The sequence below is a fragment of the Bos javanicus genome, chromosome 7 (assembly GCF_032452875.1).
Source record: "Bos javanicus breed banteng chromosome 7, ARS-OSU_banteng_1.0, whole genome shotgun sequence".
Classification (NCBI taxonomy): Eukaryota; Metazoa; Chordata; class Mammalia; order Artiodactyla; family Bovidae; genus Bos; species Bos javanicus.
Window position 1 is genome coordinate 42,523,570 of NC_083874.1, and position 69,604 is coordinate 42,593,173.

At 52.5% G+C, this 69,604-nt stretch overlaps 3 protein-coding genes across 7 annotated transcripts in view; all 3 read right to left on the reverse strand.

Annotated features, from left to right (window-relative positions):
• Window positions 1-11,886: 11,886 nt before the first annotated feature.
• Window positions 11,887-21,939, reverse strand: PLPP2 (phospholipid phosphatase 2). Of its 3 annotated transcripts, none has more exons than XM_061423233.1 (6): window positions 21,801-21,939; window positions 18,568-18,719; window positions 18,136-18,410; window positions 12,996-13,053; window positions 12,604-12,780; window positions 11,887-12,356 (listed from the first exon to the last, which is right to left on the reverse strand). In XM_061423233.1, exons 1-6 carry the CDS (start codon window positions 21,850-21,852, stop codon window positions 12,207-12,209), a joined length of 864 nt encoding a protein of 287 aa, XP_061279217.1. In that variant the 5' UTR covers window positions 21,853-21,939; the 3' UTR covers window positions 11,887-12,206. The 3 variants fall into 3 exon arrangements, with proteins under 3 accessions (XP_061279217.1, XP_061279219.1, XP_061279218.1); XM_061423235.1 differs by having other exon boundaries at window positions 21,842-21,898; XM_061423234.1 differs by lacking the exons at window positions 12,604-12,780; window positions 21,801-21,939 and adding an exon at window positions 19,365-21,102.
• A 5,136-nt stretch (window positions 21,940-27,075) lies between these two features.
• MIER2 (MIER family member 2) lies at window positions 27,076-50,154 on the reverse strand. 2 transcript variants are annotated; one of them, XM_061423237.1, is made up of 15 exons: window positions 50,057-50,154; window positions 42,045-42,135; window positions 41,324-41,466; window positions 38,911-39,036; window positions 38,433-38,556; window positions 37,896-37,987; window positions 37,570-37,639; window positions 31,432-31,583; window positions 31,126-31,207; window positions 30,963-31,057; window positions 29,702-29,826; window positions 29,490-29,623; window positions 28,381-28,801; window positions 28,176-28,208; window positions 27,076-27,993 (listed from the first exon to the last, which is right to left on the reverse strand). In XM_061423237.1, exons 1-14 carry the CDS (start codon window positions 50,063-50,065, stop codon window positions 28,205-28,207), a joined length of 1,668 nt encoding a protein of 555 aa, XP_061279221.1. In that variant the 5' UTR covers window positions 50,066-50,154; the 3' UTR covers window positions 27,076-27,993; window positions 28,176-28,204. The 2 variants fall into 2 exon arrangements, with proteins under 2 accessions (XP_061279221.1, XP_061279220.1); XM_061423236.1 differs by lacking the exon at window positions 28,176-28,208.
• A 10,301-nt stretch (window positions 50,155-60,455) lies between these two features.
• The window catches only part of SPMAP2 (sperm microtubule associated protein 2), a 10,169-nt gene continuing 1,020 nt past the window's right edge, over window positions 60,456-69,604 (reverse strand). The window contains exons 2-8 of one of the 2 annotated variants that reach the window (XM_061423238.1): window positions 69,335-69,451; window positions 69,123-69,194; window positions 68,644-68,705; window positions 67,918-67,987; window positions 66,726-66,843; window positions 63,823-63,982; window positions 60,456-60,748 (exon numbers count right to left, since the gene is read on the reverse strand). In XM_061423238.1, the coding sequence (XP_061279222.1) occupies window positions 60,510-60,748; window positions 63,823-63,982; window positions 66,726-66,843; window positions 67,918-67,987; window positions 68,644-68,705; window positions 69,123-69,194; window positions 69,335-69,451 (838 nt within the window). In that variant the 3' untranslated portion in view covers window positions 60,456-60,509. The remainder of the gene's footprint in view (window positions 60,749-63,822; window positions 63,983-66,725; window positions 66,844-67,917; window positions 67,988-68,643; window positions 68,706-69,122; window positions 69,195-69,334; window positions 69,452-69,604) is intronic. The other variant, XM_061423240.1, reaches the window with a different exon arrangement.

Consider the following 69,604-nt stretch of genomic DNA (forward strand, 5'->3'; position numbering starts at 1 on the left):
TATTTCCAGGGGATCTCCCCAACCTAGGGATTGAACCCAAGTCTCCTGCATTGCAGGAAGATCCTTTACCAGCTGGGCCACCAGGGAAGGCCATAGACAGGACTTAGGTCTAAATCTACCATGTATGACAGACAGAAGTTGGTCAGGTTTCAAATGACTTAAAGCTGCTCTCCTAGGAGGCACAGGTGCAAGTAGGGTCTCTCATTGTTGAACAGGGGGGTCTCACCCTCATGTGGGAACTAGGATGTACATTTCTTGCAAAAAAAAAAAAAAAATCATTAATGAGCTCCACACTTCACAATTCACCCACATCAGGAAACTGAAATAACCTGTGTCTTTAAACATTTCAATGGGCAAAACAAAAATGTTACCAATTTCTCTGGCCATAGGATGATCAGGATCCAGAGCAGAGCCTGAAATTTCTTAGAGTACAAGCCCAGTGTCCTGTGAAGACAGACAGGATGTGACCTGATTCCAGCATCCTAGGCTTCCAGCAGGAGGCAGCCACACTGGAAGCCTTCTGGAAAAGTATATTCTTTATTATTTTTTAATTTTTTAATTGAAGGATAATTACTTTACAGAATTTTGTGGGCTTCTGTGATACATCAACAAGAATCAGCCATAGGCACACCCGTGTCCCTCCTCTCCCAGACCTCCCTCCCATCCCCTCCCCACCCCACCCTTCAGCCAGTCACAGAGCCCCTGTTTGAGTTCCCTGAGTCATACAGCACATTCCCATTGGCTATCTGTTTTACACATGGTATTATAAATTTCTATATTACTCTCCCCATACATCTCCTTCTCCCTCCTCTCCTCCCACCTTGTCCATAGGTCTGTTCTGTTTGTTTCTCCATTGTCTCCCTGAAAATAAATTCATCAGTGCCATCTCTTCAGAGTCCATATACATGTGTCAGTATACAATATTTATATTCTCTTTCTGACTACTTCACTGTATAATGGGCTGCAGTCTGAAAAGTATATTCTTTATCAGAATACAAATATATTCTTGAAATTGCAAGCACACTAGTTATTATTTGCAAACCTAGACTAAAATATTCTTAAAAACTTGGCACCCTGATCTTTGCAGTTCCCATTGGTACCTTCACGTTCAAATTTTCTGGGTAGAAACAAGCCAACCTTTCAAATTAGTTTCTTCTAATTCTGTTATTTGTTATTATATGAATGCAAGGTCACACTTGAAAAAAATACAAGAAAATTCCTGCAAATAATTAGTGACTCAAGGAGCCCACAAGCTGCATATACTTTGCCTTCTAAGTTTTTCTCCCTAAACAAACCTAAAAAAAATTGGCTCCCTGACTTGCTTGCTTCTCTGTTCAAACTGAGCTAAAATGAAATTGATATTCATATCAACAAGTTAGAGTTTTGAGTTTTGAGATGTGATACCAGGGTAACAGGGGCTGCAAACCACATTCTTAAAACATAGCTTAATTTCAAATTGGATTTAATTACACTAAGTGGTTACATGGAGTATGAACCAAGAGCCTAAATATAGCAGGCAATGTGTGAAGACAAATTTGATATCTCATATGTGAGAGTAAGGGCTTCCCTAGTGGTTCAGACAGTAAAGAACCTGCCTGCAATGCAGGAGACCTGGGTTTGATGCCTGGGTCAGGAAGATCCCCTGGAGAAGGGAATGGCTTCCCACTCCAGTACTGTTGCCTTGAGAACTCCATGGACACAGGAGCCTGGCAGGCTACAGTCCATGGGGTCACAAAGAGTGGGACATGACTGAGCAACTAATACTTTGACTTTTCTTTTTTTTTAATGTGAGAATAAAAGTTTCTTGTCAAATCTGCAGCTGGTATGCACAAATTGTTTTAGAATACTCTCCAACATAGATTGTCTCTAAGCCTGGTTAAGTGTGAAATTTATGAATTAAGAGGTGATCTATTCATTCCAGGCAGGAATAGTACATTACTTTCACCAGTCTGTAAAACTTACACATAATCCACTCAAAATTTCAAGTAACAAAACATCTATCTTAAATTTATAGGCTCCTGGAAAATTACAGGCTCTCATATTGTGTTCTATAAGGAAACATTTCCGCTGCCCTTTCTGTTAACGACTTTTCATAGTAACACTTTAATGCCTCAGTTGCTGATATTATTACCAAGATAAACTTGTCCTCCTGGGTGAGAGAGGTGATTTGCTCCATTGCGATTGCTCTCTGGTCACATGGGTGTCCCAATTTCTAGTTATGTCCCTACATTCACTTTTTCTTTTTGTATCCATCCAATTCTGCTTCTCAGATCTTCACAACACCCAATAATAAATACCTAGAGTCCCTTGGACTGCAAGGAGATCAAACCAGTCAATCTTAAAGGAAATCAATCCTGAATATTCATTAGAAGGACTGATGCTGAAGCTGAAGCTCCAATACTTCTGATGTAAAGAGCTGACTCATTAGAAAAGACCGTGATGCTGGAGAAGACTGAAGGCAGGAGGAGAAGGGGATGACAGAGGACGAGATGGTTGGATGGCATCACCAACTCAATGGACATGAGTTTGAGCAAGCTCCAGGAGATGGTGAAGGACAGGGAAGATTGGGCTCCTGCAGTCCATGGGGTCACAAAGAGTGACTGAACAAAACCAACAACAAGTTTGGATTATATTAAACACTCTTTCCATAGCTTTTCCCATATCAAAGGATTCAGAAGATGGTGAAGCAGGGAGAAGGGTTGAGATTTTAAATGATTTATAAGGCCCCTAAAAAAAAAAAATTAGACTGAGAAATCCTAGCATTTACTGGTCTATACAAATACTTCCCTGGTGGCTCAGACAGTAAAGTGTCTGCCTGCAATGTGGGAGACCCGGGTTCAATTCCTGGGTCAGGAAGATGCCCTGGAGAAGGAAATGGCAATCCACTCCAGCACTCTTGCCTGGAAAATCCCATGGACGGAGGAGCCTGATAGGCTACAGTCCATGGGGTCACAAAGAGTCGGGACTGAGCCACTTCACTTTCACTTTCACAAATGAATTACAATGTGTCTTTTTTATGAAATTGCAACAAATGACTAGAGTTGCAACAAAATTAAGAGACTTTTATTTGGGATGATTTGAGTTGAAATAGGCTGCTGCTGCTAAGTCACTTCAGATCAGATCAGTCGCTCAGTCGTGTCCGACTCTTTGCAACCCCATGAATCACAGCACGCCAGGCCTCCCTGTCCATCACCAACTCCCGGAGTTCACTCAGACTCACGTCCATCGAGTCAGTGATGCCATCCAGCCATCTCATCCTCTGTCGTCCCCTTCTCCTCTTGCCCCCAATCCCTCCCAGCATCAGAGTCTTTTCCAATGAGTCAACCCTTCGCATGAGGTGGCCAAAGTACTGGAGTTTCAGCTTTAGCATCAGTCCTTCCAAAGAAATCCCAGGGCTGATGTCCTTTAGAATGGACTGGTTGGATCTCCTTGCAGTCCAAGGGACTCTCAAGAGTCTTCTCCAACACCACAGTTCAAAAGCATCAATTCTTCGGCGCTCAGCCTTCTTCACAGTCCAACTCTCACATCCATACATGACCACAGGAAAAACCATAGCCTTGACTAGACGAACCTTTGTTGGCAAAGTAATGTCTCTGCTTTTGAATATGCTATCTAGGTTGGTCATAACTTTCCTTCCAAGGAGTAAGCGTCTTTTAATTTCATGGCTGCAATCACCACCTGCAGTGATTTTAGAGCCCAGAAAAATAAAGTCTGACACTGTTTCTACTGTTTCCCCATCTATTTCCCATGAAGTGATGGGACCGGATGCCATGATCTTCGTTTTCTGAATGTTGAGCTTTAAGCCAACTTTTTCACTCTCCACTTTCACCTTCATCAAGAGGCTTTTTAGTTCCTCTTCACTTTCTGCCATAAGGGTGGTGTCATCTGCATATCTGAGGTTATTGATATTTCTCCCAGCAATCTTGATTCCAGCTTGTGTTTCTTCCAGTCCAGTCATGTCCAACTCTGTGCAACCCCATAGACAGAAGCCTACCAGGCTCCCCCATCCCTGGGATTCTCCAGGCAAGAACACTGGAGTGGGTTGCCATTTCCTTCTCCAATGCATGAAAGTGAAAAGTGAAAGTGAAGTCGCTCAGTCATGCCCAACTCTTAGCGACCCCATGAACTGCAGCCTACCAGGCTCCTCCATCCATGGGATTTTCCAGGCAAGAGTACTAGATGAGTGCATATGAGGATGTATGGGATTATACATACTTAAGGAGGTATCAACAAGTATGTATACATAAGTTGATAAAGTATACCTTTGTAAACAAAGCTAAAACATTTAACTATCTTTTTCACTATCTGATCCTTCCAGAATTTGCTATCTCCACCTGACTCCCCTATGGACTTGATGGTTTACTGCCAAGAGATTAAAACTAGTTACACAAATAATGGTTAAATGTGTTCTCTTTGTTTTGAAATTGTTTCTGTCTCTCTCTTGTATGATCTTCTAAATGCTACTGTCTGTATCACTTATTTTGTCTACTTTATAAGATTGTCTCTTGCATTATCCACTGTGTAGCAAGGCCTCTGCATAGAGATACTTTATATATTTCAAAATAGAGAAAGGAATACGTCATGGCTGTATATCGTCACTTTGCTTATTTAATTCATATGCAGAGCACATCATGCGAAATGCTGAGCTGGATGAATCATAAGCTGGAATCAAGATTGCCGGGAGATATATCAACAACCTCAGATATGCAGATGATGCCATTCTAACGGCAGAAAGTGAAGAGAAACTAAAGAGCACCTTGATGAGGGAGAAAGAGGAGGGTGAAAAAGCTGACTTAAAACTCAACATTAAAAAAACTAAGATCATGGCAACTGGTCCCATCACTTCATGGCAAAAAAGAAGGGAAAAAAAACAGAAGCAGTGGCAGATTTATTTTCTTGGCTCCAAAATCACTGCGGACAGTGACTGCACCACGAAAGTAAAAGACACGTGCTCTTTGGAAGAAAAGCTATGACAAACCTAGACAGCAAATTAAAAAGCAAAGTCATCACTTTGCCAACAAAAGTCTGCTGTGGCTGTAGGTGCCCTCCATCCACCCCACAGAGCAGAGACCAGTCCCCTTACGGATTGTTACTAAATTAAGTCCTATGGACCCCGCTCAGTCCCTAGTCTGGCCGGGGCTCTGCCTCAACAGGGAAGGTTTCCTTCTTCCATTAGTAGTAGGTGATAATCAGTAGATGACTATGAAACCAAAGCCGAGACCGACACAGCACAGGCTTTATTCAGAGGCCAAAGAATGCATTAGTGAGAACTAAGTTCTCAGGTCAACTTCTCACCCACCTGGAGAGAGTGGCTTGATTATAAAGGGTAAGGGCAAAGAAGGGGTAGTGAGGCTAATGATGGGGAACCAGGTGCATTAGGGGGAGGGGCAGGGCTTTTCCAAGGGAGTGAGATGCCACCTCCTTTTTTATCATTTTTTGGTTCTACCTGTCTGGTCAGGGCAAGGTAGATGTGTCACCTAGTATGATAATACAGTAAAATCAACATACAATGAGACTCGAGGTCTGTTGGAGGTCAGATTCGTGGCCATCTTGGTCCCAGCTGGTTCCATCTGGTTTTCTTTCTTGGTAGCTTCTTCTCTTGTCTCTGGACTCCTTTAAAGACTTCTGTTAACCCCTGCTAAAGGTAGGGGTTGGAGGGTTGTGAGCAAGGATATCCCTTTTAAAGGTGGGTTCACGGGTTTTCAGCAAGGGCCTGGAGCAGCTCTGATAACAAGCCGAGGCTGAGATGGGCAATCGGTCTGACACCTGCATGAGGCTAAGGCCAGATGGGGAGGCAGTGAGCAGGGGGCAGGCAGTCAAGGGAGGTTCTGTGTTTACAGAGATGTGAACGTGGGTCCAGATGCTCACTGCCTGCAGACCCTGCTGCAGAACCTGACTTCTCTGGAAGACACTGGGTGGGGAGGGGGTATTCAGGCAGCAGGGAAGACAGCTTGCTCTGGATGTTCATGTGGGGAAGAGGGACACAGCAACAGGGGCTCCGCCTGCAAACCCCAGAACCACCCCCAGATCAGCTCCAGAACTGCTCCTGGAGTGGCAAGGAGAAGCGGGTCTCCCATCTACTAGACATGGAGGAAGGGGGGGGTGGGCAGGTCTGGGTCTTCATTGCGGCAATGGCTTTTTCTCTTGCAACAAGCAGGGGGCTACTCTCTAGTTGAGGTGCACGAGCTTCTCATTGCACTGGCTTCTCTTGTTGCAGAGCTCAAGCTCTAGAGCACGTGGGCTTCAGTAGTTGTGGTAAATGGGCTTATCTGTTCCATGGTATGTGGGATCTTCAATCCCACACAGGGATTGAACCCATATCCCTTGCACTGGCAGGCGAATGCTCAGCCACTGGACCACCAGGGAAGTCTGGCACCACGTTCTTTGACTTCAATCTTGGCAATATTTTCTGGATCTGTCTTATCAGCAAGGGTAATAAAAGCAGAGTAAACCAATGGGACTCTATCCAACTGAAAAGCTTTTCAGTGGTGACAAAGGAAACCCTCCACAAAATGAAAAGGCAGCCTACTGCATGTGAGACAATACTTGCAAACCATACATGCAAAAAAAAAAGAGTTCATATTCAAAATAGACCAAGAATTCACACAATTCAAACTCCAAAGACTGAAAACGCAATTTAAAACTTGGCAGAAGATTAACATATATGCATGGATCAGTTCAATTCAGTTCAGTCGCTCAGTCGTGTCTGACTCTTTGCAACCCCATGAATCGCAGCACGCCAGGCCTCCCTGTCCATCACCAACTCCCGGAGTTTACCCAAACTCATGTCCATCAAATCAGTGATGCCATCCAGCCACCTCATCCTCTGTCGTCCCCTTCTCCTCCTGCCCCCAATCCCTCCCAGCATCAGGGTCTTTTCCAATGAGTCAACTCTTCGCATGAGGTGGCCAAAGTACTAGAGTTTCAGCCTCAGCATCAGTCCTTCCAATGAACACCCAGGACTAATCTCCTTTAGAATGGATACTATCTATAAAATAGAGAACTAATAAGAACCTACTGAATAGCAACAGGGAACCCTACTCAGTGCTTTATGATGACCTAAATGGGAAGGAAATCAAAAGAGATACACATATACGTATAGCTGATTCACTTTGCTGTACAGCAGAAACATTGATAAGCAACTACACTCCAATAAAAATTACTTTTTTTAAAGTTTTTTCATCATTAAAACCCAACTCTTAGCTTTAATCTTTTATAGTTTTCCTGTTCTCTATTGTATTTATTTCTCTTCTAAACTTTATTTTCTCCTTCTAATTTTGGTTCAAGTTTTTCAATAGTTCCTTGAAATCTAAGCATGCCTATTGGAGATTTCTTTCCCTTCTTAATGCAGGCATTTATCACTATAAACTTCTAGTGATAAAACTAGATAAACTCCCTCCTAGTACTGCTTTTACTGCATCTCACAAATTTTGGTAATTTGTTTTCATTTTTGTCTCAAGATACTTTTAAATTCACTTTTTATTTCTTCTTTGGCCCACTGATTATTCAAAGTGTGTTGTTTGATTTTCACCTATTTGTGAATTTTCCAGTTTTCCTTCTACTGTTGATTTCTAGTTTTCTTTCACTGTGGTCAGAAAAGATTCTTGAAATATCAGTCTTAAGACTTGTGACTTGAGAATGTGCCATACATACTTGTGAAGAATGTACACCCTGCTGTTGGGCTAAAAGTTCTACATACGTTGGTTAGGTCCATTTGGTCTATGGTGTTGTTATACAAGTCCACTGATTTTTTTTGGGGGGTGGGGGATCATTAGTTCTGTTAGATCTATCCATTATCGAAAGTGGATAGTATAGTCTCCACTATAGTTGTATGGTTATTTCTCCCTTCAGTTTAGTATATGCAGAAAACTCCAGTTAATGGATATAGATACTCAGCTACCAAGCATGTGGTGCTATCATCCTCTCCTTAAGACTTTGACCTTAATCCCATCCTAACCCTAACTTCTGACCCTAACCTTAACCCCTAAAGGAAATCAGTCCTGAATACTCATTGGAGGGAATAATGCTGAGACTGAAGCTCCAATACTTTGATCACCTGATGAAAAAAACTGATTCACTAGAAAAGACCCTGATGCTGGGAAAGACTGAAGGCAGGAGGAAAAGGGGACAACAAAGGACAAGATGCCTGGATGGCATCACCACCTCAATGTACGTGAGTTTGAGCAAGCTCCGGGAGATGGTGAAGGACAGGGAAGTCAGGCGTCCTGCAGTCCACGGGGTCGTAAAGAGTCAGACACACTGAGCAATTGAACAAACAAAATTAACCCCTACCCTTCACTTTACCTCAGAACCTTAACCCTAATTAAATTCTTAATTTTAATTCTCTAAATAGTGGGGGACGGGTCAAAAATTTTTTTAAATTTCTCTAAATAAGAATATCTCAATAGTATTCCTCTGATGACAGAAATATCCTTTATCTTCTCCTCTGCCTTCAGTGACTGATAAACTGGATTTTTGTTAATTTAAATTGAATTTTAAAAGCCTCGTGTCATCAGTGGCTTGCATATTTGGACAAAGCCCCACCTGGTACCCTAGAGTTGATGTGAGAGGTCAGTATTTTCTCCAGAGGCCAAGAAGAGATGTGCATGGTGGGGACCCGTGTACCTTTATAGGGTAGAAGCCTGTGGTCAAGCGATTCCAGCCTTCTTCCAATTGGAAATTCTTAGTGCCCTAGATTCACCCAACAATGAGGCTTTTTCAATTGTACAAACTGGGCCGCTTGGTTCCCCAAAAGTCACACTGAGAAAAATGAGGCCAACAGAAAAAACTTTAAATTCTAAGTTTATGTCGGACATGGGAAGTCAGCAGGCTGACAGGAGACCCTGGAGCTGTCCAGCTGCTGAAAATTGCTGAAAGAGGCTTAAGAAAAATCACCAGTTTTAAAAGTTGCAGTACCAACTGCTCCCCCATAAGAGGCGCTCGACGGCTGACAGTATTCAGGGGGCTAGACAGGCAGGCTTGAGGCTACTAAGTTCCATGGCCTCAGGGGGTGACCCCCACATGGAGACCCCCTACGAATAGCCTGTCCTCGCTCAGACAGACATGAACATGGTGAGACATGAAGACACCACATCCACTGCTTTTGGTTATCAAGAGCTGAAACTTCGACAGTCACCAACATTACAAAGAGCTTCAATTAGGATTTTATGTTGTTACAACTTAAACAGTGAATGAGAAAACGAATACATGATTTTTCAACTAAGGAAGATTTACTTAGGTAGAGTTTTCCTGTTTTGAACTAATGGAAAAATTTTTCAAAATACAGTACAGAGAGTGACACAATGGATACCTATACGCAATTACTAAATTACTAAATGTTGCCACATCTTCATTCCATTTTTGTCTTGTGAAATACTGCCGGGCACAGCCCTTGAAAAGTTTCATTCCTGTACTCTTCAGTGTGTGTGTGCGTGCACACTCACACGCGCATGCACATGCATGCTCAGTCATGCCTGATTCTTTGCAATCACATGGACTATAGCCCGCGAGGCTCCTCTGTCCATGAGATTTTCCAGGCAGGAATACTGGAGTAAGTTGCCATTTCCTCCTCCAAATACTCTTCAGTATGCACCTATAAAATAGCAAGGATGACTTCCCACAAAACCACAGCACTGTGCCACACTTCACAAACAACAGAAATTCCTGCATGTGGTTCAATACTCAAGCTAGGAGGGGTTTTCCAAAGCCTATTAACAACTGATGGTTAGGGGGATATTGAACATGGAGAGCATACCATGAGAAATGATATTTACCTGGCTAAGAATCTAGGAGCTGCCCATGAGAATCAACTAAATACCACCACCACCATCCCCCACTGTATAGAGAGGAAAAAAGAAAAGTACAATTTTTGCTGTAGAACCATAAGGAGCATAAACCTCAGATTACACATAAGAGCTTCCCACAGCTCCGTCTGGGTGTAGCAATATGTCCCAGTGTTTCAGTGTGATCATATACGGATGCCTGGATTTGTAAGAAACAGTGAACCTGAGACAGAGCATCTCTGCTCTTCTCAATAAGATGCAGCCAGTGCATGCACCACCTCCCAAGGGCTGTGAGCTGCCTGAAGACCCTTTGGGGATGGACTCTCCTCTGTTCTCACGCTGTGGTTCCTTAGGGTCTTTGTTGAGCCCGAGACCCTCCCAGAGTCAAGGCCAAGAACCATACTCTCATCTCCCTCCTCCTGCGCTTCTGCTCCTCAAGGTCATCGGGGCAATGGAGTTCTTCATCTCCAGGGAGGGCTGCTAGGCTCCATGTCTGCCTCCAAGCATTAAATTATCCTGCTCAGTCCTGCAAGGGCTTCAGAATAAGATGGGTTCTAGGTGCAGATAAAATGGAAACAGACACTTAAAAAGAAACCACCCATTTTGCTCAGACCTTTGATGAAGATTAAACTTCCTACTTACACTGTGACTGCACAGATGAGCTCTGTGTGCTCAGAAAGTTTCAGGGACACTGGCCCATCGGCGGCCAGGCCCAGAAGCTCCAGTGTCACCTAGGACACCTTCCTGGCGCCGGGAGTCCAGCCCTCGCTGTCTGCTTCACCTCCCGACTCCCACTCGGGCCCACACTTCCCTCTACTGCCCATTCTCTAAATTTTTCCCAATTATGAAGTCTCCCCCACAGAGCTTTCAAACCCATTTTCCCTTTTTGAGGTGTGTTTGTGGCCATATCTGTGCTGCTTCCCTGACATTCACTGATGTGGACGGTGAGGGAGGGGTTCGCATTCCAAGGCAGAGGGCGCAGGGGCTACGTACACAGGGTCCATGTAGCAGGAGGGGCGGAGTCAGCTTGACTGAGGGAGTTGGGGGACTGGGAACCTCAGGGGCTCAGCTGCAGGTGGGCACTGCTGAGATGGGACAATTGGGGAGCAGGGGTCCCGGTCATTAAAGGGGAGTGACTCTGAGGCCTGGGTGGGAAGGGGGTGCATATATCCCTGAGCAGAAACGGGACAAGGAGCCTGCTCCAGGCCCAAACAGCACATGTCATCTTCCACATAACAACCCTGGCAGAATGGGGTACTGCCCCCTCACTGGACCTGGGCATAGCCCTGCACACAGTCATCTCTGGGGTGCTGGCCATGCTCCTCAGTTCAGTTCAGTCACTCAGCCATGTCTGACTCTTTGTGACTCCATGAATTGCAGCACACCAGGCCTCCCTGTCCATCACCAACTCCCGGAGTTCACTCAAACTCACGTCCATTGACTTGGTGATGCCACCCAGCCATCTCATTCTCTGTCATCCCCTTCTCCTCTTGCCCCCAATCCCTCCCAGCATCAGAGTCTTTTCCAAAAAGTCAACTCTTCGCATGAGGTGGCCAAAGTATTGGAGTTTCAGCTTTACCATCAGTCCTTCCAAAGAACACCCAGGACTGATCTCCTTTAGAATGGACTGGTTGGATCTCCTTGCAGTCCAAGGGACTCTCCAAAGTTTTCTTCAACACCACAGTTCAAAAACATCAATTCTCCTACCCACATCCAAATCTCTGGCCTGCTCCGGGTCCCCCAGCAGACACATCCTTACTGTGGAGACACTTCTCCGCCCAACCAGGACTCAGGACTCTCCTAGCCTCTCAGGCCTTGGGGGCCAAACAAGAGCAGGTACCTTTTGTTCAGGGCTCCCTCCCTCTGCAGGGTGACCCCAACCTTAGCATGGGCCTGTAGAAGACTGGACCAGTCTGGCAGTCAGCTTTCCTTCCACTTACCTCCCTCCCATAAGACCAGAGTAGCAACCCAGGCATGGCTGACCCACCCAGCTATGCCCACACCTGGGCTCAGCTGAGCCCCCGACCAGCAAGCACCCCCCTACCCCTGCTGTAGGAACAGAGTCCTCAGAACGGCCACAAGAAACAGGTACTGATAACATTCATCAAGCAAATGCCCTATTTTACTAAAAATCCACGTATACATTACATTTTACAAAAACAGCATCCGTCAGGATCTCTCAGTCCCTTCCCTAAGCCAACAAAAGATGGGGGCTCCGAGGAAGCGTTCCCCTCCAAATGCTAGGGCTGCCCCAGGCATCCTCAGACCCCTGGTCCAGTGCACAGAAGGTGGAGTTAGTGGAGCCCCTGCCAGGATCCAGCCTGGGGCCTGTGCAGGGCTCTCACCACCATGCTAAGTGAGGGGCCTGCCGGGACCATGGACACGCTGCCCCCACCAGAGCCCCAGCTGGATGCAGCTCCGGCCTCAGGAGGAAGACACAGGGTACCCGTAGTGGTTGCAGTCAGTCTCGCCCAGGGCCAGCGTCAGCGACAGGCTGGGCTTCCGTTCCAGGTCCTCCTCTTCTGGGCAGTGCTGCGGGGGCCGAGCTTTGAAGAAGTCGGAGATGTACCGGACCTGGCAGAGAAGAGGGAGGCAGGAGCTGCTTGGGTGGGAACAAGACAGGCCAGGCAGGCTGGGCACAGTGGGGCAGGGGAGCCCAGGAGTTGAAGGGCCTCTGGGGGGATCAATGAGAGAGCAGAGTTGGGGTCTTAAGGGAAGATGGGAGCACAGGGCAAGGGTCTTGGAGAGGCAGCCCAGAGAGGGCAGGGGTCCCAGAGTGGGGTCTCTGGTCAGGGCAGGGGTTCAGGGCCTGGGAGCTCACAGTGAGGCTGGCCACCAGCGCCCCCTGCAGGAGGCCGACGAGAACGTCACTCCAGTGGTGTTTGTGGTCAGAAACGCGGGTGTAGCCCACGTACAGGGCGAAGGCTACCAGGAAGAACTGAACGGTGGGCCGCAGCAGCCGTGCCCACTTCCAGCAGAGCCGGGCCTGCACGTAGAGCTGCGGTCCGAGAGCAGAGTCAGTCGGGCACCCACCAGGTCCACCTTGCCCGCCACGTGGACGGCAACCCTGGGGCCACAAGCCTAGAATCCCCAGACACGGGGCCCCCAGTTTTTATCAACATGCCAGAACCTCCACCTCCGCCCTGGCTCTCCCAAGGCCCAGGGAAGGGCTGGCCACGGCCACAACACGCCAGTCACATACAGCAGACTCACCGCCAAGAATACCATGCAGTACATGCCAAAGGAGGAGTGTCCGGAGTAGAAGGACAACCTGAGAGACAGAGGGTGGTGGGGTCATGGAGTGGTGTGGAGAGGGCAGCCAGAGGATTTACTCTGTCCTCAGCCTCCAGACACCCAGCCCCCGCCTCGCCCCCCAGGGTCCAGGACTTTATGTAAAAACACGGAGAGTGCTGGATGCCCTCAGTCCTTCCCTTTCCAATTTTCTGATCATGTGGTCAAGTCTCATGGGCTTTAAGGCATCACCACGAAGCTGCTTCAGGCCCTGAAGGCAGAACCCAGGACCCACAACTGGGTCCAGACAGCAGTTCCACTTTCACTGTGTTTCTTCTCAAGATTATTTTCCACCTGTGCTCACTGATATAAGGTTTACATTTTCTTTTTATAGAATTTCAAGTTTTAACAAAGGACATCAAAGGAGTAAGTCAAGGCTGCATATTGTCTCCTTGCTTATTTAACTTATATGCAGAGTACAACATGCGAAATGACAGGCTGGAAGAAGCTCAAGCTGGAATCAAGACTGCCAGGAGAAGTATCAATAACCTCAGATAAGCAGATGACACCACCCTCATGGCAGAAAGTGAAGAGGAACTAAAGAGCCTCTTGATGAAGGTGAAAGAGGAGAGTGAAAAGGCTCGCTTAAAACTCAACACTCAAAATACAAAGATCATGGCATCTGGTCCCATCACTTCATGACAAATAGATGGGGGAAAAATGGAAACAGTGACAGACTTTATTTTCTTGGGCTCTAAAATCACTGAGGACGGTGACTGCAGCCATGAAATTAAAAGACACTTGCTCCTTGGAAGAAAAGCTATGACAAACCTACACATATTAAAACACCTACACATATTAAAAAGCAGAGACATCACTGTGCCAACAAATGTCTGCACAGTAAAAGCTATGGTTTTTCCAGTAGTCAAGTATGGATGTGAGTTGGACCATTAAGAAGGCTGGGCACCGAAAAATTGATGCTTTTGAACTGTGGTGCTAGAGAAGACTCTTGAGAGTCCTGTGGACTGCAAGGAGATCAAACCAGTCAATCCTAAAGGAAATCAACCCTGAATATTCACTGGAAGGACTGATGTTGAAGCTGAAGCTGCAGTTCTTTGGCCACCTGATGCAAAGAGCCAACTCACTAGAAAAGACCCTGATTCTGGGAAAGATTGAAGGCAGGAGGAGAAGGGGACGACAGAAAATGAGACTGCCAGATGACATCGCCGACTCAGTGGACATGAGTTTGAGCAAGCTCCAGGAGATGGTGAAGGACAGGGAAGCCTGGTATGGTGCAGTCCATGGGGTCGTGAGGAGTCAGACACAATTGAGCAACTGAACAGCAACAAAGGACATCAATGGACAAGAAAGAAAATGGCAGATTGAGAGACCCCACCCCATGAAAGAGACTGGAAAACTGACAATGGTCAGAGCCAGACTGGCGGTGGCATGTGAACCAGAGAAAGGAGCAGACCTACCTCCCAATGCCTGAGACTGTACGGTCCTGACCAGTGCCTCCCTGGAGCACTGGCCATAAACACTGACAGCAAACGCAACAGTCACCACTGCCTGGGGCAGTAAATGCAGGACAGGAAGGCTAGCCAAGACGCCGAGAGGAAAGGCCAGGGTGAGCTGCTCTGCAGAATGAGGCTGGGAATCCAGGGGCCAGGCTGGGCCCATCAGCAAAGACCTGCCAAGGTGCTCCTCTCTCCACTCTGGCCAACTCGCAGATGTGTCAATTGACACAGCCCACATGGCACATGTACCCTAACATATACATGTACCCACACAGCACACATACCTCAAAACACACATATCCATAGGGCACACGTACCCCAACACAGTACACAAACCCCAACACACACGTACCCCACACGGCATACATACCCCAACACAGCAATGTACCCCAACACAGCAACTCACCCCAACACACACATACCCCACACAGCACACTTACTCCAACACACACTACCACAACTCAGCATACATAAAACAACATGGCACAAGTACCCCCCACAGCACACCTACTCCAACATACACACACCCCAGTACACAGACCCCAACATGGCAGATGTACCTCACATGGCACATGTACCCCAACACACACATACCTCAACATTCACGTACCCCACACAGCGCACAAAGCCCATCTGTAAAATGAAAACTTGTCTTACGTGGATCCAGGTATTTAAGGACATATCTGTCTACTCACTAGCTTATCACTCAGCTAACAGCACAACTTCACGGCCACTCATGACAAAGAACAAAGACTTTACAAAATTAGTTCAGAACACTTACCTAGCAAACAACCAATGACAACAAACAACAAAAACAACAGAAGAATCTGGTTTCCAGATGTATGCTACATTATATGCATGTATGCTGCATTATAACATTAAAAATGCTCAGGGAAAGGGGACACATGTATACCTGTAGCCAATTCATGTTGATGTATGGCAAAAACCATCACAATATTATAATTATCCTCCAATTAAAATTAATTAATTAATTTAAAGAAAACTGCCCAGGGACTTCCCTGGTGATCCAGTAGCTAAGCCTCCCGACTCCCAGTGCAGGCAGCCCAGTTCCATCCTTGGTCAGGGATCTAGATCCCACATGCTACAACTAAGATAGACCTGGTGCAGCAAAATAAGTAAATAAATAAACAGTTTAAATATATTTATGTAAAACAAACCCAAAAAAAGCACCAAGTTTTCAATAACAATAAATATTTATAATAGATGCACAAAGAAATGTGCGAAATGCCCAGGGGGAAAAAAGTCTTTTACTAGAAGCAGTCGCTAAGAGACTCAGATATCAGACTTACTAGATAAAGGCTTTTTTTTTTAAGTTTGGTAGATAAAGACTTTTAATCTGCCATTTAAAATATGTTCAGAGAGCTAAAGTGAGAATGATGTCTGACCTAATAGAAGAGTACCAAAAAGAAACAGAAGTTTTAAGAAGGAATCAAATAGAAGTTCTGGAGTTCAAAACTATAGTATGTGGAAGATGAAATCACCAGAGGGGCTCAAAAGCAGACTGTGCAGACAGAAGAGCATGTGAACACGGAGACAGGTCAATTAAGACTTTTGGTCTAAGGAACAAAAAATGAAAGGAATGGAGACAGTTCAATGAACTTCAGTCTTGTGGAACACCATCCAATGTACCAACATATGTACAAAAGAAGTCCCAAAAGGAGAACAGAGAAAGGGGCAGAAAGAATATTTCAAGAGGAAATGCCTAATAACTTCCCACGTTTGATGACAAACATCCCTCCACACACCCCAAAGGCTCAATGAACTCCAAACAGGATAAACTCTAAGATAGCACAGCACAGTCAAGCTACCAAAAGATGGTAAAGATCTCAAGAGCTGCAAGGGAAGGCATTCGTTGTGTACAAGAAATCCTCAATAAGATGAACAGCTAATTTCCCATCAGAAACCATGGAGGCCAGAAGGATTTCAAGTACTGAAAGAGAAAACCCTGTGAATCATGAATTCTACATGTGGCAAAATGATCCTGTAAAAATAAAAAGAAGTTTAGACATTTCCAAACAAACAAGAACCAATAAAATCCATAGCTGATATGCCTACAAGCTCTATGAGAAATGCTAAAAGGAGTCTTCCATGGAGGAATGAAGGATACTAGTCAGTAACTCAAATCTACAAAAAAGACACAAAAGACACCAGTAAAAGTAATTACAAAACATAAACAGCAGCGTGAATGTATTCTGGTGTATAATCCTATATTTCCCTACATGATTTAGAAAAGAAAAAATCAGCTAAAGAAAAAAAACTAGACTAACTGGATGATTCCGCAGTAGATATCACATTATTACGCTATCCATCTGAAAGTAATACAATGTGGCAACTATGGGCTTCCCAGGTGGCACTAGTGGTAAAGAACCCACCTGCCAATGCAGGAGACATAAGAGACGCGGGTTCGATCCCTGAGTTGGGTAGATCCCCTGGAGGACAGGGTTTCCTTGGTGGCTCAGTGGGTATAAGAATCTGCCTGCAATGCAGGAGACTGGGTTCAATCCCTTGGTCGGGAAGATCCCTTGGAGAAGGACATGGGAACACACTCCAGTATTCTTGCCTGGGAAATCCCATGGACAGAGGAGCCTGGTGGGCTACCAGCCCATTGGGTCGCAAAGAGTCAGACAAAACTGAGGTGACTTAACATGGCAAATATAGCTTCATTTTTTTAAAACCATATAAAACATTTATTATGAATCTATGTTGATGAGAACATGATGTATAAAGATAAAATCTGTGACAATAACCTCATAAGGGGGTGGAGACACATGGCCGCAAACGTTTTGCACAGTAAGCACCTATGAACAGAAAAAGCAGTAATGGGGAAAAAAGCAGGAATGGAGAAATTCTTTTTAAAAGATACAATATATAGAAAACAAATAACAAGACAAAGGACATTCACTGTGAGAAAAGGATCAATCCATTCAGAGATATAACAACAAAGATGCAAGCACCTTAACTTGGAAACACTGCAGAATCCAGATCTGAAAGGACAGAGGGCGTGATTCCACAGATAGGAAATGTTCAAAACAAGCCAAGCCAAAGACACAGAGTGGGTTCCTGGTTGTCAGGGGCTGGGGTGGGGGTGACAGCTCATGGGTGTGGGCTTTGTGTGTGTGTGATGAAAATATTCTAGAATATTAGAGGGAGACGGATGCGCACCTGGGAATGCACTAGAAACCAACAAATTGTGCATATCAAGATGGTTAAATTGGTGGATTTTATGTTTGGGGAATTTTATTAAATTTTTTAAAGAAGGAAAATAGACATCAATCAAATGAAAAGTTCACCAGTAGAGATGGTGAGAGGACAGAGCAGAACGTGAGGGTGGGGACCTGACATTTCGGGGAGGTGGGTCACCCCTCCTGACACCTCCTGCTCTGCCCCAGGGCCAGATACCCCAGCCCCAGCTAAGCTCCTTGCTGGTATGATGCAAGTACAGGCACCTCCAGGCCTTGCTCCTGCCCATTCTCTCCACCTTCTCAACCTGGCAGCTCACCCTGCAATACACAGCTCCTGAGGGCCCTTCTGCAACCCCCACCCTCCTCCCCGGGCGGGGCATCTGTGGTCCAAGCACTGCCCACCTGGACTCCGTGACGTTAGCAGAGCTCCCCCTGCACACCTCCACCTGCACATACGCCGAGCAGTTGACGCGGCTCCAGTCAGGGTCACACACAGCCAGGAAGTTGGGCCGCAGGCGGCCGGTCATGTACTTGGCCAGGTCTGTCAGGGACTGGCTCACTGCTGCCCCAAACAGGAACGTCCCCACCACCTTGTAGAGGGCGGCCAGGTAGTTGTTGAAATCAGAGCGGGAGTAGAGGCGGTCCGTGTACACCAGGTAGGCTTCCCCGGCCGACACCTGCAGGCAGCAGCCAGGGTCTTCAGGGTTCCCAGCCTCTCTGAGGTCACTGGGGAACTGGGGACCCAAGAGGGCTCTCTTCCGCACAAACGCCACCCCAAGCAGGACTGGACCTGCCAACGCCCCAGCTGCCACCCCGCACACCCTCCCGCCTTACAAGGATGACAGTGGCTGTGATGATGACCCCGGCCATGAGCCCATGGGTGATGGTGTCTGGACGGTAGGGGTATCGGATGGAGTCATCTCCACAGTAGAAACCTCGCTTGTACGGAGTGTTGACGAACGTCAGGATGGCGCAGGGCAGAGCGGCTGGGGGCGTGGGAGGAGAGGAAGCCTGTAGCCATGAGGTGCTCCCCACAGCTGCTCCCCAGCTGAGCCCCACACTCAGCTGTGCCTTCATCCGGCACCTGGACCCGGCCTCGGCCTCCCTCCGGGTCTCCTCACCTCCCTGCCCACCCGACAGTCAGGAGGAGCTTTCCTCATGGTAAATGAGAGGTCGCCACCCTGGTTAAAACCCCTTGTGATTCCCCTTCATCATCAGATCAACACTCAGGTCCTGCCCAGGCCAAGCATCCACCCTCTGCACACCGCCCACCCTCTCCCACCCCTTGCTTCTCTCCAGCCTCCTCCACTCTGCCCTTCACCCAAAGCCAGCAGGCAGCCAGCCGGGCCTCTGCTCACAGCGCACTGGCTGCCCAGAACAGTTCTGACTGACTCCCGTCTGCCCCATTGACCGCCCCACTCCTGGGGCCCCTCTCACAGCCTTTCTCCAGGGTCCTCACTTTGTGTAATCTGCAATCACCCTGTGATCCCTGAATGACTCCCCAGACACTGCTCCCCACAGTGAGCACCTGGAGGGCCTGCCATCATCAAGGACTATCTCTGGAGCCTTCTCAGGTGGGGCCTGGCAGAGGTAAGTGTCTTCCCAGGTGGTGCTAGTGGTAAAAAACTCACCTGCCAATGCAGGAGATATAGAGACTTCGGATCGATCCCTGGGTTGGGAAGATCCCTTGGAGGAGGGCATGGCAACCCACTCCAGTATTCCTGCCTGGAGAATCCCATGGACAGAGGAGCCTGGCAGGCTACCGTCCATAGGGTTGCAAAGAATCGGACACTACTTAAGTGACTTAGCACACATACACACAAAATGAGAATGCCCTGCTTGTTGTTCTAGGGTTGGCCACAGACCAGGAACACCTGGTGAGACATCTGTATCCACATGCTGTCCCTGAGCCAGCCACACAGGGACCGGACAGCCCCGGCCCAGGCCAGGGAGCTCAGTCCAAAGGTACATTCAGGAGTCACAAGTCATGACCAGACCCTGCCTGGCACAGCCGCAGCCCCGGAGTCCAGAGGCCCCAGGAGCCAAGGGCGGCCTGGGGCACAGGGCTCCCCGCCACCCCAGGGTGGGAGCACAGAGACAAACCCAAGCAGGGTGCCCTTTGGCCCTGGCAGGGCAGGTGACATGAAAAAGGGTGTGACCAGAGCAAGGGGAGGGCAGGGCCACACCCCCTTCCAAAGGTCAAGTTCAGGGCCCTGGGGACCACCCATGATGGTGCTGGTGCTGGGAAAGGCTCGATGAAGAACACAGAGGTCTGGCTCATGGAGCTGAGGGGCTGGGAATAAAAATAACAGGCATGGCAAGACTGGGAGGTGACCGTGGCTGTCAGTGGAGTGTTGGGCAGGACACATGGGGAAGGTGGCTTCGAAATTCAGAGGACATCTGGGGAAGAGCACCCCCAGAGGGGCGGCCAGTACAAAGGCTGGAGAGTCTGGAAAGCCGAGTGCTGGGGGGAGCAAGGTGGGGTGAGCAGAGGGAGCAGGCTGGAGACAGAGAGGCTGAGGAGCAGAGCCCTGCAGGGGTGGGGAAGGGGGCTAGAAGAGGCTGAGAAACCAAGTCGAACCCCACTCGCAGGGCCTGAGCAGAGCAGGGGCTCCCATAGCAGGGGGGCAGTGAGTCAACCTCCAACTCCCGTCCCCCAGGCCCAGCCCTTTCCCCTGGAGATCCTAATCTCCAGGGTCAGAACTGGGACCAGGCTCTCCTGGGATTCAGGAGTCCGCTGCCTCCCTCTGCCTGAGCCGCACCGGCTCAGGTGTCCCCACGGCAGACACGCCAGAGCCTTCCTGACCTGGTGTCGACCCCCGTGTTTCCCTCGGGGCCCTGTCACCATCTAAAACTGAACTGCTGCTGCACTGAAGCTTCTAGACTGGGAGCTGGGTCCGCCTGGGCCCCAGTCCCTGGCACACGGGCAACCCCACCCAACCTAATCTCTACTCAGTCACCCCTGGCTGTGTGACCTCCAGAGGGAAGCCAAACATCCCTGGGTGGAAACTGGGGGACACAGCAGCACCCCCTCACAGGCTGACTGGAGGAAAAGGTTTAATTATCACAGGCGTCATAGTGTCTGGTATACAGTAAGTGCCACAAAAATGATTAAAGACGTGCTCAGGAAAGGATGCCCAAGGTGGGCAGACACACACAACCCCCTCTCCCAGGACTTCCAGCTGCCACCTGGCCCTTCCCAAAAGGGGTCACTTCTGGAATTTGGGGGCAGGCACTGCTTCGGCCTGCAGCCAGGGCAGACCCCTCCCGTCCCAGCGGAGGCGCAGGAACCAGACTGGGGGGAGGGCAGTTGAGGCTGGAGGGGCCCCTCCCAGCGCAGGGGTAGAATTCCGGGGCCATTGTCCGCACAGCCCCGGAGCAAACACTCAGCCTTTGTTTCCGAGCCCCTGGGGGGGGTGGGGTGGGGCAGAGGGGGCTGGGGCTGCCCCTTCCCCCAAACTGGCCCGCAAACCCGCCCGACAGGTTTGATTCGCGCCACCCCGAGGCCCCCCGTTCGACAACAGCCGGGGGCCCGGTTTCTCTCCCGGACTCTCTCCCAGCTCTCCCAGGCCCGAGACCGGAGGGCGAGTGTTCGAATCCCACCACCGCCCGGGCGCCCCCGGCCGGGGCTCCGCCCTCCCAAAACCAGCCGACCCGAGCCTGGCGCGCGGCGGAGGGCCTACAGGGGCGCCCCGCGGCCGCGCCCCCCGCCCTGACGGCCCCACCCGGCCGCCGCCCGCGTGAATCACCAGCCCGGCCTGGCCAGGCGAGGCGGGCGGTGGAGGGGGTGGGGGTGGCGAGCGGCCCCGGAGGCGACTTCCTGCTGCTGCGGAGGGGCAAGGGGCACCGACCCCTCCGACCGGAGGCCCGCGGGGGAAACCAAGGCCCGGGAGGGCGCGAGCAGACGTCGGGGCCGGTGGAGGGGGCGAGGAGGTGACCCAAGGCTCCGCCCACCTCCGGAGGTCTCCAAGGGGTGGGGGCCCCCGGTCCTACAAAAGTTCGGGGGGATCGGGGACAGGGCCGCCCGAAGGGGTCCCCCCACGCCCCCAGGCTCCTGAGGCTCTTACCGACCAGCACGCACAGCACGTCGAGCAGTACGAAGACCCACCTCCGCTCCATGCCGCCCCCGCCCGGGCCGCGCCCGCGACCCCCGGCGCCCGTCCCACCGCGTCCCGTCGCGTACCGGCTGGGCCGCAGGGTCACATGGCCTCGGAGCCCGGCCCAGCCAGGGGGTGGGGAGGGGGGGTGGGTAATGAGGGGGGGGCAGGGCCCGGGAGGGGCGGACGGGGCGGGGCCGCCTGGGGAGGGGGCGGACTCTGCCCCCGCCCCGCCCGCGGCCCGCGGGGGTGGGGCGGGGCGTGGGTAACCGGGTAGGTACCGGCCCGCGACTGGAGGAGGGTTGCGGGTCTAGGAGCTGGCAGGGTCGCCGGCGCCCAGCACGCCCCCCGCCCCCAACGGGAAGCTGAGGCCGGGGGATCGCCAGTCCGGGGTCACCCCACAGCGTTCGCGTCCGGCCGCACGCCCCGGGCACCCACACATTGGATCGTCTGAGTCTGGTCGGGAGAAAGAACGAACAAACGAAGGAATGTGTGAGGGGCAGCCGGACAGGCCGGCAGGACGGGGCGTGGAGGACGGAGCTCGTGTACCCCAGGACCGTCCCTGCGGGCCCCTCGGCGCGCCTCGGTTTCCTCTTTGGGGCTCTCGAGCCCCTGTGTGCGCGTCTGAATACTTCTGAACCAGGAAGTGTCTACAAACCGATGGGGCGTCGTGGCTTAACTGTAGGGTTTTTTTTCTTTCCTCTTGGTGCTTAAAATCCTGGTGGCCCTTATACATCCCCGGCATTTGAAAGTCATTTCCTCAACGCCCACCCGGTTTGTGCCAGGCCCTGCTCCCATGTGGCACACTTCCCACCCCCGTTTACAGGGAGCAAGTCGTGCCCAGAGGACTTGCTCACACACTGCAAAGGGTAAACTTAGGGTCGTGTCCTACGTCCCCTCCAGGTCCCAAGGACTAAGCTGGGACGTGCCGGGGTTCGACACACCCGCACTGGATTCTTTGGGCCGCAACCATATGAGAGGCGTTGAGGAGTGTCACCACCTCCGGGAGAGCCCTGGACACAAGAGGACACGCGAGGTTCTGCCACTCTCTCAAAGTCACACAGGGAGAGTAGGCAGGGCTGGGGTTTGAACCCAAGCACTCTGGCCCTAGCCCCACCCCCGCCAACAATCTGAAAACAGATGTTCTGGACTGTTTTTTTTTTAGAGATGAAGGGAGCCAGGTCCAGAGAGGAGCATCCTCCAAGGTCAAGCAGCTGAGAGGTGGACTCAGTGCCCCCTTCCTGATGGAGCGGGGGTCGACAGAGAGGCAAGGTGTTGAGGTGGGGGTGACAGTGCCCAGTTCATCTATGGCTCCTCCACCCCTGGACAGACGGTGGGGTTGACATGGTGCCTCTGGGCCGAGTCCCCGGAACCCGGGAACGACTTTCCTTAAGCAGTTCAGCAGACTCCAGCACCACAACCACCCAGCCCCTACACACACTCAGAATAACTCGGCCCACCCCCAGGACATGAGCAGGTTCTGCATGGAAACTAGACCTGGATTTTCCGTCTGCAGTGTGGCAGACAGTGGGAGGCACGTCCCAGCAACCCCCGCTTTCAACCGCACACCCAGGAGCTGGAGAAGGCACATCCTCAAAACACAGCTCCCTCCCTCACCCCTGACTTCCTCCCAGGCGTCCCGAGGAATCAGATTACTCGCCCGCAGGGCTTCCCTCGGTCTGGGCGGGGGAGGGGCTGTCGCCAGGATCTGGTTCAGGTTGGGAGGTGGGGGAGCTCTCGAAGTCCTGGACTCCGGCTGACGCGCTCCTGCCCCAGTCTCTGCCTCTGCCCATTGGCTCCTCCGGCTGCACTCAGACAGGGAGGGGCGGCCCCGTCCGTCCGTCATTCATTCATTCATTCGTCAGTTCACTCATTCAAGCGGCGGAACTACCTGACAAAATACCTGTGTAGGTGCCTGAGTCACACGTCACACGGATGATTTCCGGCATCTTTATTGGTCACTTTCCACATCAGCCTGGCTGCGATCGGGTGACTGACCACCCCTCTCCCGTGGTCTTGACACTTTCAGTCAAGGGTAGGGAGGTGCAGCACGGTACTGGCATGGATGAAATGAGCACCTACTGTGTGCTGGAAGGGGCAGCCTGGGGGTGGGGCTATGGGGTTGGGCCCAAGAGTGGGAAGGAGCAAGAGGCCAGGTGGCTGGACAGAGGGCTGCCCTCCCTTCCCTGCTGACATGGGCAGGGATGGGATCACATGGTGAGAGCAGCACAGATTCGGGTCAGGGCTGGAATTAGGGCTAGCTGGGAAATCCGCCTTGGGCCGAGGCTGACCCTGAGGACAGAGCCCAAACTGGGAGGCACTTATGTAACTGAGCCCCTAGAGACCTCACCTCCCCTCTTGCCTGGCAGTTGGCTGCTTTGCTGCACCTGAGGGACTAGGGGTTGGCTCCAGTGTTGTAACGATGCAGGAAGAGGTGCCTGGGGGTGAGTGGAGAGGCTGGCATAAAGCAGGTGCCCCCCACCCAGTGCACCTCCAGCCCTGCCCCTCTGCACTTCCCTTGGGGCTTAGACATAAGAGACCCGGGTTCGATCCCTGGGTCAGGAAGATCCCCTGGAGAAGGAAACGGCAACCCACTCCTGTATTCATGCCTGGAAAAGTCGCAAAGAGTAGGACACGACTAAAGTGACTTAGCACTGCAGCACTGTTGCTCCCAGGACTCAGCACGACCACCCAGTCAGGAACTGGGTGACCTCCAGTTCAGCCCCAAGTCCACATCCAGGAGCTCAGGTCCCGGTGACATCGCCCCTCATGCAGGCCCCCTCCCTCCCCTGCTGTACACTCAGTCTGCTTCTGCTGATCCCCAGCCTGGAGCTTTAGGAGGCAGGACGGACTGACCTGGCGCTCCACTGCTGCTTCAGAACCCAGATGAGTCCATGAGCAACGACTGGCCCAGCAGCCAGAGCGAGAGCTCCACAGGATCAACACAGGCCCAGAGAACTGTCTCCACCTGCTCCTCAGAGAGTGAGAGAAAGCAGGGCAGTCACACGCTCCCATGGCACCCCTCCGAGACCCTCACCCCCCACCAAGAAGCACACAGTGCAGACCTGGAAGCACTGGAAAGCCACCAACCCTGGCTCCTCCAGGCAGGTGGTGACTGGTGAAGGAAAGTGGCACGGGCAGCAAGGGAGACTAAGAACCCCCTTTCAAAGATCCCACTACCATCCTGGGTCTCACCCCCTGGGGACAGCCCATGGGAACAGACCTGAGTGCACTTCCCAGGAGCTCACACAGGCCTGGATCTGAGCCCAACACCACAGGAGGGACTGGGGGCAGCGTGCACAGGCAGTACCCCCCCAGACATCTCCATACTCCAGCCACCACTGCCCACCCTCCCAACTTTACTGCCCAGGGACCCACCCACTGGACCCCCAAGATGGAGGGGAGACACAGGCTCCAGAACCTCCTGGCTGGTGGTACAGGAGTGGGCTCTGCCAGATGCTGAGGCAAAGTGACAGCCCAGCACAACCTCAGGGTAACACCGGGGCATCTGCGGTACCAGGAACCTGGGCTTCCTGTCCTCACAGCAGCCCAGGATGAGGGCTGCTGGGTCTAACAAGTGCGTGCACAGGACTCGGGTGAATCTGAATCCCAGGTGAACAAGTCACTTTTAATATAAGTATGTCCCAAACACTGTATGGGCTATACTTACCCTCAAAGATTTGTTTACCTGATTCAAATCTAAGTGGGAGTTCTGTATGTCATCTCAGAACCACAAACCAGGAAAATATGAGCTGTGGGGACAGCCCAGTCCCATTCTAGAGCCCAGGGTCCTGGGCCAAGGAGGACAAGGCCCTAGCCCAGAACTGTCCATGTGTAGCCACCTCGTCCATCCCACCCCCACTCCGGGAGCTGCTTGTGGGCCCAGCCTCTAGTGTGGCCTAACTGATGGCTGGCTCCTTCAACAGAGTGGCTGGGACCAGGGTCGCCTCCTGGCATGTGCTCTGGGAAAGGCTCCCCCAGACTGAGCACCCACCTCCCCTTGTGTGGTTAGAAAGTAGGTCACAAAAGAGCTCCATTCCAGCTGTGAGGAGAAAACGCTGCATGAACTAGAGAACCGTAGCAGCAAAGGTACAGTGGCACTTCTGTCTGTGAGAAGCCCATCCTAGAGGCCAGTGCAGGCATCTCCTAGCACTGGGACAGAGCAGGGAACCTGGGTGCAGGCAGTGATTCTGCCTGCGGGTCTGGGATAGACACCAGTGGACCTGCAGATGGGCAGGCGGGGCCAGCTCAACATCAAGATGCCTAAAGCAGGGGCTTCCCTGGTGGCTCAGTGGTAAAGAATCTGCCTGCCAATGCAGGGGACACTACTGAAGCCCATGTGCTAGAGAAAGCCCGTGCAGCAATGAAGACGCAACACAGCCAAAAACTGATTAACCAGTAAGAAATATACAACGTGTGTGTCAAAGGTGGGCCAGGCAGTGGCCGGTGGCAGCAGCAGGAGGGCGAGGGAGCAAGCAGCACAGGGAGGACAGGACAATGCACAGTCTGAGGACAACCTGGGCTCTGCCAAGTAAGTGGGGACCCAGAAGCAGAGCCCAGAAGGGGCAGCAAAAATGACTGACAAGCCAGCCGGGAAGCCCCATCCCCACCCTCCACCTCCCCATCAGGGTTGAAATGCACGGACCCTCAGATCCTAGGAGCTCCACAGAGGATAGACACCAGGCACACCACATCCAAACGTAAAGAGAAAATCACAGTCGGAAAGAAAAAGATGTCGTGTTTGGGAAACACAAGTGAGAATGACAAACTTCTCATAACAAGACGAGCCAGGAATAAATGGGACATCAAGGATGCCATGAGAAGAAAAAGCCAACCTGAAATGTTACCACTGTTCCGGCACAAAGTCATTTCCAACTCTTATACCAAGTTAAAAAAAAATAAGTGCTTGAGAAACAAAGGCAGGGTGAGGACTCTCAGCCATCAAAAGCCAAGAGAAACCGGTGCAGTCTCCCTGTCCAGCCCATCCATCTGCAGTCTCCCAGCCCATCTGCCGCCTGGCACCCCCACCTCTCACCCGCTCCCACAGGCAGGTCCATCCCCATCAGGTGCCAGCTCAGAATTGCCTCCACTTACCTGACAGCCTCCCTTGCACCATCATCGAGACACAGAGCTTGCTCCCCACAACCCCCAGGCCTCCAGGTCCCTGAAGCCAGACCAGCATGGGGTCCACCAAATGACTGGCACCTCCTGCCACCCACCCGCCTGATCCACCACAAGGCACCCACAGGGCTTCAAACCAAGTTTAATAAATAAAACAGCAAGGGGGTCAAGGCAGTGTCACTTCACAGTGTGGTCCTTGGTGGGGCAAGGGAAGGTCGAGTCCAGCCCTGTGGATGGCTCGAGCCAAAGCCCCCCTGGTGACACGGGGTGGGAGCGCTGCCCTGCCCCTGGAGGACCCCACTCCCATTTGTAAACAGAAACATAAATAAAACAAGGCGGCTAGAGAGAAGAAGGTCCAGGACCCCAGCAGTCCCGCTGGGACCTCAACAAAAACACAACCTCCTTGGTCAGGGAAATAGGCTGGAGCCGGGCCCCCGGTGCAGCTCGGAAAGGGCCTCAGTGCCGAGGGGTGTGAGTCCCGTGTCCTCAGACCCACACCCGAGGCAGCCAAGAACCCAGGGGGTGGGGGTGGGGTGCGTAAAGTGCAGCTTTTCCTGAAGTGGAGAGCGGGCGGACAGCAGGGCAGGGCCAGCGTCGAGGTATATGGCTCTGCGCCCCACGGGGTTTGGCACCGAGTAGCAGCTGCCCCAAGCCTGGGCCAGGGCGGCCCATAGTCCAGCCGGGCGCAAGAGACGAATGAGCAGAGTGCTGAGGGTGCCCGGCGGAGGCTGCTGGTGGTGCGGCATCCGGCCTGTCTCCCCTGTCCCTGGCAGGGCCTCTGCTGCTGGACAGGCCGGCCCTCCAGGCCCGGCCGGCTGATGGATCCCAGGGTGGGCGTGGAGCCTGGGTCACGTGGTGTGTGGCATGGGAGGGCCCCGCTCACCCTGGTCCTCGAAGAGTTCTGAGCAGAAAAGACGTCACCCAAGGCCCACAAAAAAAGGAGGGGTCAGGAAGACTGACAGGCAGGCCTCGCAGTGGCCCCAAGTCCAGTCCAGCTACACGCCCGCCTGTGGCCAGGGATCAACAGGTCATCACATTACAGCTGCAGGGGAGAGCGGGAGAGATGGGAGACATCAGTGCAGCCCCCAAGCACTGGGCCCACCCTACCTCCCGGAGACCCACCCCCACTGCCGACAGCCCCTCCCAAGGCAGCAAGGCCTGGCACCCGGGGAGGGCTGGCGGCTCGCAGGGCCAGGAGCAGCCTGGCACTGGCCCCGTGTGTACCTTTTTGGATTTTGAACCGTACGAATGTATTACCTAGTCAGAAAGATAAATAAGCCAAATTTAAAGTAGAGAATAAAGCTAAAGAAACCAACAGCCTGCTCGGGGGCCACGCCTCCCTCGGGCCCTGGGGCAGCCCCTCCCGCTGGCCTCAGCATGGCCTGAGGTGGGGGCACAGCAGATGGGGGGTCTGGGGGGCCACACTCACTGTGACAGGGGCTCCGAGTGCAGCCCAGAGGCCGGGCATGCAGGGTGGGAGGCCAGGAAGGGGTTCACGTCCCCGATGCCGATGAGTCCAAACTCGGCCACCGACAAGGCCACTTGCGGAGGGCCCACGGTCTCCTCAGGCTCTCCATCTGTGTCCTCGTGGCTGGAGACGAGCGGCAGCTCCTCAGGCAGGGTCAAGTCCACAGCCAGCCTTGGGCTGGCACCGGGCTCTGGAGCAGCCGTGGCGGGCGGGAAGAAGGCCGGCTCAGCGAGGGCTGGGGGCCGCCGAGACGACGGCAGCGCTGAGGGCTCATCCAGTGGCGGGAACGAACGAGGCCCTGGCTCCGAGGATGGGGGTACGTCAAGGGCCTCCCCAGGCTCGCCAAGACTCCGGGACATGCTGCTGCCCATGCTCAGGGGCTCTGAGGGGGGAGAACGCAGCTGTGGCCAGGCCCCCACGGTGCCCACACCCAGCCTCATCAAGTCAAGGGCAATGCAGCCATAGTCCGCAGGCCCAGAGGTCGTGATCACCTCAGGCGGTAACCTGTGTGGGCTCCAGCCTGCTGGGCCCAGCAAAGCCAAGGACCCTCCTCACAGAACGCTCACACAAATGTGTAAGACACACGAGGACACGAGGGGCCTGACTTGTGGGAAGGACATGACCCTGTTCCTCAGGGTGGGCTAGGACACAGCAGGTTCAGAGAAGGTGAGGGGAACGCAGGCGCCTCACCAGGCACACCAGGGACCCGACCACACTCTGGAGCCAGGACGACGGAAGCCCTGCAGACCCAGAGACCAGGGTCCTTATCCCCTGTGGTCCCTTCACAACTGCACTAACCACCTGGGCCTCATCCTGCTCCCACACAGCCCTGGGCCTGGATGCCAGAGGGGGCACAACAGCCCCCTGGGCTCCCACCCAGGGCCACAGACCACATGGGGCTCCCCCTACATGTGGACTCAGACTCCAAGGGCGCCTCGTGTGTGAGATGCCCTATGAGACCATATGAGTGGAAGGACAGGGGCCCCAGACCCCTCCTCTTCAGTGTCCACTGGCCCAGGTTGGAGATCAGGGAGGAGGGGCCCTGAGGACAGGGCCTGCCCCCTACTCACCCGTGTGCATCTGGGCCAAGCGGTCATGCTCAGGGCCTGGGCCATGGGCAGTGGCAGGCAAGGGCAGGGGTGGCGATGAGCGGGGGCGGCCAGGGCCGTCAGGGTCACTGCCCTCCAGGTCCTGGTCGGCATCCCTGCGGGGAGAAGGGGTGAGGGCTGGGGCTGCCTCAGGCCCAGTGCCCTCCCAGCACCCGTGGGCACCTGGCACACACGTGTTTCCTGACGGGCCGTACTTCCGGCGGCCTAGCCGTGTCTGCTGAGAGAAGTAGTCGTAGCGCTCGGACTTCTTCCACAGGTAATAGTACTCCACGCACTCACCCACTGACCGCGTGCGCACCTGCAGGGAGTGCCAGTCAACTCAGCCCAGCCCTACCTCCCCCACTGCCCAGACAGCAGGGAGGAGCAGACCCCAGAGCAGATGCCGCAGATGGTGGCCCAGCTGCTGATGGGAGAACCCACTGCTGTGCCCAGAACACGGGACCTGACACCCATGCCCAGGAGGGCCTGGGATGAGACATACAGAACACCCCCGACCCCCAGAAGCAAGACTGACTGGCTTCCTGGAGGCCACCATCATGGCTGACTAGAGACTCGTGTGGGAGGAAGACCATGAACCCTAAGCCAAGTGCTCAGGGAGAGGGCTGGGGGCTGGGGGGGAGGGCGGGTTTGGGGGAGGTGGGGTAGGAGTGGGCCCACACTGGGAGCTTCAGGAGCAGAAGCAGCCCCCATGGGAAGACCAGTGGGCCTGGGCATGCTGGGCCTGGTTTCGGGCCCATCCCTGTCCACAACAGCCCCACATGGGCCCCACACCTACTCCAACCCTGTAGGGGAGACACTGAATCCCCAGCTGTGAGCATCCCATAGGGCGGGGAGGACCAGGCCTGCCAGCCCTAGGGGAGCAAGGTAACTGTCAGGGATGATGGGCTGGAGGAGGAGTCACGTGAGAACAAGGGGGAGAGTCAGGCCCCTAGACAAGCCACAGGCACCCAGCCAGGCAGATGTCTGGGGCTGTGTGTGGGGAAGGCTGGGGTTGTGCCATAGGCCAGGGAGCCACAGGTGGGCAGCATCTGTGCAGGACACAGGGAGACCAGCAGTGGCCCAGGTCTGGATGAGAGGGATATGGGCTTGGGGAGGAGGATGACACAGGTGTGGGGAAGGGCACGTGGACCTGGGACCTGACAGCCACTCTGGCCACACCCCGTGGGTGTCATGGCAGAAGAACCTTGTCCTTGGGTAGAGTGAAAGTGGAAACCCTTAGTCCCCAGACAAGGGAGTTGAGGGGGAGTGCAGGTAGGGTTGGAGTTGGGGAATCGGCAGTGAGCACGGATCCATCCCCAGACTGGAGCCTTTCCGGGGGAGCAGGCGGGAGGAAGCTAGAGCTGCCAGGAGCTTGGGGGGGGGGGGGTTCGTCTTGACCTCCTGCTGCGGGTGGAGCTCCCTGGCTGGGAGCCGTGGGCAGCAGGCAGGACTCACCTTGTTGGCCTGGATCAGGTGGAAGTTCTTGCCATGCACACGGAAGCCATGCTCGAAGTTGCGGCGCTCCTCCTCACTCCAGGCGCACAACCCGTCTGCAGGGGTGTGGGGCAGTCAGCAGCGGAGCAGGGGTTAGGGGGCCCCCAGGCAGACCAGCGCTCACCTCGGATCACCTTCACGTTGAACCGCAGCCTCCGCAGGGCCTCCTCCGCATTGAAATTGCACTTCACCAGCTCGTACAGGGCCTGGGAGATAGAGGGTGGCAGCCACTGAGACCTCTGCCCGCTCACCTCAGGGGGCAACGGGGTGGTTCACACTGCCACAAGGACGGGAAGATGGATGGGGTGGGGGCGTCCACTCTACCATTTCCCGTCACTAGCAGTTTCCAAATGAATTCGTCCCAAGCACAGGACCATGTTGGCTCCCGCCCCTCTGGCCTGGCAGTCCCTCTGCCCCACAGGCAGCCCACCTGCTCACTGTCCTTCACGGCCTCTCCCTCCGGAAGCTGAGACCCGGCCATCTCGTGCCACCTCCGCTTCACTGCCCGGTACAGGAACTCCTCCACTTCCCTCTCGGGAAGGATGTTGGGGTCCCAGAGCAGCTGGTCTTCGTTCTCGTAGACTGTGCAGAAGGGGCAAGGTCACGTGTAGGCACGCAAGTCACCTCCTCTGACCACTTCCCAGGAAGCTGAGCAGGGGAGGCCAACTTTGCCCCTCCAGAGGACAAGGGCCTGACTGGTGGCCTGGGCAGGGCCTCCACCTCTGTGCCCCTCAGGACCAGCTCTGGGCACCAAGGTGGGAACAGGGAGAGGCCAGAGGGGACCGAGTGGCCAGAAATCAAGGCCAGCTTCCCAGAGGAGGTAGCAACTAACCAGGGCTGGAAGGGGGACTTCTGACCCCAGCCCTGAGAAGGCAGGTGCAGAGCGAGCTCAGGGAGGGGAAAGGCAGGACCAAGGGAGGAACACGTGGAGCCCAGACTCAAGTTCGGTGAGACCTGGGTGAAAGCCTTGCTCAAGCCAGAGCCACCCAGCCGCCAAAGCCCTCAAGTCAGCACCACACACCAAGCCAGACTTCCCCTCAGGCTGCAGTCTGCATCCAGTGGGCAGCCCCTAGCTGGGCAAAGCACATAGCAGAGAAGAGGCAGAGGGAGACTCCAGTGCCAGGACCTCTCAGTTATCCAGGGAAGAGCCCCTGGGACCAAAAACTAAACCACACACACAAGCCCAACACCCAGCACAGGGGCTGAAGATGGAACCCACTCCAGGCTGGACTCTCTCCTGTGGGGGACCAGCAACTCCACGGTTGATGCCCAGGGACCTGCAGCCACTTCTCTCCACCTCCAAAGTCAACCCAAGTCCCAGGCTGGACCAGGGGGGTCAGCCAGAGGGGAGAGCAGGCCGCTCCAGAGAAAAAGTGACACCTGCCACCTAGGCTGTGTGTTGACCTGTCACAGCAGGGTGAGAGGAACCATGCAACCACACATAAGTCCACGGACAGTGAGACATCAGAGCTGACATGCAGGATTTCAAAATAACCATGATCCATGAGGTAAGATGACAGCAGAAAAGAACAAAACAAATAGAAAACTGCAAAATTTCAGCAGAGAACTGAAAGCCATTCAAAAGAATCACACAAGCATCCGAGGACTGGAAAACACAGTGTGTGAGTTATGAATCACCAGGGAGCTTCAACAGCAGCAGATGACATGATCAGTGACATCACAAAGAATTTTGTTCAAATGTATCAAACTGAAGCTTTAGGAGAACACAGTTTGAGAAGTGAGTGAGATGGACAAGCACCTGAGATGCAGGTAACTGAGCCACAAATCACAAGGACAAGGCCCTGGGCCAGCTGTGGAGAGAGGAGGGCAGGAAGCCCACGGCAACTCTGACCCACAGAGCCAGGAGCTCAGGGCACGCCACAGTCTGAACCCCAAGAAACAGGAGAAGGCAGAAGGGAAGTAAACAATCTCAATGGAAACAGACACAAAAAGACAGTGGAGTAAAGCTGGTCAAGTGTTGAAAGGATAAAGCCTGAAAACCTAGACTTCTGCACCCATGAAAATAGTCTTCAAAAATGAAAGTGAAATTAATATTTTTCAAAATTCATCCACAGCAAAACAGCACAAGGAGCACTGAAGAGAAAGTTCTCCACCTCCCGGCCACGGAGGCTGGAGAGATGGATCGCAGCATGTGGGTGCCGTGGGCAGAGATGCTCGCAGCTGCGAACTGCTGGTGCGAGCGAGGCTGGGGAAGAGGTGGGACGAGTCACTTTGTCTGAAGCCCCTGAAGTAAAGGGGAAAAGGGGCACATCCATGCAGAGCGAACCAGGGTAACCACTGTGAAAGTGACACAGACATTAAGACCAGAGTCCAAAGAGGACAAAACAACAGAATAAATTACCTGATGAATCAAACACAGGACAAAATAAAGGAACAAAGAATAGATGGAAGAGGCAGAAAACACACAGCACGATGGCAGACATGACCCCCTACTTGCAGGGGTTGGAGGACATAAGGACTGGACTCAACATGTGAACAGACAAAAATCAGATCCCAATATACTCCATTTACAAAACTACACTTTGTGCATAAGAAGGCAGAAAGGAATGTACTGTGCGAATACCAGACAGACAGACATCAAAGGAACATTCACAACACCGGCCACAGAGCCCAGCCCCCTGACCCCAGAGGACAGAAAACAGAGCACAGCCTTGGGCCTCAGAGAACTCCAGCTCAACATGAGCAACAGGAGGGGAACCAGAGAATCTACAGTGCTCATGCTTCTAAACAACCAGAGTCAGAGAAGGTACCACAAGGGAAACTAGAGAACAACAGGATGAAGCTAAAGAGAAGGAAGGAGGTAAAGATGGAAATAAAAGTCAGCTACACAGAAATCAGATGACAGAGAGACAGCAACAAACCAAAAATTAGCTGTCCCTTGTGAAGGGCAATAAAATTAATATAAACTCCAAAAACTCTGATCAAGAGAGAATACAAAACAAAAAATGCAAATTACCACTATCAGAACCCCAAAAAAGAGACATTACTACAGGTCCTATACACATTAAGAAAAGAATAAGAGAATATTATGAACTTTCTGCTGAAAAGTGAACAATTTAGGTGAAAGTGGTAAACTTCTCAGAAATATAACTTATCAACTTATATAAGTTGATACAACTTATACAACTTATATAAGTTGACACAACTTATACAACTTATATAAACTCAATTAATCATTCAGACTCTTCCACACACAAAAAAATCTAAACTGAACCCCAAGCCCACAGAGCATCACCACAGAACCCTTCCAACATCTAAAGCAGCAGCAGTAACCGTCTTACAGATTCCTCCAGGCACTAGAAAAAGGCACTTCCCAAACATTTCCCAAAGACGGGTAACCCTGAAACCAGAGCCCCAAGAGGACAAAATGAACAGAAATGACAAGCCAGTGTCTCCAGGGACATGCGTGCAAAACCCTGTATAAGGAAGGGGCTGACAACACGCACCAGCCCGTCTTGGGGGCAGCAGTGCTCGGCGGTGGCCAGCACAGTGTGGGGAGCACAGACCAAGGCTTCAGGGAGGACAGGTCAGGGTCCCGCAGTTGTCAGGGTCTCACATGCCTCTGATCAAAGCACGGGCTCAGCTCATGCACACAGCTCAAACTGTTCACATGAGCTTCTGTTTAAAGACACCTCATTTCATACATGTTGTGGGCTCACTAACACCGAGTTCACAGCAAGAGCTCATACCTGGACAAAGCTCACCTCACATGCGTTTTCTCTGACAGGCACGCCTCAGCCCTCATGTGCTCAAGATCCCCAAGAGCAGCCAGCACCACACCTGGGGCCGCTTTAAACAGCAAAATGCGAAAACCACAGGGTTCAGTGGACGCGAGTGAGGCTTGTGATGACAGCTGAGAGCTGAACAGAGAAGGAAGCTTCCCTGGGTCAACCTTCCCGGGAACATGTGTCCTGGACAACTCGATGTTTCTACCCTCTGCACACGTGCGTAGCCAAAAATGACCCTGAAAGCACTACAGGTGTTCATTCTGGGCCCACACGTTAACTTTAGCCATGGGGTAAATGCACAAATACAGAATCTACAAATAAAAAGGATCGACTGTACACACATGTATCATTATCATAAAAGACAGTATTTCGTGACTTGGTACAGTTTACTCCAGAATCCAAGGCTGGTTTAATGTCCCAAAATCTACCAATTCACTACATCGACAGAACAACAAAAAAATGACCACAGATGTAGAGGCAGAAAAAGTATCTGACAATTCACAGCAAAAATTGCCTGCTACTAAAATCAGAAAGAACCCTTCTCATCTAATAAATGTAATTCTATGGTTACACCAAGTGGGGAATGACTGAACATCTCCCCAAATCTGGGAACAAGACACAGATGTCCTCAGTCACCACTTCTTTTTTCTTATGTTCTGGAGTCAGTGAAATGAGGCAAGAAAAAGAAATAAAACATACAAAGATCACAAAGAAAAAAGGTTTTCATACACAAATGATATGACTGGTTACATTTAAAAATGCAAAAGAATCTACAAGCCATTAAAATTAGTAAGCGAATTTAGCTAAGTCGCTGTGTACAAGTTTAAACTAAAAGAATCCAAACTGCATTTCTGCCAGCAAGAATCACAAGACTGCTACCCTTAAAACTCTGAAACTGATGAAATTAAAGAACACCTAAACAGAGAGGTCAGCCACACTCACAAACTTGAAGTGTCAGTATCATTAACATGTTGCTCTTCCCCAAATTAACCTTAAGAGCCAATGCAACCCTAATAAATCCCAGCAGGCACTTCTAGACCAAAGGACAAGCTAATCTGAAAACTTCTGTGCATGCACAAACAAGTTACAAAGCTGGAGGTTTCAGGGCATCTCAGACTTACTTCAGAACTGCAACAATTAAGACAGAGTGGTCAGACAAAAGTTACAATGTTGGAGGTTTCACAGTATCTCAGACTTACTTCAGAGCTGCAACAATTAAAACAGAGTGGTCAGAATCCTGGGTCAGAAAAAAGAAAACAAGAGAAACCCCCAAAGCAGAGGGACCTTGCCGACACTGATCTCTGATAGAGGCACCCCTGTAATTCAGTGGGGGAACGATGGACATGTCCATGTGCAGGACTTGCCGCGGGATGGGTGGGGGGGGCAGTCAACCCTGACCCATACCTCCAACCCACAACACGTTAAAATTAAATTAGATCACAGACGCCAACATAGAAGAGGGTCTGGAGACTTCTTAGCACACAAGCGAATTGTGGCTAAAATAAAGACAAGCTAGACTTCACTGAAATCAGACCCCACTGATGGGAGAACACGCCTGCAGTGCACACAGCCAGCCACGGACACACCCAGGACACTGCAAAGCAGGAGAGGAAGGCACTCCATTCAAAGGGGAAAGGCCTGGGCAGGAACCTGCAGGAGACACCGAGTGGGAGGAAAAAGCACTTAAAGCCACAGCAGGGCCCACTCCATACCCACCAAGACAGACCACCCAGGGCTGAGGAGGGCACAGAGCAACTGGAACTCCTACACAACTGGCAGGGCCCATGGTGCCCACGGATGATGCCCCAGAAATGAGCGTGAGTGTCCACCAAGACGGCCACACCACAAACCACCAGAACACCGACTGGCTAGAGGAGGAGTCAACATAGGCGTGCACACAGGGGACCTGATGCCACAGCGCCCACAGTGCACACAGTGTGGAGGGCTCCCTGCAGGGAGAGGCCAGCTCCCGGCCCAGGGATCAAGGGCAGACCTGTAGGACAGCACAGGCTCAGCTCTCGGCCTCCTCTGGGGAGAGGCCGTGTGCCAGCACATCCTGGGACCCGGCTCAGCCACAGCCTCCTGTCTCCCATCCTTCACCCAAACTGCCTATGAGGAACAAGCACATCCCACCAGCCCACATCCAAATTCGGGCCCTGGAAGGCATTCCCCTCTTTACCAAGGGTCCCCAACTCCCTCGTCTATCCCATCCCCCAATCCCAGCTGCCGAATTGTCTCAAAAAAGCCTCTGAGCTCAGAGTGCCGGCCCAGGGCATGCGGGAGCCCTGGGGCAAAGAAAAACAGATCCTAGTCAACAGGTACCTGCCTTCACGTCCCGACCTCAGCACCTGTACACAGAAGCGATGATTTCTACCTCAAAGAATGGAGGCCCAGCTCCACATTCCAGTGGGATCAACAGACAGACAGACATCAAGTCAGATGGCAAGTGCCCTCAGGAACAGGGCAGAGCAGAAAAACACAGGTCTCTGGCAGGCGTGCGGGAAGAGCCCCGGATGAGATGAGGGACTGACCTGTGGGCAACGTGGGGAGAGCCCACACACCCAAGAGAACAAGTGCAGCAGCCCTGGGCAAGGACTCGGGGTAACTTCAGGGCCCACAGCCAGCCAGCAGGGAGGGGCAGCTACCTCCCAGAGCACCCTGAAGGTCAGCTGTCCTAGGTGGGCACCTGAGCTGGGCCGGGACTCTCAGGCTTGCTCAGAGGACCTGGGAACCAATTCTGGCTGGACACCAAAGTCTTTCCTGAAGGACTGGATGACGTTTCACCTGCTCCCTGCCCCCCAGCTCCAAAGCCCACTTACTCTTCTCACCATGCCGGTTCGAGTGCAGGTTGCTGAGGTCAGCTTGGAACTGAGGCCCAACCATGATTTCCTGCAAAGGCAAAGACCCAGGAGGGTCAGGGTGGACAGCGGTGCTGATGGGGGCTGCAGGCCACTGCCCAGAGCCGGTACTGGCTGAATCTGCCTGTCTGCTCTGAGGCTAAGCCTAGGAGTGTGCAGGTGTGTGAGCAACAGTGTGTCCGGCATAGCCAGTCCTCTGGTGGGGTGGAGGGAGTGGGGGAGCCCCCGGACAGGACCAGGGCCACAGAACTCAGGCTCGAGTCCACTCCAGCGTCAGAGCTGCTCACCTTCTTACACTTGTTGGCAGGAAGCGGGTCCTCCTCAGCATCTGATGAGCTGGATGAGCCAGGCTCCTTGTCTGCAGCAGCCAGGAAGCAGGCTTCAGAAAAAGAGGAGCAGTGAGGCACGTGCCCTCTGCCAACAGACCCTGGCAGACCCCAGGCCCCCACCCCGTTCTCCAGCCACCTGACCCCCAGGCGTGCCCCTACTGAGAGGCGGTGGTCCCAGGCCCCAGCCAGGGGATGAGGCGAGAGGGCACAGAAGCAGGGTCCACTAGGGGCTCTGCTGCGGTCCTAAGCCCACTGGGAGCCGGAAACTCGACACCTCCTGCTACAGCGCACCATCGGCCGGGTCAGGGCCCGAGATCCCCTGGACTTGACAGACATTCAGCCACAAGAACCAACATGCTCCCCCCTCGCATAAACCCAGGTCACCAGCCTCCGCACAGGGATGGTGCCCAGAGTGGCTCCAGGAAGAGCAGGCACCCCAGGGGCCCCGAGGTCTGAGCCCCCAGCAGCTCAGGGGCAGAAGCGGGGGTCACCTACATCCACTCTGACTAGGGAAAAGGTCGGAGGCCTCGTGAGAGGTCACAGATGGGGTGAGATCATCGGCCGAGGACTGTGTTTCTTCCTCTTCTTCCCCTGAAAGCAAATCCTTCGCTATTTGGTCCTTTTAACAAGAAAGTAAAGAACATTTTTGTACTTTTTTTTTACAATCTCAAATAACACTAATGATAATAGCATGGTGGTGCCAGTGTGGATGAGCCACCCTGTAGGAGCACCTGGGACTGCTCTCCCCAATCCCCGGGGCTGCCAGCCGGGGAGGGGATGTGCCTCTGCCTGAGAACTAGGACAGTCAGAACCCCTCCCCTCTGACCCCACCAAGACCTGCTCGGGACCCGGTGTCTCTCCCTCCCAGGACCCTCCCCTTGGCCACACAGACCCTGGGTGGGTGGCCCGCACTTCCTGACCACACCCCTACCTGTCCAGGGCCCTCCTGCCCAGCCTGGAAGCCTCCTCTCACCTTGTCTAGGGTCATGTCGGGCAGGTGGGCTGCGGTATCGCTGCCCTCGCTCTCCCGTTCCGAGATGGGGTCCGAGGTCTCATAGCCGTACAAGGCCAATAGCTCGTCAAGGGGCATGTCGCTGCTCTGTGGGGGCAGGGCAACGTCAGGGGCACTGTGCTGGGGGCTCTGCCCCCCCTGCCCTTGAGCCCATCAGCCCCATGACCAGTCCCAGTGGTTCACTCCAAACAGACCCCAAGTCCAGCCCTCGTCTACCAACTCCTTTCAGCCCCCCAGAGGGCATCTCAGTCTTGGACCAAGGGAGCAGCTCCTTCAAGAGAAACCACTGACTGCTTGTTGCCAGAGTAAACCTCAGCATAAACGCTTTCAAGCAGAATATCCCAATTTTGGAAAACTTGGATCAGACAGCATGAAAATAATAAACCCCAATGTCCACTGTAAGGCTAGAAAGAGAATATAAAATGCAGGCGTTTCAGCTTTTGCTTTGAATATTATTATACGTTCTTTCTTTTCCTTAATCAGTGAATGAAAATTGTATCTGAAAAAAAAGATGTTTTTGGCTGCACCATGTGCCTTGCAAATCTCACTTCCCCAATCAAGGACTGAACCCTGTGTTTCAGTGAGAACACGGAGTCCTGACTGCCCAGCCCTCCAGTGAGAACATAGAGTCCTGATGACCCGACCACCAGGGAACTCCCCTGAGGAAATTAGATAAGGTATTCAGCTAAAGAATAGCTGACTTTTTTTTTCGGTTACTTTTGAGAGGTTTTGAATTCAAGTTGAACTCTTTAAAACTGTTCTCTCCTTTTTGAACCGAAGACATGTTTTGGTTTTAAGACCAAGTTAGTACTAAGTGGCGGAGAAGGCAATGGCACCCCACTCCAGTACTCTTGCCTGGAAAATCCCATGGAAGGAGGAGCCTGGAAGGCTGCAGTCCATGGGGCCGCTGAGGGTCAGACACAACTGAGGGACTTCACTTTCACTTTTCACTGTCATGCATTGGAGAAGGACATGGCAACCCACTCCAGTGTTCTTGCCTGGAGAATCCCAGGGACGGGGGAGCCTGGTGGGCTGCCTTCTATGGGGTCGCACAGAGTTGGACACGACTGAAGTGACTTAGCAGCAGTAGCAGCAGTACTAAGTGGTACACGGCACCAAGCTAAATAAATGTCCAATGACTACTCTTTGGTCCCAGTACTTGAAATACATCTGGTGAGGTCAGTGTTGACCTTTAACAAACTGAGGTCTGTGTGCCCCACCTCCAAGCTGACATGATGAAGCCCCATTATGACTGGAGAAGTACACACACCTCAACTAGAGAGTAGCACCCGCTTGCTGCAACTAGAGAAAGCCCGTGCACAGCAACAAAGACCCAACACAGCCAAAAATTAATTAATTAATTAAGGCTACAGGACAGGGCCCTGACCCAGGAGGCCAGTGTTCTCACAAGAGACCAGAGAGCTTGCTCTCACCCTGGAGACGCCGCACAAGAAGCCGCATCTGCAGCTGAGCAGCGCCCTGCAGACATGTCAAGCCAGCCTTTGTCTGGGGCTTCCAGGCCCCAAACAGCACAAAAATAAACCTGCTGTTTAAAGCATCCCATTCTGTGGGGCTGACACACGTGTGCTCTCTAGATTTTACATGGCGGACTCTGTGCACACACACAGGACTTACACATCATGGAACCAGCACCCAGCCAGCATCTCATCCACACAGAAAGTGACAAGATCACACATGAGTCAGGACCACTCTGGGGTCAGGGCTGCCAGGGTCAGGGCCACCCCAGGGTCAGGACTACTCCAAGGTCAAGACCAGTGGACCCTAACACAAGGACAGAGTTCATCGGATATGGCCACAGGGTCCAGCCCGTGAGGCTGCCACCTGCCGCACTCTGCTGCAGCATCAGAGAGCATCCACAACTATGTCAACAGACTGGTAAATACTCCTGCCTTTTCCATGAACGGATCTGTAAGAGGCAAGACTCACTCTCTAACCTAAGAGACAGACCGCAACAGACTGACCTCTGCCTAAAGACAGCATTTCACAGAGATTTACAGAAATGTAAAACTATTTCACTCTTTTCCCTTATTTTTTTTGGTTTGGAAAACAGTTATATTTTCTCAAAAATGTGTTCTTTCTACTTACAATGGGTTTGCTGCATCACCTACATAAACAAAGCTCCTTGAGATCATCGATAATTGTTAAGAACACAAAAGGGGGGGTCTGGAGTCAAAAAGCTGGAGAACAGTGGGCTCACTCTCCAGGCTGGCTGGTCTGGAGCCCAGCACCCCAAGAAGGCAGGACCGGCTGTTGTGACCAGGCCTCTGCTGACAGAGCCAGGTGGGCTCGGAGACCGAGCAGACACATGGAGCAGCTGCAAGGTCACTGATGCCCTGACTGCATTGCTGGGTACCTGGGAGACGAAGTCCTTCTCCAGCTCCTCCTCCGGCTTCTCTGGGCCCCGCGCTGCACCCTCGTGCTCCTCCCGGACACCGTAGTTCTGCGACAGGATCTCCGCCAAGTGGAACTGATGGTCCGCAGAGCCCATGGACACCACTGTGGGGGACAGCAACCCAGTGAGCTCTGCACCTGTCCCAAACCTCGTGCTATGACTGAGACCATGGGGTAGAGAAGCCCACGGGCCCTGGGGCTGTGTAGGTGTATGCACGTACGTGTATGTCCACACAGCCGCCCAACAAATGCCCCACCCTCCTCTGGTCCCAGCCCAGTAGCTGGGGGACTTGACCAGATCTGGAGCCTTCCCCAAAGACCCAGGATGTGCTCACTGCTGTATCTCCATGCTGCGCCTCAGTACAGTGACTTGTAAAGAAACAAGAAAGGACACAGCCAGGTCTCACTCCACCCCAGCAGGAAATAAATAGTGAAGGTCTCCATGTGGGTCCCAAGAGTAACAGGAGGGGCTGGAGCTTCCGGAAGCCGGACAGGAGGGGCCGGTGGCCAGTTTGGGGAGGCACAGGGCCCCCAGACGGTACCTACCCAGCACCCTCCCTCCTGCAGCCCCCGCCCCAGCTGGAGGGGGGACCTGGCCAAGAGGGAGGTCCTGACCAACAGTTGGCTTGCCCTTGCCCCCATTGAGGCCCTGGCGATCCAGGGAGGGGTGGGGGGTTAGGTACCTGCTGTGGTCTGCAAGTTGGGCTCCCCAGGGCACAGACTGTGAGGCAGGCAGGAGGCCGCACCAGGGCTCTGCCTCTCCAGTGAGGAGGCCTGTGGAGGACAGGAGCAGGGTTAAGGCCCGCAGGTAGCCAGATGGCCTGGCCATGGTCAGAGCTGACCCCCAGGGTATATCAGGGCCACAGGAGCGACCTCCACTGGCTGGCAGTGGGGGCACAGTGGGCCAGACTTTCAGTCACGGTTGGAGTCCAAGTGCCCAGGCAGAGATCCTCAGAGGGCACAGGGCTGCCACCACCAAGTTCAGACCCTCCTCCAGGTGGGAATAGCACTTGTGGGCACCATGAGGAGCCTGGATCAGCCAGCCACCAGCGGCTGATCATGGCCAGGACACAGTGTCAGGTGAGCCAGGCCCACACACAGCCCAGCCAACACCTGCAGCCAGGTGCTGACACCACAGCCACAAAAAGGGCCCAGCCTTCGAAACGTCATGTTCAAAACGCAAAGAGCCACCACGGAGAAATCGGGAAATTCCTCCAAACATAAACAGTTACCAAATGACCCAGCAATTAACTCTACTGCTAGGTACACACCCCAAAAAAACAAAAACATATGTCCATACTAGAAGGTATATACATGTGCTCACAGAAGTGTGACTCACAACAGCCCAAAGGTGTAAACACCCTAATGCCCAACAACAGGTGAATGAATAAAGAAGACATGGTCCATCCTATGATGAAATATTCCTCGGCCATGAAAAGGAGAGAAACCCTGACACTCGCTACCACGTGGACAGATCCTGAGAACAAGATGCTCAGGGAGAGAAGCAGACACAGAAGGACACACAGGATGTGATTCCACTAACGACAAACGTCCAGAACAGTCTGATCCACAGACACAGAGTGGGTTCCTGGTGGTCAGGGGCTGGGGAAGGAGTATCTGTTGATGGGGGTGGGCTTCTATTGGGGTGGTAAGGGTGAAGGTTTCAAAACTTTGTTAACATACTAAAAACCACCGAATTCAATACTTTAGATGGGGATATTATGAAGGACATAAATTATACCTCAAATTTTTAGAACTACATTAAAAAAAAAAAAAACTGTACAACAGCTACCATTATCACGACATTCAAAAGCTTATTAAGAACAAGAAAACTAGACCAATAACTTTTATAAACAGAACCACAGTATTCCCCCAACAAAACACAAGCAAATTGAATTCAGCAACATGCAGAGAACACTACACAGTGACAAGGAGTGGCTGAGCACACGGACGCAACACACAGGTGACACCCAACGCAACAACTGCCCACAGCACAGACAAGACACACACCCACGGCATCGTCTCAGCAGACGCACAGACACAGCACCTGACCAAGTCCAGCACCCTTTCATGATGGAAACGCTGAATACACGAGGTTTGCGAGGGAACTTCCACCCAACCCCAGCCACTGCCACCTCCCCGAGACCAGGGCACTGCCTACACAATGCCGTCCTGGAGGTTCCAGAAGGCAGGAAAGTGAAATGAAAGGAATCCAAGTTGGAAAAACACATCATGACCTGGGACGCAGAAGATACTGAAGAATCCACTGAAGAGACTGGAACCAGTACAGGAGTTCAGCAAGGCTGCAGGACATAAGATAAGCCACAGAAACTTTACTCACATGCAGTAGCAACAAACAATCTAAAAAGAAAACAAGGAAGACAATTCCATTTACAACAGCACCAGAAAGAATAAAATACTTAGAGATAAAAGGAGCAAAAGAAGTTCAAAACTAATACTCTGAAAAGTGCAAAGAATGTTGAAAGAAACTAAATATCTACATAAAATGGAAAAACACTATATTCCTAGCTCAAGACTTACAACTGCCAAGATGTTGACGTTCCTCAACTCATCTAGAGGTTTAATGACAGGCCTATGAGAACCCCAACTGGCCTCCACGAAGAAACTGTCCCAAAAATCACAAGAAAACTCAGGGACCCTGAACAGCCAGAACAATCTTGAGGGGAAAGAATGTTTCCTGACCTCAAAAGTACTGCAAAGCTACAGTAATGTAAACAGTGTGGTGTTGACATAAGGCGAGATATTCAGACCAAATTAACTGAGGATTCAGAAGTAAACCACATATTTACAGGCAAGTAAATTTTTTAAAGGGTGACAGAAAAATTCAACATGTAATAAACAGTCTTTTCAACAAATTGTGCTGGGATACCTGGCTATCCACACACAGAATAATAAAGTTCAAGTCCTCTCCCACACCACACAAAAATTCACTCAAAATGGATCAAAGACCTTAAACATAAGAGCTAACACTATCAAACTCTTAGAAGAAACCAAGGCAATGAGTCTTTCTCAACAGACAACGGTTTCTTAGGTAAGACACAAAAAACAACAACAACAACAAAAAAAAACAGATAAACTGTATTTCATCAAAATTAAAACTCTCTGTGCTTCAAACAGCAGCATCATCAAAGTGCAAAGGTGACCCACAGATCAGTAAAAGATATGTGCAAATCATGCAGCTCTAAAACTGGACTTGTATCTAGAATATGTAAAGAATTCTTACAGGTCATCAAGAAAAAGGAAATCGGATTTTTAAACAGGCAAAGCCTCCAAAGAGCTACACACACAGCCAATCGGTACATGGAAACAAGGCTTGATGTCAGGAGGACAAGTGAGCACACTGAGATCAGGAGAATACATGACACCAAGTGTGGGGACGTGGCCCCTGGGAGGGGACCTGCAGTGGACAGCGCAAGGAGCACACCGGGGGTTGGGGGAACCCCGACACACTGCCCTGGCGCAGTGTCAAGCGTGGAAGCCAGCGGGAAAGTAGACCGACCACCTGTGTGCAGGGCCGGAGCACACACAGCCTAATGACCAGCCCTTCAGCCCTCTACCCAGGAGGCACCGCCTCTGAAGGTCAAGGCCTTCCCTCTGCACTGACCACCCTGCTGTTCACACCCTCCAGGGGACTCCTCACAGGGTTCTCCCGCGTGACACACACCACCTGCCTAACAAGCTGCTGTTTCTCTCTTGTGAACCTGCCCCTGTCAGCCTGAACCACGGGGCCGCAGCCGGGACCCAGGGGGGCAGAGGGAAAAGTCAAGCCTCTCCTCCCTGACAACACCCACGAGAAGCGGAAATGTTCATCCACTCTAAGACCTGTTCACAAGGGTTCTCAGCAGTCTGACTCACAATAGCCAAAGGAGGAAAGAACCCAGAGAGACATCAGGTGGAATATCACTCAGCCCTGAAAAGTAGAGAAGCCCTGACACTCTTACTACATGGATGGACCCTGAGAACATGATGGTCAGTGAGGGAAGCAGACACAGAAGGACACACAGGGTGTGATTCCATTGATGGGAAACGTCCAGAATAGGACGATCCACAGACACAGGGAGTGGGTTCCTGGTTGTCTGGGGCTGGCGGGGAGAAGAAAGATGACTAAGGAGTACATGGTTTCTTCTGGGCTGGTAAAAATGTTCTAAAATTTTTAGATTCTAAAATTTTTGTGATGCCTGCACAATTGACTATATGAAGAACCACTGAATTGGACACATTAAAATGAGTGAACTGTAAAGTAAATGAACTACATATACCTCGGTAAAGCTGTTTACAAAAAAAAAAAGATTAAAATAGTTAATAAACTAAACTTTAAATTTTAGAAAAAAGTTTAGTAAGAATTTCCATGCTGATTTCCTGAGTCAAGAGGTTGCGTAATCATTTTCTTCATTAGAGAAATATGGGACTGAAATCTCTGAAAGGTCAAGTCACTCAGTAAAGCTTACACAGCGTGTAAATGGTACAACTACAAGCGCAAACTCCAGCTCTGGAACTCAAAAACGCTTAACAGAACTGTCACTCTTCTTGGGAGCATGAACAAAAGTACACAAATGGTCAGTAAAGCCACAGAGAGCCAGGAGGCAGAGCAAGCCGGAGCCCTGGAAACACCAAGGTGAGGAGAAGTCTGAAGCTTGTCAGGAGACCGGCCCAGTTCCTTGGGAGGAAGTATAGGAGAGCCCCCAAGAGCTTGGCCGGGAGCACCCCAAGTTCTAAGAGGAAGTATACAGGGGGAATACCCCAAGCGCTCTCTCAGGAGCATACCAAGTTCTATGAGGAAGTATACCAGGCACCCCAAGTGTTCGGTGGGAGTACCTCAAGTTCTAAGAGGGAGGAGGTGCCCAGGGGCACCCCAAGTGCTCTGCCAGGAGCACCCCGAGTTCTAAGAGGGAGTCCTCCCACACAGGCCGCTTTAAGAAGGTTAGCCCCCCAACCTGGGGCAGGAGGTAACAACACAGGGAGCGAGGGAGCAGCCTGGACACAGCACCAGAGTGACACCCTTGCCCCGCTCCAGGAAGGGGCCAGTAGCCTGCAGGCCACAGGTCACAGGCCACCTGCAGGTGCCAGCCCAGAGATGTTCCTCTGGGCAAGGCCCGAGCATGAGGACAGCAGCAGACAGTCGGAGAAGGGCTTGGCCCCGCGCCCCCTCCACCTTGGGGTCTGCCCTGGGGCGCTGGCAGGGGAGCCCAGACAGCAGCAGGGGGAGCAGGGGCCAGAGGACAGGGGGAAGGCTGGGTCTGCTCAGCCTCCCCCCAGGCCTAGATCCCCAGGCTCACCTCAGGCAGCTCTGAGAGCATCACAGTTGCCCCAACACCGACTTTCAAGCCAGGCCCATGTGCAGCAGTGGGTTCCCAGCATCCTGTCCACCTTACCCTCCCCCCACCCCATTCAGAGCACTCTGGAGCCCATGGCCCCTGTTTTGCAAAGGTGGGAAAAGGAAACAGATGAGGAGCTGGCTAAGGGCATTCCGAGTTAAAAATGTTTATAAAGGAGAAAAAAGGGGGGAGAATCAGGGTTAGAAAGAAGGAAAGACAGCACTGTGGGGATAAAGAACAAGCCCAGGGTGGGGAGCTGCCTTGCCCTGCCTTGGCCTGGGGCCCAGATTGGGGGGGGGGGGCTCAGTCAGGAGGGAGGAGGGGCTCTGCCCTGCCTTCGGTGGAGGCTCAGACAGGACAGAGGCATAGCTGGAAGGGTCAGAGCAGTGTCTGGGTCCAGCTCACCCACAGAAACATTGGGGTCATCCTCCACTTGGCGAACCAGGCACCCCACCCACAGGCTCTTCCTCCAAGCATGGGACACCCACATGCCTTCCTTCCAGAGGGGAGTCCTCCACCCCCTCCCTGTGCAATGGCCGGGCCTGGGACTCTTGTGGGAGGGATCCACATGACCCCCAAGTCTAGGCTGTGAAAAACAGTGTAATTTCCACCAGCCGCCATGCTGTGAGGAAGCACAAGCCACAAGGGCAGGCCACGCTAGCGTTGCAGCCACACATGGGCAGCTCAGCCCAGCCACCAACCAGCCACAGCCATGGGCGGGACCAGCCAGACCTCCAAGCTGGGACAGGTAGTTAAGCAGCACTGGCTGCTTTGAGAAACTGACTGCAGAGGTGGCTCATCACACAGCAGCAGTTAGCCAGAACCCCCGGCCCCCAGCAGGTGTGTGGTCCCACTGGGCCGCCCAGCACCTCACTGCTGACTGACAGCCCATGCAGCACCTGCTCTGGGCTGGGGCCGTAGGAGGCCCCAGGGGCACAGCAATCAGCAAACAGGTTCTGCCTGCCAGTCTCGGCAAGTCACCCGCGTAGTTGGGGACACTAGCCAACAGCAGAGGTGCAGGGTACTGAGGGGGGAAAACAGGGTGGAGGCCCCGCAGCAGGGGTGAAGGAGGCCTGCGTGTTTGACTCCACAGAGGCCTGCAGGGCAGCGGACACCACTGCACAGCCAGGCCCCCACGGGTGCAGATGCCACAGGGAGACAGGAACCCGGGGTGGAGAAGGTGCAGGGGGTCCTCGGAGAACAAGGCCACTGGCTGAGGATCACAGGGAAAAGACACACTTTACCCTAAGGACAACAAAAAGCCATGTTTTAAGCACAAGATACGGACAGCAGACTCAGCTTTTTAAAGATTAAGTTGGGATCCGCGAGCAAAAAATAAGAAGCACCCCACCTTCTCTCAGGGTGCTGATGGCTACCTTGGTGATGAGAAAAATCAGCACTCACTGCTTGGTCAGAAATTACCATTCGTATTGGATCAAGACAGGAACTGCACAAGGCTCAGCCTCTCTGTGCAAGCACGGAGCCAAGATCTTGTGGGTCCTCAACTCAGAGACTGGCCCAAGGCAGCACAGAGTGAAAGGCTCCAGAGACAGGGGCAGCCTCCCGGGCAAAGGCCAGCCGTGCCCACCACCACTGGCATTTGCATACCCGCTGTCCCTCATTGCCAGGCCCTCAGGGCCTCCCACTGGCTTTCTTTTTAAGAAACCAGCTTCAATTCACCCCAAACTGGACACCTGGCAGCCCTGACAGGGCAGAGTCAACAGCCAAACCACGCACCACTCAGGGCAGGTTGGCTGGGGAGTCTGTCCCACCCACCTGTCACACAGGGCTATCTGCCTGGCCAAGACTGCTGGCCCCTGAGGCAGACCCACACATGGACAGCCACGCCCCTGCTGGGCTGTCAGGAGACCTGACTTCTACCTCCATCCCATAAGTACAGCCACTGCCCAGGAGGCTTGTTTCCCCAAATGCCCTCTAAGGAAAGAGAACTACTCTGGAAGGGCCCTTTGGGTCCAGCCACCCGCATATAAGACAGGAATGGGCTGGGGAGGTCTGGCCTTACACTGGTATGCCCACACCCTCTTTGGCACAAACGCAGGGCCTCTTGCTGCCCCTGCGAAAGTCAATGGTGGGAGAGAATGGCCAGTTCCACCCTCCACAACACCCATCCACTCAGCGCCAAGACATACAGCCCAACGTGGCTCGCGGATCAGGCCGAGCATCCCAGGACCCGGGCGGGTGTCTGCTCCTCTCTGGGCCTGGGCAGCCTCACCCACTGCGTGAGAATCACTTGCTGAGTCCAGGGACCTGCCTAGAGTCCCCACACTGACCGTCTGCGCTAAGAGTCAAGTCTGCTGAGTCCCTAGCAGATGCGTTATTCATTTCATCCTCTCTAGAGCCCTAAAAGGTGAGAGCAGGTTCGCACTGCTTTATCCAACATTCCAAAAAGCCCTCAAAGTGAAAGTTTTTGATCCCTGGTTCGACCTGCCACGAAGCTACCGGGTGTCTGGATCTCGACGATCCCAGCTGAGTTTGCTCAAGCATCATAGCCCGGAACCCCACAGATCCTCAAATCCGAAACACTCTGAACTCCAACATCGGTCCGGCCCCAAGGATTCGGGGTCTTGGGCCCGCTTTGCGGACAGAGAGAGGAGGCTCCGCGAAGCAACTTCAAGCCGCGGGAAAAAGCAGCCCTCCGGGCCGGGCTAGCCCCAGGTAGGAGCTCGAGTCCTGCGCGGGGTCCCGGGATCCGGCGGGAGCGCGACTCCGCGGGACCAGCGCCGGGGGGTGGTGGGGAGTGGGTAGGGTTAGAGGGAGCAAGATTCCGCGAGGTCAGCGCCGGCGGGTGGGGGCTGGGTAGGGTCAGGGGGCTGGGGGCCGGAGGGGGCACGACTCTGCACGGGGAGAGCCGCGGGATCGGGGGTGGGTAGGGTCAGGGGGCTGAGGGCCGGATGGGGCACGACTCTGCAGGGAGAGCGCCGCGGGGAGGGGCTTCAGCGCCGCTGGTGGGGTCAGCGGGCGGAGGTCCGGTGAGGCAGGGTCCGGTGGGAAAGCGCGCTCCGCGAAGTTGGCAGACGCGGGGCGGGCGCCGGGGGCGGGGGGCGGGAAACTGTGGGCGCGCGCCCCCTCCCCGCCACCCCCGCTCCACCCCGCGCCCCGGACCCCCGCGCCGCACATGCGCACTGCCGCCCGCGATGTGGCACCCGGGAGGGGGGGACCCGGGCCGGGGGCGACTGCCGATGGAGCCCCGCGCCCCTCGGGCTCCGACGGGAGCCGTATTGCGTCCCGGCTCCGCGCCGCGGCCCGGGGCCTTGGCGCCCGGGGCCCCCACGCGGCCCGGCCAGGAGGCGGGGGCGCGGGCCGGGGCGGGGGCCGGCTCCCCCGGCCCGCTCACTCACCTCCGCCATGGCCGTGTGTGCGCGGGAGGCGGCGGCCGCGCCGGGATCCCCGGATGCGGGGCCACGCGCTCATTGGCTGAAGCGCCGGGGAGGGCGGGGGGGCGCCTGGGCGGGGTCGGGGGCGGGGCCGGGGCGGGGCGCGAGCCGGCGCGTAGTAGGTGCGCGGTCTGGGATGCGCGGGTTTCCATAGACCTTGGCCTCGGCTTGGAAGGTGGGGGCACCCTGGATGGAAGTGCCGATTCCTGATAAGCAGAGCTTAAGCGCGGGTCCCCAGTCCTCCTTCCAAGCCATAGTGCCCCCCCCAGTGTTACAGCTGAGGATCCCGAGCCCCGGAGAGACAACCCCCACCCCTTAAAAGGACTTAAGTCTGGGCAGCGTGGTTCTAGAACTTTCCGCACGTTTGCACCAGTGACGACGGATCTCACTGGGGGCTTGGAACCCGAGTGCCCAGTATCAGCAGGGATGGTGGAGCCCAGCCGGTTCACTGGCTCTGGACCTGTTGTTTTCATGAGTTGTATCTAATCGATGAAACATGGTGGGCCTGCGCTGGCGGTGAAGTGCGTGAACAAGAGGGTCCAGACAAGGACTCCCCATACTTTGCATCTCAGAGATGTGCTGAGGGCATCAGGGTGGAAGGTGTAGACAGAGGGGGCAAAGCAGAGACTAGGATGGTGGCTAGAGCAGAGGTGGATGGCTGGGGAATATGGGCAAAGCAGAGAGGAGGCACACAGGTTTCAGGCTCACACAAACCAGGAAGAATGGATGTGGGGGAGACCTAGGACTCAGCCCCGGTCCTTTTCAATCTGATTTTGATACCAGTGTCAACTGGGTGCTGGATGCTTGACGTAAAAGCGCTAGTCCAGCCCTGGGGGAGCCTACCAGCCAGGAGATAACCGGTCTTAGAAGGCCTGCCCTGCTGTCTTCTCTGCATGAGTCACAAGTTGCATGAGTCATGAGCTCCCCACTCAAATTGATGTACATCATCCAGATTGAGGGTTCAGGCCCTTGGAGAGAGGGTCTTCACTGATAAGGGATCAGCTTGGTTAATCAGTCACTCAGTGTCCCCTGCAGCCCTCAACTGGGTACTGGGCAACCAGAGGTCCAGTGAAGTAGGAAGGTAAACCAACAAGACACAGTGACAGTGAGGCTCTGTATAATCACACGTGGCAGCAACAGAGGGAAAGGGCTTGAGTAAGCCTAGGGGACCAGAGGAGACTCCTTGGAGGGAGCTTTAACAAGAATCATCAAAAATGAGGGACAGGGAAGCCTGGTGTGCTGCAGTTCTTGGGGTCGTAAAGAGTCTGACATGACTTGGCAACTGAACAACAGCAGCAGACGGAGGGATGGAGAGAGGGATGTGTTCCAGGTCTGAAAGTTTCTTCCCCAGTAGTATAAGCTGCAGTCATCAAAGCAGCATGGTATCGGCACAAAACAGGCATGAATCAATGGAACAGAATAGAGAGCCCAGAATTACACCCCCACCTACAGTCAGTTAATCTTAGAGGAAGCAAGAATGGAAGAAAGTCATGAAATTAAAAGACGCTTACTCCTTGGAAGGAAAGTTATGACCAACCTAGATAGCATAGTCAAAAGCAGAGACATTATTTTGCCAACAAAGGTCCGTCTAGTCAAGGCTATGGTTTTTCCAGTGGTCATGTATGGATGCGAGAGTTGGACTGTGAAGAAACTGAGCGCCGGAGAATTGATGCTTTTGAGCTGTGGTGTTGGAGAAGACTCTTGAGAGTCCCTTGGCCTGCAAGATCCAACCAGTCCATTCTAAAGGAGATCAGCCCTGGGATTTCTTTGGAAGGACTGATGCTAAAGCTGAAACTCCAGTACTTTGGCCACCTCATGTGAAGAGTTGACTCACTGGAAAAGACCCTGATGCTGGGAGTGATTGGGGGCAGGAGGAGAAGGGGATGATGGAAGATGAGATGGCTGGATGGCATCACCGACTCGATGGATGTAAGTTTGAGTGAACTCTGGGAGTTGGTGATGACAGGGAGGCCTGGCATGCTGCAATTCATGGGGTCACAAAGAGTCGGATACAACTGAGCAACTGAACTGAACTGAACTGAACTGAAAGTCTCTTCAGCAAGTGGCATTGGGAAAACTGAACAGCCATGTGTAAATCAATGAAGTTAGCACACTCCCATACACATGCACAAAAATAAACTCAGGTTGGCTTAAATATAAGACATGTCATGAAAATACTGCTAAAAGAGAACATAGGCAAAACATCCTCTGACATAAATCTTACCAATGTTTTCTTAAGTCAGTCTCCCAATGCAACAGAAATAAAAGCAAAAATAAAGTGAAGAAGAACCAGAGTCTCCTGATGAAGGTGAAAGAAGAGAGTGAAAAGTCTAGCTTAAAGCTCAACATTCAAAAACTAAGATCATTACATTCGGTTCCATCACTTCATGGCAAATAGATAAGAAAAAAATGGAAACAGTGGCAGATTTTATTTTCTTGGGCTCCAAAATCACTGTGGATGGTGATTGCAACCATGAAATTAAGACACTTGCTCCTTGAAAGAAAAGCTATGACAAACCTAGACAGTGTATTAAAAAGCAGAAACATTATTTTGCTGACAAAGGTTTGTATAGTCAAAGCTATAGTTTTTCCAGCAGTCATGTATGGATGTGAGAGTTGGACCATAAAAAAGGCTGAGCGCCAAAGAATTGATGCTTTCAAATTGTGGTACTGGAGAAGATTCTTGAGAGTCCCTTGGACTGCAGAGATCAAAGCAGTCAGTGGTAAAGGAAACCAGCCTTAAATATTCATTGGAAGGACTGATGCTGAAGCTGAAGCTCCAATACTTTGGCTTCCTGATTTGAAGAGCCAACTCATTGGAAAAGACCCTGATGCTGGAAAAGATTGAAGGCAGGAGGAGAAGGGGGTGACAGAGGATGAGATGGTTGAATGGCATCATGGACTCGACATGAGTTTGAGCAAACTCTGAGAGATAGTGAAGGACAGGGAAGCCTGGCATGCTGCAGTCCATGGGGTCACAAAGAGTCAGACACCACCTAGGGACTGAACAACAACCAACAAATGGAAACTAACCAAACTCACAAGCTTTTCAAGAGCAAAGGAAACCATCAACCTACAGACTCGGAGAAAAATATTTGCAAATGATTAAGCTAATTAATTAAGGGCTTGATTTCCAAAATATATGAACAGCTCATACAACACAACTAATAACAAAAAAACAAATAACCCAATGGAAAAATGGGCAGAAGACCTAACTAGACATTTCTCTAAAGAAGATAGACAGATGGTCAGTAAGCACATGAAAAGATGCTCAGCATCACTAATTAATGGAGAAATGCAAATCAAAACTACAATGAGGTACCACCTCACACCAATCATTAAAGCCATCATTAAAACATTTACAAATTACAAATGCTGGAGAGGGTGTGGAGAAAATGGAACCCTCCTACACTGTTGGTGGGACTGTAAATTGGTGCAGCCACTATAGAAAACAGTATGGAGTTTCCTCAGAAAATGTAAAATAGAGTTTCCATATGATCCAGCAATTCCAATCCTGGGCATATGTCCAAACAAAACTATAATTTCAAAAAGACACATGCACCCCAATGTTCATAGCAGCACTATACACAATAGCCAAGACACAGAAAAAACCTAAATGTCCATCAACAGATGAATGGATATAGAAGACTTGGTACATATATACAATGGAATATTATTCAGCCATAAACAATGAAATGATGCCATTTGCAGCAACAAGGATGGACCTAAAGGTTTTCATACTAAATATGAAAGTCAGAGAAAGAAGTAAGCCAGAAAAAGACAAATACCATATGATATCACTTATATGTGGGCTCTAAAATATGACACAAATGAGCATCTACAAAACAGAAACAGACTCACAAACTTAGAGAACAGACTTGTGATTGCCAAGGGGGAGGGGCTGAGGGAGGGCTGTAGTGGGAGTCCCGGCTTAGCAGACGCAAACTGTTCTCTACGGGATGGGTAAACAACAAGGTCCTTCTGTAGAGCACAGAGAACTACATTTAATATCCTGTGGTAAACCATAATGGGAAAGTGTGAACAGAATGTATATCTATGCATAACTGAATCACGTTGCTGTATAGCAGAAATTAAACACAACATTGTAAATCAACAATACCTCAGTAAAATAAAGTTTAAAAATAAAAATGTGAAAATCTCTTCCCGCAGATTAGAGAAATGAGGCAATCATCCCACCAGGTGAGAAACATTAACCCCACAAGTGAGGGGAGGAAGTGTGCCCTGAGAAAGACCATCACTTGTGCCCAGGAATGCATAATCTGTGTCTATATTTGAGGGGCTTCACACAAACCTCAAATAAGGAACATTCTATTAACAACAGTTAGAACCAGACACATGGAACAACTGACTGGTTCAACATTGGGAAAGGAGTAGGACAAGGCTGTATATTATCACCCTGCTTGTTTCACTTATATGCAGAGTGCATCATGCGAAATGCCAGACTGGATGAATCACAAGCTGGAATCAAGACTGCCAGGAGAAATATCAACAACCTCAGATACGCAGATGATACCACTTCAATATGGGCTTCCCCGATGGCTCAGCAAGTAAAGAATATGCCTGCAGTGCAGGAGACACGGGTTCAATCCCTGGGTCCAGAAGATCCCCGGGAGGAGGAAACGGCAACCCACCCCAGTATTCTAGCCTGGGAAATCCCATGGACAGAGGAGCATGGCAGGCTACAGTCCCAAGGGTCGCAAAGAATTGGACACAACTGAGTGACTAAGCACACACACACACAGCAGAAAGTGAAGAGGAACTAAAGAGCCTTTTGATGAGTGTGAAAGAGGAGAGTGGAAAAGCTGGCTTAAAGCTCAACATTCAAAAAAAACTAAGATTGTGGCATCCAAGCCCATCACTTCACAGCAAATAGAATGGGAAAAGTGGAAGCAGTGGCAGATTTTATTTTCCTGGGCTCCAAAGTCACTGAAGACAGTGACTGCAGCCATGAAATTAAGACACTTGCTCCTGGAAAGAAAACCTATGACAAACCTAGATAGCATATTAAAAAGTAGACATCAAAAAAAAAAAAAGTAGACATCACTTTGCCAACAAAGATCCATATAGTCAAAGCTATGGTTTTTCTAGTAATCATGTACAGATATAGAGTTGGACCATAAAGAAGGCTAAATGCCAAAGAACTGATGCTTCTGAATTGTGGTGCTAGAGAAGACTCTTGAGAGTCCCTTGGACTGCAAGGAGATCAAACCAGTCAATCCTAAAGGAAATCAATCCAATACTTTGGCCACCTGATGTGAAGAGCTCACTCATTGGAAAAGACCCTGACGCTGGGAAAGGTTGAAGGCAAAAGGAGAATAAGGCAGCAGAGAATGAGATGGTTAAAGGGCATCACTGACTCAATGGACATAAATTTGAGCAAACTCGGGAGATAGTGAAGGACAGAAGAGCCTGGTGTGCTGCAGTCCGCGGGTCACAAAGAGTCGGACACAAGTTAGTGACTGAACAACAACATAAACGGGGAAAAGGACAGTATTCTTCAAAAATATCAACACCATAAAAGACTGATCTGTGGAAATGTTCCAGATGTGAGAACTAAACACATTGCCTGATGCTGGGCTGGAGGGAAATCACTAGGTCAACTGACAAAGCTGAAACTCAGATGTAGGTGAAATAATACACTGTATCAGTATTAAGCTTCTTGGAATCAGTAGCTGCTCTGTGGTTCTGTAAGAGGATGTACTTCTTACAAAATTCACACTGAAGGCTTTAGGGGCAGTTGTAGGCAAAATATCTGTGTGTCCTAAAAATTGGTATATTAAAACACAATCCCCAGTGTGCTGGTGTTAGAGGAGGTGGGCCCTTGGCATGTGATTATATCAGAAAGGCAGAGCCCCCATGAAGGGATTACTGCCCTGATGAGAGAGACCCCAGAATGCTCCCTCAGCCCTTCTGCCCTATGAGGACACAGCCAGAAGATGGCCTTTGAACCAGGAAGCAAATCCTCACCAGACCACACATCTGCTGGCACCCCAATTCTGGACTCCAATCTGCAGATGAGAAACACAATCGCTGTTATTCATAAGCCCCTGGTCCGTGGCCTTTTTGTTAGAGTCGCCCCAGTGGATGATGACGGGGTCAAGGGCCACGACATATGCAGCTCACTCTCAAGATCTTCAGAAAGACGTGTTTTCTGTCTACAAAACACAGACATGGAAGGGAGAGCAAATGACAGAGCAGGTAGGCAAACTGCATGGCTGAGTCTGGGGGCAAGGTTTGCAGGGGTTTTCTTACTATGCTTTTTCTTGCAATTATTCTGTAAACCGGAATGATTTCAAATAAAGAGGACAGGAAAGGAAACTAGGAAAATAAAAAGCAGTGTCTTCGGCAGAGACGTCAGAGAGGGAAAAGAGAGCTGCAGAGGGTGTTCCCGGCCTTGGGAGCAGCACAAAGGATGCACCGTCCAGCAGGGCGATGGGCAGGGCCTCCGAGTCCCTTCTCCTGGCACTACTGTGCCTGGCCTGACAGTTGAGCAGTGGGCTAAGGTCTGGGCTACCCCCACAGCTAAGCCCAGCGGAGGGAGAGCTGGCAGAGGGGAGGGGTGCTGGGTGCTCGCAGCTCGGGGGCAGCGGTGCATCCACTAACCTTTCTTATTTTTTAGTGTTATTTATTCATTTTTGGCTGTGCTGGGTCTTCATTGCTGTGTGGGCTTTTCTCTAGTTGCAGCAAAAGGGGCTACTCTCTAGTTGTGCTGTGTGGGCTTCTTATTGGGGTGACTTCTCTTGTTGCAGAGCACAGGCTCTAGGGGGCTAGGCCTTCAACAGTGGCAGCTCCCAGGCTCTAGAGCACAGGCTCAGTAGTTATCGTCACAGGCTTAGTTGATCTGCAGCATGTGGGATGTTCCCAGACCAGGGATTGAACTCATGTCTCCTGCGTTGACAGGCAGATTCTTGACCACTGAGCCACCAGGGAAGCCCCCTAATCTTTCTGTTGCAAGTTCCCCCCACCCCCCACCCAGAAAAAGAAGCCCTGGAGGAACCATTTCCAGCAGACATCACCCTGACCTGAGCAGCTCCGGGGAGGTGGGTACTGTGGGTAGATCTGTGCCCCCAGCACACACCCCCCATACCCCACCCCACCCCCACATCACACACACAAGAAGTTTCCCCACTGCTGGGAATGCACAGAGGCCAACGGGGACAGCATGAGGCTCCAGAGCTCCCGCCGGACCTGTGGGGACTCTGTCGCCTCTGCTCAGAGTGCTGCCAGTGGTGACCCGAGGGCCAACCCCCGATGCTTCCCCGTCTCAGCCTCTGTCTCATGGTCTGGTTCCTGGGAACCTATAGCCCCTGACACAGAGCTTGAGTCATATTTTGAAACATTTAAAAAAGCATAAAAGAAGTAACACAGGTTGAAAGTGGTAAGGTAAAGGGGAAGAACTGAGCCTGACGCTGGTCCTGTCAGGAAACGTGAACAAGCCCATTTCTGCACTATCCAGATGAATCACAGGGCAGGTCCTGACCCTAAGCAGACATGTTGTTGTTGTTCACTCAGTCATGTTCAACTGTTTGCGACCCCATGGACTGCAGTGCGTCAGGCCCCTCTGTCCTTCACTATCTCCCAGAGTTTGCTCAAATTCACGTCCATTGAGTCAGTGATGCTCTCTAACCATCTCATCCTCTGCCACCCGCTTCTCCTTTGGCCTTCAAATCTTTCCCAGCATCAGGGTCTTCTCCAATGAGTCGGCTCTTCACATCAGGTGGCCAAAGTATTGTAACTCGATGAAGCTCTGAGCTGTGCCACACAAGCCCACATGAGACGGACAGTTCCGAGTGAAGGCTTCTGACAAAACATGACCCACTGGAGAAGGAAATGGCAGCCCCCTCCAGTATTCCTGCCTGGAAAATCCCATGGACAGTATGAAAAGGCAAAAAGATATGATGCCAGAAGACGAGCCAATAGCACAGAAGGTGTCCAATATGCTACTGGGGAAGAGTAGAGGGCAAGAACCGATGGCTCTTTTGCAGTGAGCCAGCATCAACCCTGAGAGTGAGGGTCACACAGAGTCTCCTCCGCCCAAACACTTTCCGGTTTACTGAGTCCTGGACACTTCAGCCTGCAGGTTCAGCGAGCAGCTGCCGGTCCAGGAGAACAGCCTGGACTCTGAGCAGCTTCAGGCGGGGCTTAAACTTGTGGAAGCTGACTGCAGGGGTGGCTACGCTCACCTGCGTCAGTGATGGTAAAACCCAGACGGATAGATTTTCCTTTCTGTTCTCAACAAAGGAGACCACAGATCACACTGGACTCACGAAGTATACACGCCTCTTTATCCGCTCACTAAATCACGATATAATGGTTGACATGTGGGCAGTTAAGGTCACATTTTATTTCTTCGGGACATGTCAGTGTGCAGGTTGCTTTTTTCTCAGCTTGAAGAGGAACGCTAAAACACAAGGGGTCTTTGACAAGAGAATGAGTGTGCCGTTTCGGACACTCGGCTGGTTTAAAGCCTTGTTTTGCGTTGTGTCACGAGGTCCCTAAGGTTGACCACCCCTGTTGGTGGAGCTGCACTCTTTGCCAGCACAGCAGGTACCAAGGGTCTAAGATTTCTAACCTGCACTGGTTTCCTACTCACCACACATCAGTAGCTGAAACAACAGACCCTAATCCCCTGGGGGTCGGGAGTGTCTGCAGGGCCTCCTCCTTCCCTCCCAAGGCCCGAGGGGAGGCCATGGGGCCTTTCAGGGCTGCATCCCTCCTGCCTCAGGCCAGGGCACAATGCATGGCTTTGGTGTCACCCTGTCTCCTCAGCTTCTCTCTTAGGATATGCAACGGTATTGGACCCACCCAGGGAACCCACGACAACCTCCCTGGGCCCTGTCTGTGGAGCCCCTCTGCCGTCCAGCATGCCATGTTCCCAGGCTCAGGGCTTGCGACCCAGACGTCTTTGGGGCGGTAATCAGCTGACCCCATAGTCCACCCTGCTGGATGCAGGCCACCCGGATTCCAGGCGGGACTCCTGACTCACTAAAGGTGTGAGTCTGCGTAGATATGCTTCTGGTCTTCATCATGACAGTGGTACCCACCAGAGCAACAGGGAGAGAGCAGGGGTCACGTCATCACCAGACGAGCGTGCATGGCCATCACCCTTCCAGCCCATGAGAAACCTGCACTCAGTGGCACCCACAGGCTCAGCGAGGCATCCATCCATCCATCCATCTGTGCTGCCAGGTAATTCAGAGAAGATGAGGGTGGGTTTCTTTTTAACCTTTTTCTTCTGAACCTCCGTCCAGGTCTGCACCTATAATACTCAACAACTGTCCTTTATGTTACTGAGTGAAGTAGTGTCCTCAAAGCGTCTGGAAATCATGGCTTGGGACCTGATGCATGGTGGGCTTGAGAGAAGACGTGAGAGCACTCAGCATGCCACCCCTTCAGGACCCAGCAATTGGTCCCCAAGAGAATGAGCAGGAGCCAGAGGCAAACAAGACTGTCTAGGACTGCAGATGCAGACAAGAGATTCTCCCACTGTGCTCAGCAGAAGAACAGCCCCAGAGACACCCCCCTCCTGGTCCCTGGGCCTATAAACATGTCATGAGGCAGAAGGGACTTTGCACGTGGGATTAAGCTAAGACCCCTAAGATGAGGACTACCCTGGATTCCCCAGGGGTCCCAGTATCATCACAGGATCCTTATGAGAGGGAGTGGCTGTGAGAGGCAGAGAGACAGGAGATGCTGTGCTGTTGGCTGTGAGGATGGAGGGAGGGGCCACAAGCCAGGGATGCAGTGCCTCTAGAAGCTGGAAAAGCCCATGCTCCCTGGGAGCCTCCAGAAGGACCAGCCCTGCCCAAGCCTGGATTCAGCCCCATGAGGCCTGAGCTAGACTCCTGACCTCAGGATTGTCAGCGAATGAATCTGTGTGATTTCTAGCCCCCTGTTTGAGGTGACTTATTCCAGCTGCTGTAGGAAGCTCACATGGGGATGAGGACTGTGAGTCTTTCACCAACTCTGTGACCCTGAGTCTCCACCTCAGCACAGTGGTCCTCACATGGGGACTTCAGACACTGATGGTCCCCAACGGGTTCCCCCTGCAAAGATCAGTAAATTGTGCAGCAGGCATTTGCTGGCTCATCACAGAGCTCGAGGTGCTGTGGACACTATAGATCAGCAAATCAGGCCAGAAGGACTTGGAGGGGAATTTCTGACATGGGGAGTGGGAGGTGTGCTGTCCGAGGGGCTGGCGATGGCAGGGGAACATGAGTGGGAAAAAAGGCTGCAGGATTGCAGGCTGGATGCAAACATAAACATCATTATTATTATTTTCTCCTTTTTCAGCCACTGTCCTCCCGCCTCCAGGCCAAGGCGCTCAGAGCCACACACAGGGTCAGGTTGCACTTGGGTGTTTACTGGGAACGGGCTCAGGGGCCAGGCCTGAGGCTCATGCTTTCTTGGTGATGGTCTTGGGGGTAGCGAGCTCGTACAGGCGAGGGGACGCCTGCGCCACCAGGGCGGCAGGGGACACGTGGGAGGGGTCGTAGCCCTCATTCAGGTCCTTCCGCACTCGGGGTTTTGCCAGAGACAGGATGCGGGGACTAGCCACTGCCTTCTTGGTGACCTCCAGCACCTCCCAGCGCGGGTCGCGGTCAGGAACACACTTGTCCGACTGGACCTTGGGCACTGGAGGGGGCGGGAGAGAGGGCGCAGTGTCAGCAGCCCGAGCCCCCCTCCCCACGGAGAGCGATCTTCTGAGTCAGAGCTCCCAAGTTCAGTGTCCTGTCCCTCGGCAGATGATGGATAAACACACGTGTCTCTCCATACACACGAGCATCACTCAGCCGTGAAGAGAAGCCCTGACACTCGCTACCACATGGACGGACCCTGAGAACACGATGCTCTGTGAGAGAAGCAGACACAGAAGGACACATGGGGTGTGATTCCACTGGTGGGAAATGTCCAGAACAGGCTGACCCACAAAGTGAGTGGGTTCCTGGTGGTCAGGGGCTGGGGAGGGGCTGAGGGGGCCAGCCGATGGAGATGGGGCGTCACTGTGGAGTGGTGGAATGTTCTGGACTTGATTTTGTGGGACATAGGGAACAGACTGGTGGGTGCCAGTGGGGGAGGTGGGAGGGAAGGGAAGGATTGGGGGCTTGGGGTAAGCAGATGCAAACTATATTATACACAGGATGGACAAACGACAAGGTCGCACTGTAGAGCACAGGGGACTATAGTCAATATCCAGTGATACCTGGAGTTCTGCTGTTATGTTCTATAAGTCAATGGTATGTGGCAGCCAGGATGGGAGGGAGTTTGGGAGAGAACAGATACATGTATGTGTATGCCTGAGTCCCTTCACTGTTCACCTGAAACTGTCACAGAATTGTTAATCAGTTATATCCCAATACAAAATTAAGAGTTGAAAATTCCTGTGATAAAAGATAATGGAAAAAAATATGAAAAAGAATGTGTATAACTGAGTCACTTTGCTGTTCAGCAGAAATTAACACAATATTGTATCAACTACACTTCAATAAAATTTTTTTAATAAATAAAATAATATATAATTTTTTTTAATAAATAAAATGGGTTGTAGTAATGTGCCCATGGCTGTCTGTGAGTGTACTGGGAAGTACTGAACTGTGCGTTTTGAAGGGTGAGCATAAAGAACAATGTCTCAAATGGTCACAGGCCCAGACAGGGACTGGAGGGGCAGACATAGGTGCCCTGGTGGCTGGGGGTGAGGCAGGGGCTCCATCAGCCCCACTGCCCATGCACCTGTGGCCCCAGCTGGGTCCTCCCCATAGGGTCCACCAGCTACACATGACCAGCACCCCATATGGACTGGGATTTTATCTTATTTAATTTTAATAAAATCCATTAATTGAATTAAATCAATAGGTTGATTGACATTCAGTCCATTTCAGTCATGGACAGACGGGTCTCAGAGTAGACCCGTAGCTTAGCCTGGCCCACTGCTCACTGGCCAGGACCCCTGGCCCTGCTCCTGTTTGGACCCCCTACCTCTTCACCACCCCTTCCCCCACAGTGGGAGCCTCAGGGCTTGGCCCACATGAGGGCCAGGAGCGAGTAACCGCTGGTGACTACTGGTGAGCACTCCTGTCTCTAGGCCCTTCAGTTTTGAGGGTTTCCTTTCCAAACCCCTCTTTGCCCTAAGACTCTGCAAATGCAAAAAGGCCGTCTCCACTCAGCAGAGGAGCTGCAGCTCCGGGGAGAGGCACTCAGTGAAAACAATGGGAGCCTGTGCTGAGGCCCCCAAAGAGGGTACTTGGGGGGCCTTGGGAGGACCTGCCAGAGCCCACCTTCCTGGAGTCCTCAGGGAGACTCAGGGGCTCCCCCTGTTGTAACATCTGGGCTCTGAAAATCTATCAGTCACAAGTTAACAGTGCAACCTGTCCACAGCCACACAGAACCCGTACTGCATGGACCAGTGTTGCCCAGGGACCCTGCACTGCGTGTTTCCTCTCTTCACTTTTTAAATGCTGGTCAGAACTATCAGTGGGTGGGAGTCTGCAGTTGGAAATACACAGCCCTACGCCAGTCTTATCCATACATACACACACACAGAGGGATGTGCGTTGATAACATGCTCCTGTGAAGCCTGGATGAATACACACACATGTGTATGTACAAATGTACGTGTGCTTATGTTCCAGATGTGTGTGTCTATGCATGTGTGTGTGTGTGAGAGAGAGGCAGAAGTGCGTGTGTGCTTGTGTCTCTGTTCATTTAAACAATTTTTAACAAATTCAACGAATACTTTAACGAATATTAAGGGGCTTCCCTGGTGGCTCAGTGGTAAAGAATCTGCCTGCAATGCGGGTTCAATCCTTGGGTCGGGAAGATCACCTGGAGGAGGAAATGGCAACCCACTCCAGTGCTCTTGCCTGGAGAATCCCATGGACAGAGGAGCCTGGCTACAGTCCATGGGGGCACAAAGAGTTGAGGACGCAACTGAGCGACTAAACCACCACCAAGGGAACAGATGAATGAATCAACAAACAAAAGAAACTATAAGCAAGCTCGAAAGAAAAATGAATGGGAAGAAGTTACTTTGCAAAGTGCTCGACAAAGGGTTAGTGATCATCTTACATAAAGAGCTGCTGCAAATTAATTCCCTCCCCCAATCCCCCAATAAAAACAGGAAATAGGAAACTGAGAAAAAGACACAGCAGAGTAAACCGAAATGGCCAGTCAAGCTCCCTGGTGATCCTGTACCAGGAGCTGGGGCACACTTGAGTTTCCCAAAGCCCCTGACCACCTTTAGGTGGTGAGATCCCTTTCTTCATGCCTTGCTACATTTTTCAGATTCCCTACAATTACTGCATATTACTTCTGTTGTGGGGGAGCCAGGTCTTCCTTTGTTTTCAAGGACAGGCAGAGACTCTGGCCAGCACCCTTAGGTCCCAGCTTGGCTCTCCAGGCACTGGCCTGCATCCCAGGTTTCCCTTTTGTGCCTACATGCCATGCTGGAAGACCCACTCAGATGACGCACTCGGCTCAGGCCCACAACCTCCATCCCAGGGGGAGTGATACCCTCTGCCAGCCCCCAGGGAATGCGAGCAGATGCAGTATGAACTGCCCACAGGGATTCAGACAGTGGGTCTGCAGGTTAGTGGGAGTCAGGGGAACACGAATCTTGTAGAACCAGCTCCAAGTGGACCGGCTGCTCCCAACTGCATCCAGTGTGGAAGGGTGCTTCATGAGACATCGGGCACCTCCTGGGACCCACTTACTGGCCAGGTGAAGAAGGCGGTTATAGTCTGACACATGTGGCTTGGGTTTTGGCACGGGGTCCCACTCTTCCAGCAGGGTGGCTGGAGCCTTGGGCTTTGCCAGTCGGATGATCCTCGAACTGGGAATGGCCATCTGGGCTGCCCTGGACACTTGGGACACCTAGAAACAGAGTTAGAGGGAAAGAGTAAAGCAGCCTGAGCTGTTTCACACACCCCTGGGTCAAAAGATCCCGTAAGCAACGCTGAAAGACAAAAGACTGGCTAGGAAGTTAGACTGCAGTGTGTTCAGCAAAGGATTCAGATCAGATCAGTCGCTCAGTTGTGTCCGACTCTTTGCGACCCCATGAATCGCAGCACGCCAGGCCTCCCTGTCCATCACCAACTCCCAGAGTTCACCCAGACTCACGTCCATTGAGTCAGTGATGCCATCCAGCCATTTCATCCTCTGTTATCCCCTTCTCCTCCTGCCACCAATCCCTCCCAGCATCAGAGTCTTTTCCAATGAGTCCACTCTTCGCATGAGGTGGCCAAAGCACTGGAGTTTCAGCTTTAGCATCATTCCTTCCAAAGAAATCCCAGGGCTGATCTCCTTCAGAATGGACTGGTTGGATCTCCTTGCAGTCCAAGGGACTCTCAAGAGTCTTCTCCAACACCACAGTTCAAAAGCATCAATTCTTCGGTGCTCAGCCTCCTCACAGTCCAACTCTCACATCCATACATGACCACAGGAAAAACCATAGCCTTGACTAGACGGATCTTTGTTGGCAAAGTAATGTCTCTGCTTTTGAATATGCTATCTAGGTTGGTCATAACTTTCCTTCCAAGGAGTAAGCATCTTTTAATTTCATGGCAAAGGATTAGTAGCCATCACATATAAAGAGGTTCTCTAAGCCAATAACATGAAAAATCAGTAGGAAATAGCTAATCATGAAGGAAAGTAAGCCCAAAGGATCAATAATCCTTTCTGTGCACCAGGGAAATGTAAATTAAAACAGCAAAATATCACTCCATGCCAACAAATTTGACAAAAGTGACCAAGTCTGGCTTTATCCAGCCCTGGCAGGAAGGTGGGAGGACAGAGACCCGATGAATGGCTGGTAGGAGGGTAAATTGCGCAAGCACTTTGTGTGAAACATTTAACATTTTACAGAAGCTCTCCACTGGGTGCACCCTGCTGGGTACTGCCCAGAGGCAGAAGATTGGCTGAAATGATCCTTAGGGCCATCATTAAAATGTGTGTCTCTTTCCTCCTGAAATTGTGCTGCTTAGAAATTACATATACTACTCATACCAAAGACATCCTGGTGTTTACAATTTTATGTCCCTCTCAACCACCCATTCCATCCCCACTCCTTTCTTCCCCTCCTTCTCTCCCCCATCAATGGTCCACACAGCTCCAGTCACCAGCTGAGGTGGATAAATCAGCCTGCAGTCCTACCCTCAGGGGACCGCCAGCCTGGAGGGGTGACAGGCAGGGAAAATTCATTCATCCACACATTCAAATAATATTGATGACCACTCCATGCCCTGTGCATGCCAGGGCCGGAGACCTGTTGAGGGACCTTCATTTAGTCCCCCAGGAGGCACAAGGGAGAGTAAGGGTGGAGAAGGGCCTATCTTGCCAGCTTTTTCAGGCACTGGGGAGCCACAGAGGGTGCTGGAGCATAAAAGGGCTTAAAGGCTGAACCAGCAGAGGCAGGGCGGGGGGTCGGGAAAACAGCAGGTACACCTGCTGGGGAAAGCTGAGGCCAGACTCTCCTCTGGATCCTTGTCCAATCCAACTGACTGTGAAGCCTTCTTTGAGACAACCGGGGAAATGGAACATGGATTGGGGATTTGAACACTAAGGTTTTATTGTTAAATTCTTCTAGTTGGACCATTGTTGGTATGTTTATTACTTTATTTTTATTTTTTTATCTTTTTGAGAGTTGTGAGTTAGCTTTATTTGGGGCAAAATGAGGACTGCAGCCCAAAGGATAACTCTGAAAAACTGCTCCCCATTGTTGGTATGGTTTTAAACCATCACAAACCGTGTGATGTCTGAATTCAGTTGTAAAATTCTTCAAGTTAGGAGCGGGCGGGGAGGGTTGGTCTATCAAACAACCACACAAAAACACCCAGGGACAAGCTCTTCAATGTATGTTAAACCACATGGCCCAGGACTTCCCAGGTGGTCCAGGGGTTAAGACTCCCCCTTCTAATGCAGGTGGCTCAGATGGTAAAAGAATCTGCCTACAATGCAGGAGACCTGGCTTCGATCCTTGGGTCGAGAAGATCCCCTGGAAAAGGAAATGGCAACCAACTCCAGTATTCTCGCCTGGAGAATTCTAAGGACAAAGGAGCCTCAGATCAGATCAGATCAGTCGCTCAGTAGGCTACAATTCATGGGGGGTCACAAATGGTCGGACACAACTGAGCAACTAAGACTCTTACTTTCACTTTTCCCAATGCAGGAGGCCCAGGTTCGATCCCTGGTCGGGGAACTAAGGTCCCACATGACATGGGGAGAGATAAGGGCCAGATTCAGGATGGACTGAACTCTGGTGTCACCTCTGAACCGGTTGTCATGCACTCATTCAAGCAGATGGCTTGGGGCTCCCCTCCGCGCTGACCTGACCGGCAGCGGAGCGTGGTCCCTGCCCGCCTTCAAGGGGTGGGAGGAAAGTAAAGGGTGGGGGGTGGGCGTGGAGGGGGAGTAAAGGGAGTGGGGGAAGTGGAGGGGCGGGGAAAGTGAAGGGGCGGGGCTTCTTGAACCTACACTGGGACTCCCCATGGCTAAGAGAAGCAGCCACACCCCTGTTCCCTCTTGTCCTTGTGTGTCCTCTGAGCCCCTGGGTGGGGGTGGGGGGCAGGCGGGCCCCCCAGAGGGAGCCAGGGAGCTCCAGGGACGGAAGGGCACCCACCTCGGACATGTTTATGCTCCAGATGTTGTTTCGGACCTTAGGGGTGGCCAGTTCCCGTAGGCGGTTGGACGCTCGATACTCCAAGGTAGACCGCGGAATGGGCCAGATAGAAGTGGTCCTAAGGGAGAGCCTAAGTCTGAGACCCCAGCCAACCCGGGGGCCGTGTCTGTGTGTATCTGAGACCCTGGCCCTGCAGGAAGATGTGTCTGTGCACACATATGCGACTCCTCTCTGATTCTGGGGTTCAGGGGAGCCTGGTGCAGAAGAGGGTTTTCTAATCCCTCCAAGATGAGTCCTTAAAAGACCCCTAACAGAGCCCCACCTTCCTTTCAAGGATGGAGCAATGCTCTCCTGGGTCATACCCTCCCTGCCACCCCCACAGCCCCCGCCATCAGGATGGGGTCAGGAGGTGGACCAAAGGGATGAAGTGAGCCCTGCCTGCCCCTCAAACTCATGTCTCAACTCTGCCTCTGCCCCAGAAACAGCCTTATTTCATTGATCCGAGGCCAATTCCTCTTTTATTTTCACCTCTGTGAGCCTGGCATGCAGTTCTGTAATCTGGGGTGACCTCTGTGTGACCTGTAATCTAGGGTGAGGCTGGAATGAAGCAGATAAATGCTGTCAGCCCAACAGAAGGCCCAGTGCCCTCCCCTCCGGGGCGAGCACGACAAAACTGTTTGTATGGAGGTCACTCCAGATCACAGGTCCCACAGAGGTCACCCTGGATTACTGGTCCCTCAGAGGTACCTCCATATTATGCTCTGACCAGCATTAAGGGGAAAAGCTGTTGTCACAAGACCGGCACAGAGCCAGTGGCTGGAACCGGTTAACACCCGTAAGTGGGACTCCCCTCAGTCACTTATCTTTCCATGTGTGAGTGAGAGATAAAAGCAGAGTCTGTGTGGAATAACTTCAGACCCCACATTGGCCATCATGGAAGCCCCATGTGCTAAGACAGAGTCGCACCAGGAGGCAGGCACCTAAAACTGTAAATCTCACAGCCACCCGCTGCCTAGGGGACTCGAGCACCTGCCTTGAGACCCACCAGCATCCCATCCCGTCTGGGCCACTGGGCCTCAAAGGCTTGGTGCCCAAGGCCCAGGCCGCGTGGATGGTCACCTGGCCCCCAGACCTGGGCCCTCCCCTGCTACAACACCCCGATGGAGAGAGGTCTCTGCCCATAACCCCCTACCTGTTGTTGTTGTAATACTCCGAGTAGAACCTCTTGGGTCGGGCCAGCTCCTCCACCCGGCGGGACACCTCTGCACAAAAGGAGAAGCAGCTGCCCTAGAAAGCTGCCCTCCCCTCCCACCTAGGGCTCTCTTCCTCCTGACCTGGCTTCATACCAGGTGACAGCTCATACCAGACACCCCCACTGGGGACCACAGGACACATGAGGGGGGTTGCTCAGGCCCCTCAGCTCCTTGGCCCTACTGTGGATTTGGGCCTGAAGTCAGGATGGGCCTGGGCTTGAAGGGGCCTCCGTGCTAACTGGGGGTGGGGAGAATTCTAAACCTGAGTGAGAACTTGCCCTGAGGCTCTGAGTGTCTCTCCAGATACAAGCTCTGGAAAGGAAGGGGTCTTTTGTGAGGTTCATACTGACACCACTTTGGCTGAGATGCAAACTGCGATTTCCCCTGGAGAGTTTGCTCCCACCCCTCCCCCAGGACCAACCTCCAGCTAGGAGAGGAGACACCCTCCTTGGAAGACTGGGGGGACACTCCTGAAAGACAGGGGAGGGGCAGTCCCACAGGGACCCTGAGAGGCTTGGGCCTGGGAGGCCCCAAAGTCTACCCTATCAGAGCCAGGCACAGGTCAGGGTGAGATAGGGGCAACCGGGCCATAGGCACCAGGCCAGCCCCAGTCCCCACTCCAGCACCCCCACAAAGAAGCACAGGCAAAGGACAGGTGGACCTACCGGGCACTGTGATGGTGAGGGTGGTGTCCTCGAGAAATCTCTCTGTCCAGTACACGGATGGCCTGGAACATAGCCAGCAGGGCTCATGAGGGGAGCCAGCCCCAGCGGGTGTACCCCACTCAGAAGCAGAGCTCAGGGCACCCCATGAACACAAACAGTGGGAGGAGTGCAACTAGAGGGGGAGAAAGGGAGATAGCAAGTGGATGGCAGCAGAGGCCGGTCAGAGAGGAACAAGACAGGGAGGCCTTAGGGGCATGGGAGAGCATAAACTATTTAGCAAGGCTGGTATTCAGAGAAAGAGGGAGCTGGGAAAAAAAGAGGCATAACTGAGAAGGGAGCCCAGGCGGTACTGGCACAGACCCACCTCAGGCAGGGGCTGGAGTCCAGAGCTCCGGGTGGAACTGAGAATCCTGGGGTAGGGCCCAGTGCAGAGCCCTCAGCGCTCCCCCACCCAGGAGAGGAGGGGGCCCCAGACTCACCAGTAGATACAGAACTGCAGGCTCCGCATGCGCGGGGACACCCAGGCATGGCCCCTGCAGCAGCACCCCATCCTGCGGGAGACAGGCCTGCCAGCCTCCGCACTGGGCTCTGCTGGACCAGGTCGGTCTGGGGCTGCTGCACATCCCCTCTCAGACTGCCCCCACCACCACCACACCCACCAGGCCTGCTGCCCGCCGGCCCGTTGCCTCACCTGTCTTTTAAGATTTGCCAGTTGGTCTTGGGCTTCGCCAGCTCAAAGAGCCGCCTCCTCTTCTTTCTCTCTGGGCTCGTGGAGGTGCGAGGGATCCTCTGGGAGATGGAGAGCCGCCTGGGGGGAGGTGGATGGTGAGGTCGAGCCCTTGCTCCCCGAGCCGGCAGCCCCACCCTTCTGCTCCCGCCCCGTCCTCTAGAGGAGAACCCTGCACCACCAAGACCTGGTCTGAAATTGTAGCTCTGCCACCAGCCAGTCCCTCAATTCCCC

What these genes read in the sequence shown, in the direction of transcription:
- PLPP2 (XM_061423233.1), bottom strand. Translation starts at nt 21,852, where the DNA reads ATGGAGCGGAGGTGGGTCTTCGTACTGCTCGACGTGCTGTGCGTGCTG. An exon ending in TCACAGCCACTGTCATCCTT is followed by an intron (nt 18,411 to 18,567) that starts GTAAGGCGGGAG and finishes TGCTGCCTGCAG; the next exon opens with GTGTCGGCCGGGGAAGCCTA. An exon ending in GCTAACGTCACGGAGTCCAG is followed by an intron (nt 13,054 to 18,135) that starts GTGGGCAGTGCT and finishes TCTGTCTCTCAG; the next exon opens with GTTGTCCTTCTACTCCGGAC.
- MIER2 (XM_061423236.1), bottom strand. An exon ending in GAACCGGCATGGTGAGAAGA is followed by an intron (nt 31,584 to 37,569) that starts GTAAGTGGGCTT and finishes CCTTCTGCACAG; the next exon opens with TCTACGAGAACGAAGACCAG. An exon ending in CAACGTGAAGGTGATCCGAG is followed by an intron (nt 31,058 to 31,125) that starts GTGAGCGCTGGT and finishes ACACCCCTGCAG; the next exon opens with ACGGGTTGTGCGCCTGGAGT.